The sequence below is a fragment of the Elaeis guineensis genome, chromosome 7 (assembly GCF_000442705.2).
Source record: "Elaeis guineensis isolate ETL-2024a chromosome 7, EG11, whole genome shotgun sequence".
NCBI lineage: Eukaryota > Viridiplantae > Streptophyta > Magnoliopsida > Arecales > Arecaceae > Elaeis > Elaeis guineensis.
The window spans coordinates 44,983,107-45,055,195 of NC_025999.2; the positions used below are offsets into that span (position 1 = coordinate 44,983,107).

General features: G+C 39.4%; 1 protein-coding gene across 2 annotated transcripts; it reads left to right on the forward strand.

Moving 5' to 3' along the window:
• The first annotated feature begins 40,394 nt into the window (after positions 1–40,394).
• Positions 40,395–54,390, forward strand: LOC105036137 (beta-arabinofuranosyltransferase RAY1). Of its 2 annotated transcripts, XR_003799439.2 has the most exons (7): positions 40,395–40,628; positions 40,708–41,042; positions 49,122–49,374; positions 49,459–50,277; positions 50,400–50,646; positions 50,809–50,962; positions 52,309–52,447. XR_003799439.2 is itself a non-coding variant. In XM_019847552.3 (6 exons), the coding sequence occupies exons 1-6, from the start codon at positions 40,536–40,538 to the stop codon at positions 52,752–52,754; spliced, it is 2,193 nt and encodes a 730-aa protein (XP_019703111.1). In that variant the 5' UTR covers positions 40,403–40,535; the 3' UTR covers positions 52,755–54,390. The 2 variants fall into 2 exon arrangements, 1 of the variants encoding a protein (XP_019703111.1); XM_019847552.3 differs by lacking the exon at positions 50,809–50,962 and having other exon boundaries at positions 40,403–40,628; positions 52,309–54,390.
• Positions 54,391–72,089: the final 17,699 nt, after the last annotated feature.

Sequence of the window (72,089 nt, forward strand, 5' to 3'; positions counted from 1 at the left end):
TGAATACACAAGTCAAGATTGATATCTAACAATTTATCATGACTATCTGAAAGATTTAAAATTTTGATAAAAAATTATCAAAATATCCTTCAGTCGTAAGTGTTAGATGTGTGTGCCCTAGATGCCAGATCAGCTGACACATTCATGTACAGATCTAAGGGCAAAATTATAATTTTGACTATAAATGAATAAAAGGGTTATTCTTCTATCACATTGTGTATATTGTGTCTGTGATACATCCTTTGAGTTAGTGAGAATGTTAATTCATATTTTCAAGAGTTGAAAATTTAAGGCATGAATTTACATAACTAACTCATAAACTGCTCCTGACCATAAGATCATTGCGAGGATGGTGATCGATCTGGAAGGTTGGTGTACGATCGCTTCCTTAGGATAGATGAGTCTTGAGTCTACGGTGTGGAGACATCAGACCGAGAGTACAGGTATTCATTGAGAACGAGAGTACTGAGCGTGACCACCTCGAGCAGTCATAAGAAAATCTACCTTCTCGTCGATGACTAGCTCGATGCTGCAGTTGTGTGTCTAGTTCTTTGACTTGAGGTGCATCGTCGGTTCACCTTGAGTGTGTTATAGTTTGACTATACCATAACTCGATCTCCTAGCCATCCAGAACCCTGAGGTGTATGTTGGCTATAGCATATTCATTATAGGAACCAGATTGCATCAAGATGGGATCTATCAACCTTGGCAGATGAGAGGAGTAGTCCTATGGTGATCAAAAGATCGAGTCCTTAAGCCCATGGCCATGGCAGAGTGAAATAATGGAAAAGAGTTTTCCATTGGGGTTTCACATCGGACTCGGATCGATCGATTGATTCATATGATTGATGTTGGGTTTGACGAGTTCACCTTAACCCTAATTCAGTCGGGACTCATGATAGAGGAACTCAATCACACAGGTAGCTGCATCGAGAGGTTCATCTTCAGTTCTGATGGGTTGCCACCATATACTGCTAGGTGTCACTGGTGGATTTTAGGAGCAATTAGAATCATTTTGATGATCGATCATTCTAATTGTCTGAATCAGAAGAGTTCTGATCTATTGAAAGGAGTTTCGATGATGTCGATGATGAGATCACGACATGTCTCATTACCATACAGAATTGAACCTAACTGGGTCACACAAACAAAGGTTAGGGTCTGGATGTCATCAATTGGCTAGCTCAATTGATTTGGATAAGATCCAATTAGGTTCAAGAAAATCGTGCTAGCACTCATTGAGCCTAACTTTCTCCTCGTGTAATCTTTTCTGTCTCTAATGAGCCAAATATGATCTGGCTCATCTAGAGAACCTTGAGAATATTTCTCTCAATTTAAATGAAGCTTGTCCAGCTCAGAAAAGGCTTGTCTTAATTCATGAGATAAATTTAAGACAACACCTGCTAATTTCTAGCACCTGCCAATTTCATTTTAGGATATCTGTCAAAAGTTAACATATGGGTCTTAAACTGAAGAGGACTTATTGGAGGATTTTTATGGAGTGTCCACATGCCTAAACCTAATCAAATTGGGTGCCATAATCAGATTATGGCATGAGCCCAATTGGATTTAAGTGGGCGCCCCAAATGGATAAGAACCAAAGAGTCCTGATAAACTTGGACTCTTTGGCGCCACCTTATTTGAGCCTATCCATTGTTGGCGCCAACATAGGAGAGAGCATGGGGATTCTTATCTGATGTGATCAGATGACATCACTCTACCAATTAGAATTTTTTCAAAATTTATTAGAATTTTTTGATTGGTCGAATGATGTGGCACTGCACAGCATACAGGGTCTATATAAACCCTGCTGCACCTAGGGTTTCGGGGCAGAACTTGTTTTGTACAAAAAATCCATTGGCTGCCATCCCCTCCCTTCTTCTCCACATCCTCCCTGCTCTACTTTCTCCCCTCTTCACGTCCAAAAAGTTGGACATTCATCTGGCATAGGTGCAAGGCGTGGTGATGCCTGGAACAGAAGGCTGTAGGACTTCTTCGACAGGCTGCTGTTCCAACTTCAGGAAGACTTTTGAAGATCTTTCTAATCATATTTAGATCTGATTTTTGGAGTGTAGAATCATGAGGAGAAGATGTTCTAGATTCTACCTGAGTGGATATTGGTAGAGGCCAGGTGCTTGCGTGGCTACATCAGAACCTCAGGCAGTGCTGCGATCATCTACAGGGTAATTAGATTACCCTTGAGGTATGTCTATATTTCTCATACTTTTAGATTTAAGTTTGAAATTAAAATATTAGATAATAAAATTAGATTTAATAGATATTAGATCTGAAATAGCGTAGGATAAAAATTTAAAATTTATTCCATCCCAGATTTGATGAAATCTGGAAGATCCTACACAGAAAAAAGACGGTTTTTCCTTTAGTAAGCTACTGTGTAATTCGGTCCTTCAGTCATGCAACATCCCAGATGAGTTGTGGGCTTAAAAATATGCCAAACCTAACCACTTATATTTATGTATCTCAATCTGAAGGTGATGATTCAGTTGATGATACATTAGAAATTTTTTTCTAATTATCATCTTGCTTTGGCCAAAGACTTCCGAATTATCGATCTATGAGATCACATAAGATGTTCGCTCCCCTTATTAGGAGCGACTGATCCTTTATTGATCACTCACAACCTCCATGCTCTCTTCATCATATCCAGAACACCCCATACAAAGATCAAAGAATAAAGTTAGGAAGTGGACCAAAATATGGATCCAAATACATAAGGTACCATGATGATCTCAGATCAAAAGATCACTTACAGAACTCCCACTAGAGAATTATCAATTGACATGTAAATAAGACTCCATCTGATATTCTCTCACAGGTTAATTCAGTGAACTCATTCTCTAATGAGCACCCATATCTTTATATTAGTGTCACTACATAAGTAGTTCTGAGATCAACCATCCTCATTTTTGAGCATATATAGGACATGCCAGTCTTACCGATATCATTGATCTCCGACTTAATGTACCAATGACTAGGAATGTTTTAGGTCAGGGCTATCAAAGATTTAGATCTCACTGATGTGATCTAATCACGGCCCTAAAATCAATGCCCAGACCTATAGAGTTCATTATAATCTAAGAACAATAAGATGCAGCATATAATGAATCAAAAATATCTATTTTATTAATAATATAAATGTCAAGTATATGAGTTTGAAAGATAAATTACAATAAACATCCTATCGTATCCCATTTGTGATTGGCTTGTAGGATATTATTCCTTCAATCTTTCATTTAGTGGTATTATTCCTTCAACCTTCCACTTACACTAAAGCCAATCACCCCTATACTTGATACTTATGCTATCAAGATGGCTGTAAAACTGCTGCATTGATAAGGCCTTAATGAATGGGTCCACTATATTATTCTTGATGTCAACTCAATCCACAATCATATTGTTGAAAATTATGTCTCAAAACCAATCATCAGCCTATTGACGGTTGTACTTATCATTATAATTGTATATAAATTATTGAATTAATAAATATTATTTAGCTTTTTCATCACTGTGTACATCTCATTTTGAACTCTTGTTATGTGATGAAGTCTTTAGAACTATTTGATTCGATATAGGAGGATATATTATTTAGTCCTTAAATGAGTTCACGACCAAATGATATGCTATTAGTAAGATGATAGACATATCAAGTGTAGGTCGTTGTGTGCCATATAAATTGGTTGTCCTCTTAATCAAAGAGTGTGGAGATGCTGGTATGGCATGCAGGTAAAATATAGAAGTACATTTCACTGAATGTGACCAACTCCGAAGTACTCTGCTGTTAAGAGTCCCTCCGAAGGGATATAGGTATAAGTATCCCTCTGACCTAAGATCGTCACGGTGACTTGCAAGCAACTCACTATGTTTTGGTGTACCCAAAACTTGGTCTCTAATTCATGAGGCTCACCGTGCCCGGGATATTGCTCTAATTCTTAGTTAAGCCAAACCCACCACTTGCACGAACTAGATTCCTAATTGGGTCCCTCACCGTATCCGGAATATTGAGCCCAACCCATCCTCTAATCCGTAGCATCCAATGCCTAATGGACATGGTTGCATCTTTCCGGTGCAACTGAGCCACTGTAACCAGTCGAGAATAATCAACTCCGGGAAGGGCCCGCACATCCACAATGGTGGAAGACCTAGACTTAATATTTTCTTAGGAAGATATGATTTAGGTCTCATTAAACTTGACTTGATATAGTCATAACAATTATGACTAACCTAGTGGCATGGGTCAGCTCGAATTGTTAGCCACCTCAAATCAGAATTGAGTCGACACATATGGCCAGATAAGTGAGACCGGTGGGAGGGATATGCCATTAACTCGATAAGAAGGCATTCAAGTCGAGTAGCTCCCAATTAAAAACCAGTCGGTCGAATCTGTCCAACTTACCTTAGACATCAAATTATCGAACCAGAATTAATTGGGTTAGCCTACAATCCATGCTCTAACCTCTGAGCCAAATTTGGTCTTAACTTGATCGAGTCATATCTAAATGTGATTCGACCTTGACCCAGACTTAATCTTATTAGGCTGGTCAATTACTAGCTTTCATGATCCCATTTAACCAACTCTTGATTCGGTTTGATCAACTGCTAGACCTAATTGAGCTACCCAAGCCCGAACCCAATTTTATGAAAATATCTTAGATCTGAAATTCTCAATTTTAGATCTAACTTAATTTCATAAGCTTAATTCATTAATTAAGTTTGGGTTCATAAACAAAGAATATAAAATAAATCCTAGGGTTTCAGGATCTAGGATTTTGCAAAAAAGTAAGTTTTGATTTCTGATTAAGGATGAACGCATGGCACCCCTACACGTCATATGAACACCCGATTGAATGGGAAGAGAGGGTCTTAAAACCCTACTTTATTCTTATGACCAGACGGCCATGAGGAACACCTTAACCAGAAATATAAATTTAACTACAAAACTAGTTAGATCTAAATTAACATATCATATATACAATTTAAGATCTAACTAATACATGCTTTGCATACATCTCATGTATCAAAAATTGATCTAATTAACATACTTTCAGATCTGATACATCACATGTAATATCTAAAAAATAAGATTTAAATTGAACTATTCAAAATTAAATCTATTCTGGACAAGTTACTGGAACAATTCTACAACTAGTCTAGGCAAGCAACAGATCAATTTTATGTAAAAATTAAAATTTTATTTTCTATTTTCTAATCTGATTATAACAATTATATCATCAAAAAAATAGAGAATAAATTAGATTTAATTCATATTTTAATCTTATTAAAACATAAAACTTAATACTGTTCATGGATTCAACTAATCTAGTCTAGTCATGCATCTCATGCATGTTAGATCTTCTTAGATTTAATTTTAAATATTTTAATTTTAGATTTTATCACATCTGATGTGATATCTGAAATTATTAAATATTAGATAAATTAAAATTAAAATCAGATCTAAATTAGATCTGAAATAGAGCTAAAAATCTGGCTCTGATACCAGTTGAAGGAAAAACCGCCTTTTTCCTTTGTAGGATCTTCCAGATTTCATCAAATCTGGGACAGAATAATTTTAAAAAAAAATTATCCTATATTTATTTTAGATCTAAGTCTCTAGATCTAATCTTCATATCTAATATTAAGTCTAAAAGGGATGAGGAAATAAGTAAAACCTCAAGGGTAATCTGATTACCCTGTAGATGATCTTAGCACAGCCCGAGGTTCTGATGTAGCCACGCAAGCGTCAGGCCTCTATCGATATCCACTCAAGTAGGACCTAGAATGACTTCTTCTCATGAATCTATGCTCCAAAAATCAGATCTCTATCTAATTTGAAAGTGCTTCAGAACTCCTTCTGAAGTTGGAGCAGCAACCTGTCGAAGATGTCCTGCAGCCTTCCAGTTCCAGGCATCACCATGCCTTAGATCTTTGTCAGATGTACGTCCAACTCTTTGGACATGAAGAGGGGAGAGAGGAGAACAGGGATGATATAGAGAAGAGGAGAGGATTCTCATTTTGGCTGGGTATTGAGCAGAAACTTACAAACCCTAGGCGTAGATAAGGATTTTGTAGACCCTGTATGCTGCGCAGTGCCACATCATTCGATCAATCAAAAAATTTCAATAAATTTTAAAAAAATTTTGATTGATGGAGTGATATCATCTGATCACATCAGATAAGAACTCTCACCCTCTCTCTTATGTTGGCACCAACTTTGGATAAGCACAAGCAAGGTGGCGCCAAAGAGTCCATGTTTATCAGGACTCTTTCATTCTTATCCATTTGGGGTGCCCACTTTAATCCAATTGGGCTCATGCCATAATCTGATTATGGCACCCAATTTGATATGGTTTAGGCATGTGGACACTCTATAAAAATCTTCCAATGAGCTCTCTTCAGTTTAAGACCCATATGTCAACATTTGACAGCTATCCTAAAATGAAATTGGCAGGTGACAGAAATTAGCAGGTGCTTATCTTAAATTCATCTCATGAATTAAGACAAGTCTTTTCTGAGCTGGACAAGCTTTATTTAGATTGAGAGAAGCCTTCTCAAGGTTCTCTGGGTGAGTCAAATCATATTTGACTCAGTAGAGATAGAAAAGATGACACGAGGAAAAAATTAGGCTCAATCGTGTGCTAGCATGATTTCCTTGTACCTAATTGGATCTTATCCAAATCAATTGGGTTAGCCTAATTGATGACATCTAGATCCTAACCCTTATTTGTGTGACCCAGTTAGGTTCAATTTCGTATGATAATGAGACATGTCGTGATCTCATCATCAACATCATCGAAACTCCTTTCGATGGACCAGAACTCTTCTGATTCAGACAATTAGAATGATCTATCATCAAGATCATTCTAATTGCTCTCAAAATCTATCAGTGATACCTAGCAGTATATGGTGGCAATCCATCAGAACTGAAGATGAACCTCTCGGTGCATCTATCTGTGTGATTGAGTTCCTCTATCATGAGTCCCGACTAAATTAGGGTTAAGGTGAACTCGTCAAACCCAACATCAGTCATATGAATCAATCAATTGATCTGAGTCCGATGTGAAACCCCAATGAAAAACTCTTTTTCTATTATTTCACTCTGCCATGGCCATGCGCTTAAGGACTCGATCTTTCGATCATCATAGGACTACTCCTCTCATCTACCGAGGTTGATAGATCCCATCTTGGTGTGACCTAGTTCCTACAATGAATATGCTACAGCCAACATACACCTCAGGATTTCGAATGGCTAGGAGATCGAGTTATGGTGTAGTCAAACTATAACATACTCAAGGTAAACTGTCGATGCACCTCAGGTCAAAGAACTAGACACACAACTGCAGCATCGAGCTAGTCATCGACGAGAAGATAGACTTCCTTATGACTGCTCGATATGGTCACGCTCAGTACTCTCGTTCTTAATAAATACCTGTACTCTCGCTCTGGTGTCTCCACACCGTAGACTCAAGACACATCTACTCTAAGAAAGCGATCGTACACCAACCTTCCGGATTGATCACCATCCTCATGATGATCCTATGGTCAGGAGTTGTTTACGAGTTAGTTATGTAAATTCATGCCTTAAATTTTTAACTCTTGAAAAATATGAATTGACATTCCTACTAACTCAAAAGATGTATCACAGACACAATGTACACAATGTGATAGAAGAATAACCCATTTATTAATTTATAGTCAAAATTATAAATTTGCCCTTAGATTTGTACAGGAATGTGTCAGCTAATCTGGCATCTAGGGCACACATCTAACACCTCCCACCGATCGAACTTATCTGACCTCTTGGTGAAATTATATTTTGATCGGATCACTTGACTATTCGAGCTGACCTATGTCAGCTAGGTAAATCAGTATGACTGATTTAGGTGCTCCTAGTCCAGCCCTTTTAATGGTCTCCTTTAAACTAACTTGGTGAAGTCAGTGGGAGGATCATGATAAGCTGGTTTATCTGACCTCCTCCTCTAAATCAATTAAATCTTCTAAAATTATTAGGTCCTTAAAATAAAATAGTTATGGTGATAACTAGATCATAGCCTCCCATTAAGTGGATGATAATGAGTCCATCTATTGGATAATCATTGGAGGCTCGAAGGCCTGGTGCTTATCGGCTGATGGAATTGTCATTCATAATATAATTTTCTGACTACAATTTTTTAAATGGTGGTTAGGTTAACCAACCAAAGATGGGCCTAATCATTTATTGGTTAGATGGGCCAAGTATGGTCATGTTAATGGTTGGACCTAACCAAATCTTTTCAGTGGAGGCCAAAGCCTACTGATTAGGGACTGGGGCAAAATTAAAATTACTAAAAATTATTTAGAGAAATAATTGGTTATGAACCTATCCTTAGATGTATATGGGTTGGCCAACCAAAGTTGGGCTTGTGTGCAGTCTAGGTGGATTCTAGTACCCACTAAGGAATTAGGGTAATTCCTCGAATTGGAGGTAGAGGCTATCAATTCGAATAAAATAGTGGGAGAAACTTTTTTATTAAAGTCCAAATCTTTAGTTTTAATGAATCAATTACTAATTAAGTTATGGCTTTTTTTTGTGTAGATATGACCACTTCCCTATCGCTCTGATCATTATTGGACAATGATAATTTGGTGGGACCCAACTTCGATAGCTGGTACCAAAAGTTGAAGATAGTCCTGGAGCATGAATGGATCCTATATGTGATAACGGATCCTACACCTGAGGAGCCAGCTGCCAATACACGTGGAACAGTCAGAGATACTTACCAGAAGTGGCTCAGTGATCGGACCACGGTGCGCTGCATCATTCTGGCTATCATGAGCAATGAGTTTAATTGCAGATTTGAGATGGCTCAGCCAAAGAACATACTTCAAGTGTTGGAGGATGCCTTTGACACACTCGATGATGTGGAGAGGCACAAGACAAGTTGTGCCATCTTCAACGTCAAAATACGGGATGGTGCCTCTGTCACTGATCGTGTATTGTACGTGATCGAGCTGATGGAGCATTTGAGCAAGCTCGGCTTTTCCTTGCATGAGCAGCTTGAGAAAGATGCAATACTGAACTCGCTACCGAGGTCTTATCTCCCATTCCTCACTCATTATAGAATGACAAAGCCTGAAGTAAACTACCACGGATTACTGGGGTTGCTTCAGAACTTTGAGAAGGATCACCAACTCTACAAGGAGTCAGTGAACTTAGTGGGAGGTTCGTCTTCTGGTTCTCGACCTTTTGAGAAAGAAAAAAAAATAAGAAGAAGAAAGTGAAGAAGGTGCAAGTTCAGGCTGGGACATCAGTGCAGAGCCAGACCAGAAAGATCAAGCCAGATAAGAGTCAAGCTGAATGCTTCTTTTGCAAGAAGCGGGGGCACTGGAAGAAGAACTGTCCTCAGTACATTGCCTCTCTGGATCCGAACAAGCAGAAAAAGAAGCAAGCTGTTGCTAGGCAAGGTATTTATATGATAACTCCTTGTAATTTCTCTATTTGTGATATAACTGACTGGGTATTGGATATCGATAGTCCTTACCATATTTGCAATTCATTGCAGGGGTTGTAGGTCAGTAGGAGATTCGAGCAAGGCAAGAGGTTCCTAAACATTGGAGATAAAAGATCAGTTCTAGTTCTAGCATTAGAAATCTTGAAACTTGTATTTAAGTCCCATACCGTTGTTCTTAATGATTATCATTTCTATTTCAGTTTCTTTTTAAATGTTATTTGACTCATCCAGAGAACCTTGGAAAGGTTTCTCTTAGTCTAAATGAAGCTTGTCCAGCTCAAAAAAAGTTTGTCTTAATTCATGAGATGAATTTAAGACAAGCATCTGCTAATTTTTGTCACCTGCCAATTTCATTTTAGGACATCTGTCAAATATTAACATATGGGTCTTAAACTGAAGAGAGCTCATTGGAGGATTTTTGTGGAGTGTCCATATGCCTAAACCATATCAAATTGAGCACCATAATCAGATTATGGCATGAGCCCAATTGGATTAAAGTGGGCACCCCAAATGGATAAGGATGAAAGAGTCCTGATTAACATGGACTCTTTGGCGCCACCTTGCTTATACTTATCCAAAGTTGGTGCCATCATAGGAGAGAGGGTGGGAGTTCTTATCTGATGTGATCAGATGACATCACTCCACCAATCAGAATTTTTCTAAAATTTATTGGAATTTTTTGATTGATTGAATGATGTGGCACTGCGCAGCATACAGGATCTATAAAATCCCTGTCTGCGCCTAGGGTTTGTAAGTTTCTGCTCAATACCCAGCCAAAACGAGAATCCTCTCCTCTTCTCCACATCCTCCCTGCTCTCCCCTCTTCATGTCCAAAGAGTTGGACATCCATTTGGCAAAGATCCAAGGCGTGATGATGCCTGGAACAGGAAGGCTGCAAGACATCTTCGACAGACTACTGCTCCAACTTCAGAAGGAGTTCTAAAGCACTTCCAAAGCAGATAGAGATCTGATTTTGGGAGCGTAGATTCGCGAGAAGAAGACGTTCTAGGTTCTGCTCGAGTGGATACCGATAGAAGCCAGGCGCTTGTATGGCTATATCAGAACCTCGGGCTGCGCTGAGATCATCTACAGGGTAATCAGATTACCCTTGAGGTATGTCTATACTTCTCATACTTTTAGATTAATTTTAAATTTTAAATATTAGATAATAAAATTAGATCTAATAGACATTAGATCTGAAATAGCATAGGATAAAATTTTTAAATTATTCCACCCTAGATTTGATGAAATCTGAAAGATCCTACAAAGAAAAAAATAATTTTTCCTTCATTTAGGATAAGTGAGAATTATTGGAAATATGTCCCAAAAGTCAATCGTCAAGCTGTTGATGGTTGAGCAACCTTGTATTGTAATTGATTTGTTAACAAATAAAATATATTTTTGACATTTTTATCACAAGTTTTCATCTTCTAATGAACTTCGTTGTTGTGATGAAATCCTTAAGACTATTTAGGTTCGATAAAGAGAGGATTTATCGATTAGTCCTTAAAACTGTTCATGACCAAATGATAGGCTGTTAATAAGGATGACAGCTTCTATCGAGCATAGGTCACTATAGGCCATATGGGTTGGTTGTCCTCTTAATCAAGGAGTTTAGAGACACTTGTATGGCTTACAGGTGAGATATAAGGGTACATCATCATTGAACGTGACCAACTCCAGAGCATTCTACTATCGAGAATGTCTCTGATGGGATATAAGTATAAGTGTTCTTTAGACCTGAGATCACCTCAGTGACTTGCAAGCAACTCATTATGCTTTGGCACTGGACTAACTGAATTTCTAATTTAGTGATGGAAGGCTTCTGGACACAGTCAAGTACTTACAAAGTCAAAGTGTGATCGAGATAGGATTGACCACTCCAAGAATTAGAGAAGAATGAGTCCTGTATTTCAATTTAGCAAAACCTTAGCTAGGATAATCCATCAGATGGATTTGATATTTTGAAATACAATGTGGATAACCTGATCAGAGTTGACAGTTGAACTCTGAGGTGTCCTATGTGAAGTGAATTTTAGTGCAGGGGTAAAATGATAATTTTAAATTTTTTTCAAAATCACTATTTTACAGTAAAAATTATTAATTAATCTAATTAATTAACATGTATAAACCCTACACAAAGATCTAAATATGATATATACATAGCATGCATTTAAATTTAAAATTCAAACTTCTACAGTAAATAATTTACTGTTATGTGTTCAGAACATATTACCTTTGTGTGGGTAGTTGATCGTCGTAATTTGATCACCGTCGGAAGGATCCAATCATCACAATGCAGCCACACAGTGTGTCTAACCTCTGTGGATCATCCACATGAAGGTCCCTGTCTGATCGGCTCCTCACGAATGCTAGTTCGTGGCTGAACCCTTTTGATGGCCGATATTGATCGAACTCCTTTGATCTTGATCTGCCGACTCCTCGGATGCTCTGGATCGTTAGCAGATATAGTAGAGAGGTTGATGAAACTCTCTCTAAAGTCTGATGGGCTCACGACACTCGTAGCTCACTTTCTCACTTTTCGAACCCTAGGCAGAAACCCTAGGGTACACAAGAAAAGCCTGCGCCCACTTCTCTATTCTTTTCTCTTCTTTTCTTTTCTTTTCTCATGTAGGAAACCTCTCTCACGCCACCCTTCTCACTCAGATGTCATCTGCGCATGCCCAATCTTATCTCCTTTTTAAAATGATGCAAGACCGCATCTTTGCAGCATTTTTACTGCGTGAGAGGATAAAGATAAGTGGTTGCTCATTTGAATTCAAATCAAATTTGAATTCAAATGCCAACCAACTCATTCCTATCCACTCTATGCGTGAGAAGAGAAGGGCGTGGGCTCTCTTGTGCATGGAGAGTTTACACGAGAAACTCTTTCTCGTGTAAAGCAAGGGGCGCACAAGATAAGGTGGGTGGCGCATGGATTAGTTGGTTGCCCATTCAAATTCAAACATCCTTTGAATTTGAATGGCCAACTAACTTATTTTTATCCAGATAATTGGCGCACAAGGGTGGGCGTGGGATGCCTTCTGCATGGGAGAAAATTCATGAGAAGTTGCTTCTCATGAATTCAAATGGGTGCAGAGAAGTGAGGTGGCGCAGGGAGTTGAATTCAAAAGGTGGTTTGATCATAATTAAACCAACCTAATCAAAATAGGTTAAGCACAATTAGACTAAGTTAAACCAAACTTAATTAGGCTTATTTAGGCTCAATAAAATCCTAATCAAATCAGAAATTGACTAAGCCCAACCCCTGATCAAATCAGGGACCAAACCACTTTGGCGATTAGGTCAACTCTTAACCTAATCGGGTCAAACCCAACTGAATCCAATTCAATTAGACTTGATCCAAAAATAATTACTCAATCAAATTGAGTTAATTAGCGATCAAATCACTAATTAAATCTCTCATAAATACTGAGTCTAAATTCGATGGGCAATCGGGTATCAAAGTCCATCGATATGAAATCTTGATCGAAGAGTCCCAAACCAGTGGGACTCTTGACCCCGATACCCAAAATGTATGGTACTCATGATCAGAGAATCCTGATTCTTGATCACAGAGTTTCAGACACATAGGACTCATAGTCCACGAGTATTAAGACTCTTCACCAACCATCAGATCAAATAGGAACCTCTAATGCATGTGACCCCACAGGTTCGAACCTAAGCCGGTAGCACAGGAACCAATTCCTGTACTAATCGAAGTGACCATCTAGCAATAGTACCCAACATCCGGATAGGTCGAATAGTCACAATCGCAACACTCAAAACCTATGTGAATATGGTTACTGTATAATTCATCCCTTTTGAACCCTGTGTTTAGGATGACTCAAGGTTAAACTGTCAACCCTGATTAGATCATCCGAATCGTGCTCAACTCAAACAGTCTTGTGACTCCTCACTAGGACTACCCTGGCCAAGATTTTGTTAAATTGAAACACGACTGTACACAGCTCCTAAACTGGAGTGGTCAATCCCATCTGACACACGCACCGACAAGTCAAGTACTTGACTACACCCAGCAGCCTTTCGTCACTGAATTAGAAATTCAGGTAGTCCAATACCTAAGTGCAGTGAGTTGCTTGCAAGTCACCGTGACGGTCTCAGGTCGGAGGGATAATTATACCCATATCCCATTGGAGCAAATCTTGACAGCATAAATAGCTCCGAGTCGGTCACGTTCAGTGTAGATGTACCCTTATATCTCACCTGTATGCCATACCAGTGTCTCCACACTCTTTGGTTAAGAGGACAACCAACCTATATAGCACACAATGACCTATGCTTGATAAACGTTATTGTCCTTGGTAACAACGTATCATTTGGTCGCGAATAGGTTTAAGGACTAAACGATAAATCCTCCTTTGTCGAGTCTAAATAGTCCTAAGGACTTCACCACAACACAGGAGTTCATTAAAAGATGAAATAATTTGTGATGAAAATACCAAAATGACTTTTATTTATTTATAATTTATATACTAATACAAGAAAGAGCACAACCGTCAACAGGTTGACGATTGGCTTTGGGATACTATTCTCAATAATTTCCCACATGGCCTAAAGCCAATCGGTGCAGTATCTAATACCCATCTTCGACTTGAAGTCATTGAACTCCTTCACCGCAATGGCTTTAGTGAATGGATTGGTCAGATTTTTTTTTTCATCGATCTTCTGAAGGTCGACGTCACCTCGATCCACGATTTCTCAGATGAGATGGTAGTGGCGTAGAATATGCTTCGTTCGCTGATGTGCCTTCAGTTCCTTCGCCTGAGTAATGGCTCCAGAGCTGTCACAGTAGAGCAGAACTAGACCAACAAAGGAGGGTGCTACTCCGAGCTCGGTGATGAATTTTCTCAGCCACACCGCTTCTTTGGCAGCATCTGATGCAGCGACATACTCTGCCTCGCAAACTGAATCAGTCACTGTGTGCTGCTTGAAACTCTTCCAGCAGGCAGCCCCACCATTAAGGGTAAAAACAAATCCCGACACACTCTTGCTGTCATCGTGATCAGACTAGAAACTAAAGTCTGTAAACCCTATAAGTCTCAAGTCCGATTCACCATAAATAAGCCACTGGTCCTTAGTATTTCTTAAATACTTCAGGATGGTTTTAACAACCTTCCAGTGATTCTCCCCTGGATCAGATTGGTATCTACACACTACCCCTAGGGAGTATGTTACATCTGATCGTGTATATGTCATGGCGTACATGATAGATCCCACTGTCGAAGCATATGAAATTCTACCCATACACTCTCTCTCTTGAGGTGTTGTCGGACAATCCCTCTTCGAGAGAGAAATTCCATGGCCTATCGGTAGATAGCCTTTCTTGAAATTCTCCATGCTGAACCTCTTCAGCATAGTATCAATGTACATGGACTAGGATAAGCCAAGCAACTTTTTAGATCTATCCCTATAGATCCTCATCCCTAGGATGTAGGAAGCTTCTCCCAGATCCTTCATGGAGAACTGTGACGACAGCCAAATCTTTATTTCCTGTAATGCAGGGACATCATTCCCGATTAAGAGAATATCATCCACATACAATACAAAAATACCACTACTGGATCATTAGCCCACTTATAAATGCAGGGCTCTTCTCCGTTCTTAACGAAGCCATACGTCTTGATCGTCCTATCAAAATGTATGTTCCAACTCCGGGATGCCTTCTTAAGTCCATAAATGGACCTCTGTAGCCTGCACACCTTAGACTCATCTGTGGATGTGAACCCTTCAGGTTGTATCATATACACCTCTTCATCTAGCTCTCCATTTAGGAAAGCTGTCTTCACATCCATTTGCCAGAATTCATAGTCCAGATGGGCAGCTATCGCAAGCATAATCCGAATGGATTTGAGCATTGCCACAGGAGAAAATGTCTCGTCATAGTCTATACCATAATGTTGACGATATCCCTTGGCAGCCAGACGGGCTTTATAGGTTTCCACCTTTCCGTCTGCGTCTCTCTTTCTCTTGAAGACCCACTTACATCCTAGGGGTTTTACTCTTTCGGGTGGGTCAACCAATGTCCACACATCGTTGACCTTCATGGACTCTATTTCGAATTTCATGGCCTCTAGCCATTTCTCAGAGTCAGGTCTCTGCATTGCATCCATGTAGGTGATCGAATCCTCATCGTTTTCATCAAGTTCGACAGGATCGCCATCTTGGACCAAGAAATCATAGTATCTGTCTGGCTGACGTGGTACTCTACCAGACCGCCGTAAGGGTGCAGGAACAATGGGCTCCGAATTTGATCTAACCAAGTCCGGTTCAGGTTCAGCTACTTGTGTCAATTTTTCACCTGCCGAACTTCCTCAAGTTTGACCTTAGTGGCAACAGTCCCTTCACCAAGGAACTCCTTTTCCAAAAAGATTGCCTTAAGGCTGACAAATACTTTTTGCTCATCAGCTAGGTAGAAATAATACCCTTTGGTCTCTTTTGGGTACCCTATGAAATAACACTTGTCAGACCTAGGTCCAAGCTTGTCCGTAATTAAACGTTTAACATAAGTCGGACACCCTCAAATCCTAAGGTGCGAGAGTACTGGCTTATGTCCTATCCATATCTCATATGGTGTTTTGGTTACAGACTTACTTGGACCCGATTCGAGCACATATCCCCAGAGGGAGATCGACAGACCAGCAAACCCCATCATGGATCGAACCATGTCCAACAAGATCTGATTTCTCCTTTCAGACACATCATTATACTGTGGTGTTCCAGGAGGAGTCCACTGAGAGAGAATCCCATTCTCTCCAAGATATGTCAGAAACTCATTGGAAAGGTATTCACCTCCTCGATCAGATCGAAGAGTTTTAATACACTTTCCAGTTTGTTTTTCTACCTCATTTCAGAATAGTTTGAATATTTCAAACGATTCCGACTTATGCTTCATTAAGTAGACATACCCATACCTCGATAGATCGTCTGTGAAGATTATGAAGTAGAAATATCCACCTCTTGCACTTGAGCTCATGGGTCCACATACATCAAAATGTACCAGACCCAAGAGTTTACTGGCTCGCTCACCTTTTTCAATAAAAGATGACTTGGTCATTTTCCTAAGAAGACAGGACTCACAGGTTGGAAGTGATTCACAATCACCAACTTCAAGAATTCCTTCTTGAGCCAACCTGTTTATCCTGTTCTTATTGATATGACCTAGCCTACAGTGCCAAAGGTAGACTTCTGACACATTATCTATTCTAGGGCATATATCGGAGGTTTGAACCACATTAACAGGCTATGATAGTAAGTAAATTTTATTATTTAGTTGTCCAACAAACATTGTAACACCATTCAAAATGATATTACAAATATTTTTTTTTATTAAAAATTTATAACCGTACATGGCCAAAAGGCCTACAGAAATAATATTTAATAAAAAACTTGGACAAAAGTGACATTCACTCAGAATTACATTATGAGAATTGATTACAAGGTTCATGATTCTTAAAGCTAGAACTGAAACTTTGCTTCCATCTCCGACGTTCAGGAACCTCTCGCCTTCATCAAATCTCCTACTGACTTGCAGACCCTGCATCGAATTATAGATATGATAAGGGCTTTCGGTATCCAATACCCAGGCAGTAGTATCACAAATGAAAAAGTTGCAAGGTGTTATCATATAATTACCTTGCTTCTTCTTTGGCCTGTTTGGGTCCAGGGAGACAATGTATAGAGGATAGTTCCTCTTCTAGTGCCCCTGCTTCTTGCAAAAGAAGCACTCTGCCTGGCTCTGGTTGGGCTTGTGCTTCTTGGTCTGACCCTGTGCTGACGTTCCAGCATGCGGCTGTACCTTCTTATTCTTCTTCTTCTTGTTCTTCTTCCCTTTCTTAAAGAGTCGACGACCAGAAGAAGACCCTCCCACAACATTCACCGACTCCTTTTGGAGCTGGTGGTCCTTCTCAAAGTTCTGCAGCAACCCCAACAAGCCGTGGTAGTTCACTGCAGGCTTTATCATCCGAAAATGAGTAAAGAAGGGGAGGAAGGACTTGGGCAAAGAATTAAGGATCGCATCCTTACCGAGCTGTTCATGCAAGGGAAAGCCCAGTTTATTTAGGTGCTCAATCATTTCGATCATATACAGTACATGACCAGTGACTGAGGCCCCATCCCTCATCCGAGCATTGAAAATGGCACAACTAGTTTTGTGCCTTTCAACATCGTCAGGCGTGCTAAAGGAGTCATTCAACATTTGAAGCATCTCCTGCGGTTGGGCATTCTCGAACCTGCGACTGAACTCATCATTCATTTTCGCCAGCATTATGCACCGAACTGTGGTGCGGTCGTTGAGCCACTTCTGATAAGTGTATCGGACCATCCCTCTAATGTTCGGGGCTGGCTCCTCAGGTGCTGGATCCGTTACTACATAAAAGATCCGCTCATGCTCAAGGATGATTTTTAATTTTCGATACCAGCTATCGAAATTAGGTCCCATGAGCTTGTCATTATCTAATAATGATCGGAGCGACAGGGTAGTGGCCATAGCTGCATAAAGAAAAACCAGACCTCTATTAGTATATAAATTATTAATACTAAAGACTTGAACTTTAGTCTAAAGTTTCTCCCAGTATTTTTACGAACTGGTAGCCTCACCCTCCAATTCGAGGAATTACTTTAATTCTTTAATGGGTACTAGAATCCACACAGACTACACACGAGCCCAACTTTGGTTGGTCAACCCATGTACATCTATGGGTAGGTTCATAACCAGTTGTTTCTCTAAACAACCTCTAGTAATTAATTTTGCCCCAGAACCTAATCAGTAGGCTTTGGCCTCCAATGAAAAGATCTGGTTAGGTCCAACCATTAACATGACTTGATTTGATGAATCAGACCAATAAATGATCAGGCCCGACTTTGGCAAGCCAATCTGACCACCATCAGAAAGACTCAACCAAATTATCATACTATGAATGATAATTCCATTAGTCAATAAGCACCAGGCCTTTGGGCCTCCAGTGATTATTAAACTAATGGGCTCATTATCACTCACTTAATGGGAGGCTATGACTTAGTTATCACTATAACTTAATCATTTTAGGGACCTAATAATTTTTAAGGATTTTATTAAGTGAAGGAAGAGAAGAAATTAACCAACCAATTTCAATCCTCCCACTGACTTCACCAAGTCAGATTAAAAAAGATTTAATTAAAGCCGATATTAGGAGCACCTAAATCAGTCACACTGATTTACCTAATGACATGGGTGAGCCCTAATCACCAAGTGATCTAATCAAAACCTAACTCACCAGGTTGGCCAGGTAAGTGAGATCAATGGTGGGGATATGCCATTAACTCGTCAGCCTTTCATTCCAGATGAAGAACGCCTCTGAAACTACCTCTAAAAAATCAAGATCTGGTACCCAACCAGATCAGACATGGATCGAGGTCCTCCAATTCATAGATCTCGAATCGGGGTGTTCTAGATAGGAAAAAAGATAGATGGAGACAGACCTCGCAGATTGTCCTGCTGTAGCCTTTCTTGTAGATCTGTTGATGGAGATCTCACCCATGCCTCAAACGACCTCAGATCAACTCCAGATCTGAGAGAGACTTGTACCAACCTCTTCTCAAGAGATTTCAGGTCCTGGACCTAGTGTTTGGGTGCCTGCAAGAGGGGGAGAGCAGATCTGATAGGTGGCTGCAAGGGGGAAGGGGCTAGCGCCTCCCCTTCTTCTCTTTCCTTTTATGGACTGGTGGCAAAAAACCCTAGGGTTTCTTGCTCCTGGGGTGTGGAGAATTACTGGAGAGAGAGGGAGAAGAGAGAGAGAGATTTGGGAGAAAGAGTCTTATATTTTCTTGGCTTAATCCAACCTATACACAGTACATGTATATATAAACACCGGGTCAAGTGACCCAAACCCAAAACTCTCTTGACCAACTCTATGGGAGATTAGGTTAACCCAAGCCCATGTACACCCATGACTCGACCTAATCTCACCTATCCTGGACCCAGACCTGGCCCATAAAGAGTTGGTCCCTTGAGGCCCACATAACCTAGACCTCAAGAACCCGAAAGGCCCACAGCCTTTCAACCTAGGGCCCAACTAGCCCTAGAGCCTCCAGAAGCCCTCATGAATGATGGACCTTGGCTTTAGCCTTGGTCTCCTGGGCCTTGGGCACACCACCTGGACCACAACACCAGGTTGATGGCTCTATTTCAGATCTAATTTAGATCTGATTTTTATTTTTATTTATCTAATATTAATAAATTTTAGATGTCACATCAGATGTGATAGGATCTAAAATCAGAAAAATTTAAAATTAAATCTAAGTAGATCTAACATGTATGAGATGCATGACTAGACTAGGAGTAGTTTAATCTATGAATAGTCTTATAGTTTTATGTTTTAATATGATTAAAATATAAATTAGATCTAATTTATTCTCTGATTTTTTGATGTTATAAATGTTATATTCAGATCAGAAAATAAAAAATAAAATTTAATTAATACATAAGATTGATCTGTTGCATGCTTAGACTAGTTGTAGAATTGTTCTAGTAACTGTCTAGAATAGATTTTATATTGAATAGTTCAATTTAAATCATATTTTTCAGATGTTATATGTGATGTATCATATCTGAAAGCATGCTAATTAGATCAGATTTTAATACATAAGATGTATGCAAAGCATACATAAGTTAGATCTGAAATTATATATGTGATATGTAACTTAGATCTAACAGTTTTGTAGTTAAATTAATATTTCTGATTAAGGTGTTCTTCATGGCCATCCGGTCATAAGAAAAAAGTAGGGTTAAGACCCTCTCCTCTCATTCAATGGGGTGTTCTTATGGCGTGTAGGGATACTACGCATTCATCCTTAATCAAAAATCAAAATTTACTTTTTTGTAAAACCCTAGATCCTGAAATCTTAGGATTTATTTACATGTTTTGTTTATGAACCCAAGACTTAATTAATGAATTAAGCTTATGAAATTAAATTAGGTCTAAAATTGAGAATTTTAGATCTAAGTTATTTTCATAAAATTGGATTCGGGCTTGGGTAGCTCAATTAGGTCTAGCGGTTGATCAAACCGAATCAAAAGTTGGTTAGGTGGGATCATGAAAGCTAATAATTGACCAGTCTAATAGGATTAAGTCTAAATCAAGGTCGAATCACATTTAGATGTGACTCGATCAAGTTAAGACCTAATTTGGCTCAATGGTTAGAGCTTGGATTGTAGGCTAACCCAATTGGTTCTGGTTCGATAATTTGGTGTCTAAGGTAAGTTGAGCAGATGCGACCGACTGGTTTTTAATTAGGAGCTACTCGATTCGAATGTGTTCTTGTCAAGTTAATGGCATATCCCTCCCACCGGTCTCACTTATCTGGCCATATGTGTCGATCTAGTTCTGATTTGAGGTGGCTAACAATTCAAGCTAATCCATGCCACTAGGTTAGTCATAATTGTTATGACTATGTCAAGTCAAGTTTAATGAGACCTAAATCAAATCTCCTTAAGAAAATATTAAGTCTAAGATCTTCCACTATTGTGGATGTGCGGGCCCTTCCCGGAATTGATTGTTCTCGGCTGGTTACAGTGGCTCAGTTGCACCGAAAAGATGCAACCATGTCCATTAGTCATTGGATGCTACGGATTAGAGGATGGGTTATGCTCAATATTCAGAATACGGTGAGGGACCCAATCAGGAATCTAATTCATGCAAATGGTGGGTCTGACTTAACTAAGGATTGGAGCAATATTTCGGGCACGATGAGCTTCATGAATTAGAGACCAAGTTTTGGTGCACCATGATTAGAGAATCATTGGACAATAGTTGTCCACTCATCGGTTGATCCATCACTAATAACTGTTAGGTGAGGTGGTGAGCCAGTCGGTGAGACCGCACCACCCACTAGAAATCACTAATCACAGAGATTTTCACATCTCTACCTAGGGAGTGTAGGGATCTGAGAAAATAGTGAGAGCCTAATTTGTTTAAAAATGAAACCCCTAAACAAATTGGTTAAGTCTGATTACAAAATCTAACTAGAAACTCTTGACTCTCTACAGGAAACATGTCTGCGTCCAACCCCCTGACCAAAATACTAGACACCCACAGATTGACTGGACCTAATTTCAAGGACTGATTGAGGAACTACAGAATTATTCTGGATTCCGAAAAATTGATTCATGTCTTGGACCAGGACCCACCTGCCATACCAGCACATCCGACTGCTGAACAGAGAGCATCTCTGAAAAAGTGGACGGATGACGATAACAAAGCCAAGTACTACATGTTGGGTGCCATGTCTGATGACTTGCAACGCCAGCATGAGAACATTATGACTACTCGCCAAATGTTGGCTCACCTACAAGAGTTGTTTGGTGAACAAAGTCGCGCAGCCAAGTATCAAGTCTGCCAAAGATTTTTTAAGACTAAAATGCATGATGGGCAGTCAGTCCAAGATCATTGTTTGTCGATGATCAAGGACCTTGAGAAGCTTGAGAAGTTTGGTGTTATCTTAAACAAGAATTTTCATATTGATGTGATCCTTCAATTCTTGTCTGATGCATATGGTCAGTTCATCATGAACTTCCATATGCATAAGATGCAGTGTACCTTGGTTGAGTTAATGAACATGTTGGTTACGACGAAGCTTTCTTTGAAAGGTTCAAAAGGCTCAGTCCTTACTATGGAGCGGATTTTTTTCAAGAGAAAGTCTTTTGGAAAGAAGAAGAAGTCTGCGAAGAAGCAAAGGTGGATGGGAAGAAGAAGAAGACGGAACCAAAGAAGAAGGCTGCTGAAAAGAAAAAATGTTTCCACTGCAATTCAGACGGCCATTGGAAGTGAAACTGTCCTCAGTACTTGGCCATCCTGAAGAACAAGAAGGATGGTCCTTCTGGAGGTATGCTCATTATAGAATCTAATCTTATGATTTTCTCTACATCCAGTTGGGTACTTGACTCTGGTTCTAGTGCTCATTTGTGCACTTCTATGCAGGGTCTTGAGGAGAGCAAGAGGCTGAGGGATGGGGATATGATCCTACGCGTCAAAAATGGAGCAAGAGTTGTTGCTATGACCGTGGGAACCTACCCTCTACGATTATCGTTAGGATTAGATTTAGTTCTTAGAGATTGTTATTATGTGCCTGCAGTAAGTAGGAATTTGATTTCTGTTTCATGTTTAGCACAAGAAGACTATGTGATTACCTTTCATAAGAACCATTGTAACATATTTTATGAAAATAATAAAGTTACAAATAATTTTCTTATTAATGATCTCTATCAGCTACATATTGATGTATCTGTATTTAATATCGAGTAAAATGTGAATGTCATAGGAATTAAAAGGCCTAGAGATAGTCTAAATGATAGGTATCTGTGGCACCTAAGGCTAGGTCATATAGCGGAAGACAGGGTTAACAAATTGGAAAAATCTGGGCTATTGAGTTCGTTGACTTTCGAGTCATATCTAGTTTGTGAATCATGCCTTCAAGGTAAAATGACCAAGCTCCCTTTTATAGGACATAGGGAATGAAGGAAAAACCGTCTTTTTCCTTGTAGGATCTTCCAGATTTCATCAAATCTAGGATGAAATAATTTTTAAAAAATTTTATCCTACATTTATTTCAGATCTAAATCTCTATAGCTAATTTTATTATCTAATATTAATTCAAAAATAAATCTAAAAATATAAGAGAAAATAAAATACCTCAAGGGTAATCTGATTACTCTGTAGATGATCGCAGTAATCCTGAGATTCTGATTTAGCCACGCAATCGCTTAGCCTCCACCAGTATCCACTCATGCAAGATCTGGATCATCTTCTCCTTATGAATCTCTACTTCAAAAATCAGAATTAAATCTGATTAGGAAGATCTTCAAAAGTCTTTCTAAAGTTGGAGCAGCAGCCTGTCGAAAAAGTCCTGCAGCTTTCCTGTTCAAGGCATCACCACGCCTTGGACCTTCGCCAGATGGACGTCCAACTCCTTGGATGTGAAGAGGGGAGGGAGAACTTCAGATGGGACATGGAGAAGAGGAAGGGGGCGGCAGCTTTGATGGTTTTTCACAAAAACTTAAAACCCTAGGCACAGACAGGGTTTATATACACCCTGCTATGCTGCGCAGTGCCACATCATTCGACCAATCAAAAAATTCTAATAAATTCTGAAAAAATTTTGATTGATGGAGTGATGTCATCTGATCACATCAGATAAGAATCTCCATCCTCTCTCCTATGTTGGCGCCAACTTTGGATAAGCACAAGCAAGGGTTGGCGCCAACTAGTCCATGTTAATCAGGACTCTCCATCCTTATCCACTTGGGGCACCCACTTAATCCAATTGGACCCACGCCATAATCTGATTATGGCACCCAATTTGATATGGTTTGGCATGTGGACACTCCACAAAAATCCTCCAATGAGTTCTTGCCAAGTGGCCTTCAGTTTAAAACCCATATATCAACATTTGATAGATGTCCTAAAATAAAAATGACAGGTGTCAGGAATTAGCAGGTGTTGTCTTAAATTCATCTCATGAACTAAGACAAGACTTTTTTAAGCTGGACAAGCTTCATTTAGATTAAGAGAAATCTTTTCAAGGTTCTCCGGATGAGTCAAATCATATTTGGCTCAGTCGAGATGAAAAAGATTACACGAGGAGAAAGTTAGGCTCAATCGAGTGCTAGCACGATTTTCTTGAACCTAATTGGATCTAATCCAAATCAATTGGGCTAGCCCAATTGATGACATTCAGATCCTAACCCTTGTTAGTGTGATCCAGTTAGGTTCAATTCTGTATGGTAATGAGACATGTCGTGATTTCATCATCGACATCATCGAAACTCCTTTCGATGGACCAGAACTCTTCTGATTCATATAATTAGAATGATCGATCATCAAGATCATTCTAATTGCTCTCAAAATCCACCAGTGACACCTAGCAGTATATGGTGACAACCCATCAGAACTGAAGACAAACCTCTCGATGTAGCTACCTATGTGATTGAGTTCCTCTATCATGAGTCCCGATTGAATTAGGATTAAGGTGAACTCGTTAAACCCAACATCAGTCATATGAGTTAATCGATCGATCCGAGTCTAATGTGAAACTCCAATGGAAAACTCTTTTTCATTATTTCACTCTGCCATGGCCATGGGCTTAAGGATCGATCTTTCAATTATCATAGGACTACTCTTGTCTACCGAGGTTGATAGATCCCATGTTGGTGCGACCTAGTTCCTACAATGAATATGCTACAGCCAACATACACCTCAGGGTTTCGAATGGCTAGGAGATCGAGTTATGGTGTAGTCAAACTATAACACACTCAAAATAAACTGTCGATGTACCTCAGGTCAAAAAACTAGACATACAACTGCAGCATCGAGCTAGTCATCGACGAGAAGGTAGACTTCTTTATGACTGCTCGAGATGGTCACGCTCAGTACTCTCATTCTCAACGAATACCTGTACTCTCGCTTCAGTGTCTCCACACCGTAGACTCAAGACACATCTATCCTAAGGAAGCGATTGTACACAAACCTTCCGGATCGATCACCATCCTCATGATGATCCTATGGTCAGGAGCTGTTTATGAGTTAGTTATGTACATTCATGCCTTAAATTTTCAACTCTTGAAAATATGAATTGATATTCCTACTAACTCAAAAGATGTATCACAGACACAATGTACACAATGTGATAGAAGAATAACCCATTTATTGATTTATAGTCAAAATTATAAATTTGTCCGTAGATTTATACAGAAATATGTCAGCTAATCTGGCATCTAGGGCACACATCTAACAAACTCCCACTTGACCTATTGCCAATTGGCTACATATCTAACTCCCATCTTCTCAAGGTGGGCTTCGATCTTTTGCTGGTCTAATGGCTTTATCAGCGGGTCTGCCACATTATTTGTAGAATCGATTCTCTTGACCTCGACATAATCCTTTTCGAGATAATCATGGATCAGATGGAATCGCCACTCGATGTGCTTGGACTTCTGGTAAGACCTTGGCTCCTTAGCTAGGGCTATTGCACCATTATTGTTGCAGTAAAGAGGGATGGCATCCGATGATATCACTCCAAGCTCTGCGGCAAACTTTTTATACCAGAATGCCTCCTTCGCAGCTTCCGATGCAGCAATATATTCTGCCTCCATGATGGAATCAGCAATCACCATCTGCTTGGAACTCTTCCAGCTAACTGTACCATCATTGCAAATGAACAGACTTCCAGATGTCAACTTTCGATCATCTATATTAGACATAAAGTCTGAGTCTGTATATTCCTGAAGCTGGAGTTCTTCATTCTCAAAGACTAGAAACATATCCTTAGTTCTTCTCAAGTCTTAAGGATACATTTCACAGAAGTCCAGTGCTCTTCGCCTGGATTCGATTGATATCTGCTTGTGACACTCACAACATGGGCTATATCAGGTCGTGTACATAGCATGTCATACTTGAGGCTCCCTATTGCCGAAGCATAAAGGATTTTGCTCATGCGTTCAATCTCCTCAAGTGTGCTAGGGCACATCTTCTTGGAGAGATGAATGCCATATCTAAAAGGTACTAAACCTCTTTTGAAGTTTTCCATGCTCAACCTTTTTAGCACCTCCTCTATGTACATCTTCTGTGAAAGTCCCAGCATCCTATTTGGTCAATCTCTATAGACTTTAATACCCAGTATAAAGGATGCCTCTCCTAGATCTTTCATAGAGAACTCCTTAGACAACCATACTTTGACGGAGGTCAACATGAGAATGTCATTCCCAATTAGGAGGATGTCATCTACGTACAATACGAGGAAGACAACTGCGCTCCCACTGACCTTTTTGAACACCCATGATTTTTCCTCGTTCTTGATAAAACCAAACATTTTGATGACATCATTGAAACAAGTATTCTAGCTCCGAGATGCTTATTTAAACCCATAAATGGACCTTTGTAGCTTGCAGACCTTGTGATCATCATCACTGGATGTGAAACCAAGTGGCTGTTCCATATAGATATCTTCCTCAAGATATCCATTTAAGAATGCCATTTTCACGTCCATCTGCCATATTTCATAATCAAAATAGGCTGCAATAGAAGCAATGTATGGATGGATTTTAGCATGGCTACAGGCGAGAAGGTATCCTGATAGTCAATGCCTTCGTGCTGACTATAACCTTTCAGTACAAGTCTAGCCTTGAATGTCTTTACATTCCCGTCTGCACCTATCTTTCTCTTGAAGATTCATTTACACCCAATTGGTACAATACCTTCAGGTGGATCTACCAAGGTCCAGACTTGGTTTGAGTACATCGAGTCAATTTCTGATCTCATTGCCTCTAACCATTTCTCGGAGTCGATATCTGATATCACCTCGTGATAGGTCTTGGGATCATCACCATGAGCCCCATTTTTCATGAGGAATATTTTCTCTATATCCTCTTGTATAGTACCTAAGTACCTTTCAGGAGGATGAAAAACTCTAATCGATCTACGAGGTGGAAGAGGTTGTGTTAGGACTGATTCTGATTGATTGGATTCCTCAGGTTCTTTAGCTCGTTGTTCTTGGGAGACATTCTCCTTGAGCTTAACTATTCTTCCGATGCCACCATCTTGAATAAACTATTTTTCAAGAAAAATAGTATTTCGACTCACAATCATATTGTGGTCTTTCAGAATATAGAAATAATATCCTAATGACTCTTTAGGATATCCTATGAATCGAGCTCTAAAAGATCTGAACTCTAACCTGTCTACCTGCTGTCTCTTGACATGAGCCGAACAACCCCAAATTCTAAGATGATTCAAACTTGGCTTCTTATCATGCCATATCTCATATGGTGTGATAGGAATAGTTTTAGATGGAACCCTATTCAATACATATATTGCTGTCATAAGACAATATCCCCAAAGAAACTCAGGGAGGTCCGTGAAGCTCATCATGGAATGGACCATATCTAATAGGGTCCGATTTCTCCGTTCTGAAACCTCGTTGAGTTGAGACGTTCCAGGTGGAGTCCATTAAGAGACTATACCATTGTCCTTAAGATAGTCTAGAAATTTTCGACTAAGATATTCACCTCCTCGATTTGACCGAAGAAACTTAATGGGCTTTTCTGTTTGTTTTTCTACTTCATATCTGAATTCTTTGAACCTTTCAAAGGCTTCAGACTTATGTTTCATTAGAAACACATACCCGTACCTAGACATATCATCGGTAAAGGTAATGAAGTAGACATAGTTGCCTCTAGTCGGCACATCAAATGGACCGCACACATCCGTATGTACTAGGACAAGTAGGTCTGTGGCCCTTTCTCCATGTCCTACAAAAGGGAGTTTGGTCATTTTGCCTTGAAGGTATGATTCACAAACTGGATATGACTCGAAAGTCAATGGACTCAACAGTCCAGATTTCTTCAATTTGTTAACCCTATCTTCCGCTATATGATCTAGCCTTAGGTGCCACAGATACCTATCATTTAGACTATCTCTAGGCCTTTTAATTCCTATGGCATTCACATTTTGCTCGATATTAAATACAGATACATCAATATGTAGCTGATAGAGACCGTTAATAAGAAAATCATTTGCAACTTTATTATTTTCATAAAATATGTTACAATGGTCCTTATGAAAGCTAATCACATAGCCTTCTTGTGCTAAACATGAAACAGAAATCAAATTCCTGCTTGTTGCAAGCACATAATAACAATCTCTAAGAAATAAATCTAATCCTAACGATAATCGCAGAGGGTAGGTTCCCACGGCCACAGCAGCAACTCTTGCTCCGTTCTCGATGCGTAGGATCATCTCCCCATCCCTCAGCCTCCTGCTCTCCTCAAGATCCTGCATTAAAGTACACAAATGAACACTAGAACTAGAGTCAAGTACCCAACTGGATGCAGAGAAAATCGTAAGATTAGATTCTATAACGAGCATACCTCCAGAAGGACCATCCTTTTTGTTCTTCAGGGTGGTCAGGTACTGAGGACAGTTCCGCTTCCTCTTCTTCCCATCCACCTTCTGCTTCTTCGCAGACTTCTTTTTTTTTCTAAAACTCTTGGAAGAAGTCCGCTCCACAGTAAGAACTGAGCCTTTTGAACCCTTCATAGAAAGCTCAGCCATAACCAGTATGTTCATTAACTCGGCCAAGGTACACTACATCTTATGCATATGGAAGTTCATGATGAACTGACCATATGCATTAGACAAGGACTAAAGGATCACATCAGTCTAAAAACCCTTGTCTAAGATGACACCGAGCTTCTAAAGCTCCTCAAAATCTTTGATCATTGTCAAACAATGATCTTGGACTGACTGCCCATCACACATTTTAGCCTTAAAAAGTCTTTGACAGACTTGATACTTGGCTGTGCGACTTTGTTCACCAAACAACTCTTGTAGGTGAGCCAACATTTGATGGGTAGTCAAAATGTTCTCATGTTGGTGCTGCAAGTCTTTAGACATTGCACCCAACATGTAGTACCTTGCTTTGTTATCATCATCTATCCACCTTTCCAGAGATGCTCTCTGTTCAGCAGTCGGACGTGCTGGCATGGCAGGTGGGTCCTGGTCCAAGACATGAGTCAATTTTTTAAAACCCAGAATAATTTGTAGTTCCTCAATCAGTCCTTGAAATTGGGTCCAGTCAATCTGTGGGTGTCTAGTATTTTAGTCAGGGGGTTGGAGGCAGACATATTTTCTGTAGAGAGTCGAAAATTTCTAGTTAGATTTTGTAATCAGACTTAACCAATTTGTTTAGAGATTTATTTTTAAACAAATTAGGCTCCCACTATTTTTTCAGATCCCTACACTTCCTTGGTAGAGATGTGAAAATCTCCGTGATCAGTGATTTCTAATGGGTGGTGCGGTCTCACCGACTGGCTCACCACCTCACCTAACAGTTATTGGTGATGGATCAACCGATGAGTGGACAACTCTTGTCCAATGATTCTCTAATCATGGTACACCCAAAACTTGATCTCTAATTCATGAAGCTCACCATGCCCGAAATATTGCTCCAATCTTTAGTTAAGTCAAACCCACCATTTGCACGAACTAGATTCCTGATTGGGTTCCTCACCGTATCCGAAATATTGAGCCCAACCCATCCTCTAATTCGTAGCATCCAATGCCTAATAGACATGGTTGCATCTTTTCGGTGCAACTGAGCCACTGTAACCAGTCAAGAACAATCAACCTCGAGAAGGGCCCGTACATCTACAATGGTGGAAGATCTTAGACTTAATATTTTCTTAGGAAGATTTGATTTAGGTCTCATTAAACTTGACTTGACATAGTCATAACGATTATGACTAACTTAGTGGCATGGGTTAGCTCAAATTATTAGCCACCTCTAATTAGAACTGGATCGACACATATGGCCAGGTAAGTGAGATCGGTGGAAGGGATATGTCATTAACTCGACAAGAACACATTCGAGTTGAGTAGCTCCCAATTAAAAACCAGTCGGTCGAATCTGCCCAACTTATCTTAGACACCAAATTATCGAACCAAAACTAATTGGGTTAGCCTACAATCCAGGCTCTAACCACTGAGCCAAATTAGGTCTTAACTTGATCGAGTCACATCTAAATATGATTCGACCTTGACCCAGACTTAATCCTATTAGGCTGGTCAATTATTAGCTTTCATGATCCCACCTAACCAACTGTTGATTCGGTTTGATCAACCGCTAGACCTAATTGAGCTACCCAAGCCTGAACCCAATTTTATGAAAATGACTTAGATCTAAAATTCTCAATTTTAGACCTAACTTAATTTTATAAGCTTAATTCATTAATTAAGTTTGGGTTCATAAATAAAGCATGTAAAATAAATCCTAGGGTTTCAGGATCTAGAGTTTTGTAGAAAAGTAATTTTTGATTTCTGATAAAGGATGAACGCGCAGCATCCCTACACGTCATAAGAACACCCCATTGAATGGGAGGAAAGGGTCTTTAAACCCTACTTTGTTCTTATGACCGAACGGCCATGAGAAACACCTTAATCAGAAATATAAATTTAACTACAAAATTAGTTAGATCTAAATTTACATATCATATATACAATTTAAGATCTAACTAATACATGCTTTGCATACATCTCATGTATCAAACCAATCTTACGATTTCTTCTGCATCCTGAAGAACTATCCTCAATTCCTGGATACCCTGAAGAACAAAAAGGATGGTCCTTCTGGAGGTATGCTCATTTTAGAATCTAATCTTATGGTTTCTTCTGCATCCAGTTGGGTGCTTGACTCTGGTTCTAGTGCTCATTTGTGCACTTCTATGCAGGGTCTTGAGGAGAGCAGGAGGCTGAGGGATGGAGAGATGATCCTACGCATCGGAATAGAGCAAGAGTTGCTGCTGTGGCCGTAGGAACCTAATCTCTGCGATTACCGTTAGGATTAGATTTATTTCTTAGAGATTATTATTATGTGCCTGCAGCAAGCAGAAATTTGATTTTTGTTTCATATTTAGCACAAGAAGGCTATGTGATTAGCTTTCATAAGGACCATTGTAATATTTTTTATGAAAATAATAAAGTTGCAGATGGTTTTCTTATTAACGATCTCTATCAGCTACATATTAATGTATCTGTATTTAATATTGAGCAAAATATGAATGCCATAGGAATTAAAAGGCCTAGAGATAGTCTAAATGATAAGTATCTGTGGCACCTAAGGCTAGGTCATATAGCGGAAGATAGGGTTAACAAATTGGAGAAATCGAGCTATTGAGTTCGTTGACTTCCGAGTCATATCCAGTTTGTAATCATGCCTTCAAGGATGACCAAGCTTCCTTTTGTGGGACATGGGGAAAGGGCCACAGACCTACTTGCCCTAGTACATACGGATGTGTGTGGCCCATTTGATGTGCTGGCTAGAGGCAACTACGTCTACTTAATTACCTTTACCGATGATATGTCTAGGTACGGGTATGTGTTTCTAATGAAACACAAGTCTGAAGCTTTTGAAAGGTTCACAGAATTTAGACATGAGGTAGAAAAATAAATAGAAAAACCCATTAAGATTCTTCAATCAGATCGAAGAGGTGAATATCTTAGTCGGGAGTTCCTAAACTATCTTAAGGACAATAGCATAGTCTCTCAATGGACTCCACCTGGAACGCCTCAACTCAACGAGATTTTAGAATGGAGAAATCGGACCCTATTAGATATAGTCCATTTCATGATGAGCTTCACGGACCTCCCTGAATTTTTTTGGGGACATTGTCTCATGACAGCAATTTATGTATTGAATAAGGTTTCCTCTAAAATCGTTCCTACCACACCATATGAGATATGGCATGGTAAGAAGCCAAGTCTGAATCATCTCAGAATTTGGGGTTGTCCGACTCATGTCAAGAGACAGCAGGCGGACAAGTTAGAGTTCAGATCTTTTAGAGTTCGGTTCATAGGATATCCTAAAGAATCATTAGGATACTATTTCTATATTCTGAAAGACCACAATGTGATTGTGAGTCGAAATGCTATTTTTCTTGAAAAATAGTTTATTCAAGATGGTGGCATCGAAAGAATAGTTAAGCTCAAGGAGAATGTCTCCCATGAACAACGAGCTAAAGAACCTGAGGAATCCAATCAATCAGAACCAGTCTTAACACAACTTTTTCCACCTCGTAGATCGACTAGAGTTTTTCGTCCTCCTGAAAGGTACTTAGGTACTATACAAGAGGATATAGAGAAAATATTCCTCATGGAAAATGGGGCTCATGGTGATGATCCCAAGACCTATCACGAGGTGATATCAGATATTGACTCCGAGAAATGGTTAGAGGCAATAAGATCAGAAATTAACTCGATGCACTCAAACCAAGTCTGGACCTTGGTAGATCCACCTGAAGGTATTGTACCTATTGGGTGTAAATGGATCTTCAAGAGAAAGATAGGTGCAGATGGGAATTTGGAGACATTCAAGGCTAGGCTCGTAGCGAAAGGTTATAGTCAGCACGAAGGCATTGACTATCAGGACACCTTCTCGTCCGTAGCCATGCTAAAATCCATCCGCACATTGCTTGCTGTTGCAATCTATTTCGATTATGACATATGGCAGATGGACGTGAAAACGACATTCTTAAATGGACATCTTGAGGAAGATATCTATATGGAACAGCCACTTGATTTCACATCCAGTGATGATGATCACAAGGTCTGCAAGCTGCAAAGGTCCATTTATGGACTTAAGCAAGCATCTCAGAGTTAGAATACTCGTTTCAATGATGTGATCAAAATGTTTGATTTTATCAAGAACGAGGAGGAACCATGTGTGTTCAAAAAGGTCAGTGGGAGCGCAGTTATCTTCCTCGTATTGTACGTAGATGACATCCTCCTAATTGAGAATGATATTCCCATGTTGACCTCAGTCAAAGTATGGTTGTCTAAGGAGTTCTCTATGAAAGATCTAGGAGAGGCATCCTTTATATTAGGTATTAAGATCTATAGAGATAGACCAAATAGGATGCTGGGACTTTCACAGAAGATGTACATAGAGGAGGTGCTAAAAAGGTTTAGCATAGAAAACTCTAAAAGAGGTTTATTGCCTTTTAGACATGGCATTCATCTCTCCAAGAAGATGTGCTCTAGCACACCTGAGGAGATTGAACGCATGAGCAAGATCCCTTATGCTTCGGCAATAGAGAGCCTCATGTATGCCATGCTATGTACACGACCTGATAAAGCCCATGCTGTGAGTGTCACAAGCAGATATCAGTCGAATCCAGATGAAGAGCACTGGATTTTTGTGAAATGTATCCTTAAGTACTTGAGAAGGACTAAGGATATGTTTCTAGTCTTTGGGAATGGAGAACTCCAGATTCAGGGATATACAGACTCAGACTTTATGTCTGATATAGATGATCGAAAGTCGACATCTGGGAGTCTGTTCATTTGTAATGGTGGTGCAGTCAGCAGGAAGAGTTCCAAGCAAACGGTGATTGCTGATTCCACCATGGAGGCAGAGTATATTGCTGCATCGGAAGCTACGAAGGAGGCATTCTGGTACAAGAAGTTTGCCACAAAGCTTGGAGTGATGTCATCGGATGCCATACCTCTTTACTGCGACAATAATGGCGCCATAGCCCTAGCTAAGGAGCCAAGGTCTCACCAGAAGTCCAAGCACATCGAGCGGCGATTCCATCTGATCCGTGATTACCTCGAAAAGGGTTATGTCGAGGTCAAGAGAGTCGACTCCACAGATAACGTGGTAGATCCGCTGACTAAGCCATTGGGCCAACAGAAGATCGAAGCCCATCTTGAGAAGATGGGACTTAGATATGTAGCCAATTGGCATTAGATCAAGTGGGAGTTTGTTAGATGTATGCCCTAGATGCCAGATTGGCTGACACATTTCTGTACAAATCTAAGGTAAATTTATAATTTTGACTATAAATCAATAAATAGATTATTCTTCAATCATATTGTGTACATTGTGTCTGTGATACATCCTTTGAGTTAGTAGGAATGTCAATTCATATTTTCAAGATTTAAAAATTTAAGGCATGAATTTACATAACTAACTCATAAACAGCTCCTGATCATAGGATCATCACTAGGATGGTGATCGATCCGGAAGGTTGGTGTACGATCGCTTCCTTAGGATAGATGTGTCTTGAGTCTACGGTGTGGAGATACTGAAGTGAGAGTACAGGTATTCGTTGAGAACGAGAGTACTGAGCATGACCACCTCGAGCAGTTATAAGGAAGTCTACCTTCTCGTCGATGACTAGCTTGATACTGCAGTTGTGGGTCTAGTTCTTTGACCTGAAGTGCATCGACAGTTTACTTTGAGTGTGTTATAGTTTGACTATACCATAACTTGGTCTCCTAGCCATTCGGAGCCCTGAGGTGTATGTTGGTTGGAGCATATTCATTGTAGGAACTAGGTCGCACCAAGATGGGATCTATCAACTTCGGTAGATAAGAGGAGTAGTCCTATGATAATTGAAAGATCGAGTCCTTAAGCCCATGGCCATGGCAGAATGAAATAATGGAAAAGAGTTTTCCATTAAGATTTCACATCGGACTCAAATCGATCGATTAATTCATAAGACTGATATTGGGTTTGACGAGTTCACCTTAACCCTAATTCAGTCGGGACTCATGATAGAGGAACTCAATCACACAAGTAGCTGCACCGAGAGGTTCGTCTTCAGTTCTGATGGGTTGCCACCACATACTGCTAGGTGTCACTGGTGGATTTGGGAGCAATTAGAATGATATTGATGATCGATCATTCTAATTGTCTGAATCAAAAGAGTTCGAGTCCATCGAAAGGAGTTTCGATGATGTCGATGATGAGATCACGACATGTCTCATTACCATATAGAATTGAACCTAACTGGGTCACACAAACAAGGGTTAGGGTCTGGATGTCATCAATTGGGCTAACTCAATTGATTTGGATAAGATCCAATTAGGTTCAAGAAAATCGTGCTAGCATATGATTGAGCCTAACTTTCTCCTCATGTAATCTTTTCTGTCTCTACTGAGCCAAATATGATTTGACTCATCCAGAGAACCTTAAAAAGATTTTTCTCAGTCTAAATAAAGTTTGTCTAGCTCAGAAAAGGCTTGTCTTAATTCATGAGATGAATTTAAGACAACACTTGCTAATTCCTAGCACCTGTCAATTTCATTTTAGGACATCTGTCAAATGTTGACATATGGGTCTTAAACTGAAGAGGGCTCATTGGAGGATTTTTGTGGAGCGTCCACATGTCAAAATCCAATTGAATTGGGTGCCATAATCAGATTATGGCATGAACCCAATTGGATTTAAGTGGGCGCCCCAAATGGATAAGAACCAAAGAGTCCTGATAAACATGGACTCTTTGGCGCCACCTTGATTGAGCTTATCCATTGTTGGTGCCAACTTAGGAGAAAGGTGGGGATTCTTATCTGATGTGATCAAATGATATCACTCCACCAATTAGAATTTTTTCAGAATTTATTGGAATTTTTTGATTGGTTGAATGATGTGGCACTGCACAGCATACAGGGTCTATATAAACCCTACTACGCCTAGGGTTTCATGGAAGAAATTATTTTATACACAAAACCTAATAGTTGCTACCCCCTCCCTTCTTCTCCACATCCTCCCTGCTCTCCTTCCTCCCCTCTTCACGTCCAAAGAGTTGGACGTCCATCTGGCAAAGATCCAAGGCGTGGTGATGCCTGAAACAGAAGGCTGCAGGACTTCTTCGACAGGCTGCTGCTTCAACTTCAGGAAGACTTTTGAAGATCTTCTTAATCAGATTTAGATCTGATTTTTGGAGCGTAGATTCATGAGGAGAAGACGTTCCAGATCCTGCCTGAGTGGATATCGGTAGAGGCCAGGTGCTTGCGTGGCTACATCAGAATCTCGGGCTGTGCAGAGATCATCTACAGGGTAATCAGATTATCCTTGAGGTATTTCTTCTTTCATCATAGTTTTAGATTTAATTTTAGATTTTAAATATCAGATAATGAAATTAGATCTAGAGAATTAGATCTGAAATATATAAGATAATTTTTTTTTTAAATTATTCCACCCCAGATTTGATGAAATCTGAAAGATCCTATGAGGAAAAGTGGTTTTCCTCCTTCAGCCAATTGGCATTAGGTCAAGTGGGAGTTTGTTAGATGTGTGCCCTAGATGCCAGATTGGCTGACACATTTCTGTACAAATGTAAGGGCAAATTTATAATTTTGACTATAAATGAATAAAAGGGTTATTCTACTATCACATTGTGTACATTCTGTCTGTGATACATCCTTTGAGTTAGTAGGAATGTTAATTCATATTTTTAAGAGTTGAAAATTTAAGGCATGAATTTACATAACTAACTGCTCCTGACCATCGGATCATCATGAGGATGGTGGTCGATCCAGAAAGTTGGTGTACGATCATTTTCTTAGGGTAGATGTGTCTTGAGTCTACGGTGTAGAGACACCAGAGCGAGAGTACAGGTTTTCGTTGAGAACGAAAGTACTGAGCGTGACCACCTTGAGCAGTCATAAAGAAGTCTACCTTCTCGTCGATGACTAAATCGATGCTGCAGCTGTGTGTCTAATTCTTTGACCTGAGGTACATCGACAGTTTACCTTGAGTGTGTTATAGTTTGACTACACCATAACTCGGTCTCCTAGCCATTCGGAATCCTGAGGTGTATGTTGGCTGTAGTATATTTATTGTAGGAACCAGATTATACCAAGATGAGATCTATCAACCTCGATAGATAAGAGGAGTAGTCCTATGATGATCGAAAGATCGAATCTTTAAGCCCATGACTATAGCAGAGTGAAGTAATGGAAAAGAGTTTTTCATTGAGATTTCACATCGGACTCGGATTGATCGATTGATTCATATGACTGATGTTGGGTTTGACGAGTTCACCTTAACCCTAATTCAGTCGGGACTCATGATAGAAGAACTCAATCACACAGGTAGCTGTACCAAGAGGTTCGTCTTCATTTTTGATGGATTGCCACCATATACTGCTAGGTGTCACTAGTAGATTTTGGGAGCAATTAGAATGATCTTGATGATCGATCATTCTAATTGTCTGAATCAGAAGAGTTCTGGTCCATCAAAAAGAGTTTCGATGATGTCGATGATGAGATCATGACATGTCTCATTACTATACGAAAATGAATCTAACTGGGTCACACAAACAAGAGTTAGGGTCTGGATGTCATCAATTGAGCTAGCCCAGTTCGATTGATTTACATTAGATTCAATTAGGTTCAAGAAAATCGTGCTAGTACACGATTGAGCCTAACTTTCTCCTCGTGTAATCTTTTCTGTCTCGACTGAGCCAAATATGATTTGACTCATCCAGAGAATCTTGAGAAGATTTCTCATAGTCTGACTGGAGCCAGTCCAGCTCAGAAAGAACTTGTCTTAATTTATGAGATGAATTTAAGATAACACCTGCTAATTTCTGTCATCTGCCATTTCCGTTTTAGGACATTGGTCAAACGTTGACCCATGGACCTTGGACTGAAGACCACTTGGCAAGAGGTCATTGGAGAGGTTTTGTGGAGTGTCCACCTGCTAAATTGAGCCTTAAAGTAGGTACCATATTCAGATTGGGCGTGCACCCCAAGTGGATAAGGATAGAGTCCCATGAGATGAGGACTTTGATCCTTTGATCAACTTGGACTGTGGGGCGCCAATCTCACTGTGCTTATCCAGTGTTGGTGCCAACAGTAGGAGGGATTGTAGGGATTCTTATCTGATATGATCAGATGACATCACTCCACCAATCAAAATTTTTCCAAAATTAATTAGAATTTTTTAATTGGTCGAATGATGTGGCACTGCATGGCACAGCAGGGTCTATTTAAATCCTGTCTGCACCTAGGGTTTAGAGACTCTATGCAATAACCAACAAAAGCCTGAATCCTCTCCATTTCTCCATGCCCCCTCTGCTCCTTTCCCTCCCCTCTTCACGTCCAAGAGGTTGGGCGTCCATCTGGTGCTTGTCCAAGGCATGGTGGCTTCCTGATTAGAAGGCTGCAGAGATTTGTCGAGAAGCTGCTGCTCCAGCTTCAGAAGATCTTTTGAAGATCTTCCAGATCAGATACAGATCTAATTTTTGGAGCAAAGATTCACGAGGAGAAGACGATCCAGATCCTGCTCGAGTGGATACCAATAGAGGTCAGGTGACTGCGTGGCTATTTTAGAACCTCAGATATTGCTACGATCATCTACAGGGTAATCTAGTTACCCTAGAGGTATTTCTCTATTCCTCATATTTTTAGATTTAATTTTAGATTTAATATCAGATAATAGAAATTAGATCTAATAGATCTTAGATCTGAAATATCGTAGGATAATTTTTTTTTAAATATTCCACTCCAGATCTCATTAGATCTGGAAGATCCTACAAGAAAAAAGTCGGTTTTTCCTTCACATACTTCTAATGAAAATTCTATTGCACGTCATGTAGGCATGTTTCATATGGTAAGACTACTCCAAGCCATATTTACTTAATATTACTGGTGATTCACAGCTTATATTGAACTTTATGCCCTCTGAATTATTCCTTTTGAGTCTCTTGACTGTCGCTGAACAACTTTTGATGATTCCAAAACTCTTTATATCGTAATATAGTCTAAGTTGGCTCCATTTACTACTCAAATAATTTGATGGGTGCTTTTGTTCCTTAAGACGATCATCGGTCATCCCTAGCTCATTCCTTCATCTCTCCATTTCAACTATATTCATCTCTTTAGATTGGAATATCTTTGTGGTTTTGCTTGAAACCATCCAAAAGCAAGAAATCAAAATCTGCTTGAAATTTATTTCATCCACAACGAACTATGAGGCCATCATATTCAAGTCCCATGCCTCCAATAAGAAGGTCACTCTCATCATTTAAATAAAAAAATCATCAATTGAGCAACTAATATTATAGAAAGCCAACCAAAAAAATAGTATCAAGATAGAATAAAGCCTAACGATCTATCTAACCACCCCTCTATTCATCCAAGAATCGATCCAATAAAGAAAAGGGACGATTGTATTACCAATGAGAAGGAAGGCGTTGGCCTCTAGGAGGTAGTATATCTTGCGGCGATGAAGGACATGATCGACAACGAAGGCGAGCACCAACATCAAGGTCTACAGCAGGATCTCCACCCCCACTGTTTGTCGCTCCTTCCCCGACGGCATTGGCACCATGGGAGGCGGAGACGGCCCAATCGGTGGACTCGCCATGGAGCTGGTCATGGAGGTAGGCAGCGCAAATGCCATAACGGGGCTGTGACGGAGGTGTCGCTCATGAAAGCAAGACGGAACTCGATAAGGGAGCGGAAGGCGTCGAAAGAAAACTCATGGAAAGGATGTATTGGAAAATTGAAGAATTGAGAATAAGTTTGCTGAAGAGATCTTTCCACGTGGCACAACCAAATTTATTTGAAAAGTTGAGTTGGCAATACCATAATACCCAGTATTGTTTTACACACACACACACACATATATATATATATATATATATATATATATATATATATATATATATAATAGATATAATTATATATTATTGTAATATATATTATATTATTATTATATTATTTTATATGATTAGGATTATATTAGGAATAAAATAAAAAATTATTTCTTAGTTGATGAAAAAATATTATTAATGAAAAAATAATTTATTTATTTAAAAAAAAAAGAGAATACAGAGAAGTTGGTGAATGGAAAGTTAGACCGATTTTTTACCCACCGAAGGAGGACCTTAAAACTTGGCCCCAGCCCCGCCGCCGTCTCCTAACTCCTTGCCCCCGGCGCGTCGCTGCTGCCACCCTCCCTGCTGTCCTCGATCACGGCCTTTCCTGAATATCCATCCAACACGACTCGATCCCCGGATTGCACTCTCCGGAGGTTGAGCGGCTCTCCTCGCCGGCACTTTCCTCCTACCTTCGCCAACGACGACCACAACGTCCTCCTCCATCTCTCTCCGGCAGTGGTGGATTAAAGAAGAAGAAGGTCGAGAGGGCTGACATGAGGGAGGTGGAGGAAGGCATCGCAGTAGATGAGAGGAAGCAGGGGGAGGGCGAGCGGGCATGTCTCCAACAGCTTCAAGTCGTACGTGGTGGAGGAGAGCCAACCGGAAGAGAGTTTACTTTAGGCATTTTTCTATTCGTCATGTGGTTGAAATAAAAGTTTTACCCAGCTCATTTTGCCTTCCCCCCCACCCCCCACCCCTCCTTTAAAAAAAACAAAAAAAAAAAAACCAAACTCTAAAAGGCAATCGTTGACTACAGATTGTTGGCGCGTGTTCAAATTAGCGCGCCTTATTATTTTTTTATTTTACACGCACCATCTTTCGGTTAAAGTTCCTCTTGGTGTTGACACCATCGCCATGTGCGCGGGGGCAGTGCTCCTTGCATCGACCGGCGCCCCTTTTTATATTTTTTTCCTTCTTTTTCGGTTCGAAAATCACCTTACCTTCAGCTTCAACTTCTGAGTCTCGCTTCCATTTGCAGAAACCAGAATCCAATCCTTCTTCAAAGTTGGAGAGGGACACAGAACAGTAGAATGGGAGTAGGCGGCAAGGGAAGGATAGGGGTGACGAACGGATCCCTCCCTCGTTACTCCACCTCCTCTCGCCTTCGTCGTAACAAGCTCTTGGTATCCATCTAACCGTCCATCTCCCTTGTCGTCTGCTGCACATAGATGACTATAATTATTCGATTTATCCGTGGCTCAGGGAATGCCGGTGTTGCTTGCGTCCTTTGGATGGATCTGTGGCTTCTTCTTGATCACTGCTTCCTTTTACTTTTTGCTGGACCAGCAGCAGCACCAGCAGCAGCCTCTCTATAATGATGATGGGTGTTTTCCGAGCATAACAATCTATGCCGCACCCCGGCCCTTCTCTTCAGGTAAGCTGGATTTGATCAGGGCAAGGCAGGAGCTGGCCGTGCGGTCGTGGCTCGCTCTCTCGCTGGATGTTCATGTCGTCCTCTTTGGGCAGCACCCATCTATTGTTGCCTTTGCCGGGACTCTTGGTCCCCGAGTTACGGTTGAATCTGACATTGATTTCACGTATGTAGTCATGCTTTCTTACTCTCTGCTTCATTTTTTTGTTTTTGGTTGTTAGGTGGTTGTTTTTTTCTTTTCGAATTTGTAGATTTTGTTGCAGATTTACCATAGCTTGTGCTTCCATGAGGCGCTTTTCTCGGGGGTGATTCCTCTGTAACTGGAGGACCCTCTCGTTGCTCCCTTCTGTTTGTTTTATGACCGCTTAAATTAGACCAGTATAATTGTCTTGAAGTTCTTTTCAAGCGCTCAGCATCATGATTCATCTTTTTATTGCTTCCATGTGAGGACTAGGATCAGTTGATGTGCCCTTTTCTTGAACCTTTTTCTTTTTTATCTCTAATGGTTCGACTTTAAACACTTAAACAAACATTAAAAGTAGCCAGTCTTTCGGTACCAGTATATCATATATGCTTAATATTCAGAGTTGCAAGTTCTTAAATTGTTTACAGATAACAAATTTTCTTATTTTTTCTATCTTTCGTATATTTGTTGGGACATGAGAGATGATATGCAGATCTGTTAAAGGTAGACATGACAAAGAAAAATTAAATGCATGTATAATTTGGTGGAGACTTGGATGTGAGGATTATCCCATTGGAAAGAACACCAATTTAACTTCATAAAGCATCTCGAGTAGCTTAGTTCTAAGTTTGAAAGGAGAGTAACGATCAAATTACTGAGCTACTATTAGCCACGAAATCTTATAAAATCTAGTTCCAGGAATGATTACCTTCAAAGGTTTTCTTCCCTTGTAAGTTGACTTACTGTGGCTGCAGTTGATGCACATGAAGTTTTGAAAAAGCTGATAGACTGGATGAAAAAGTTTAGAAAATAAAAGAAACACATGGTGTTGATTATGTTAGACATGTATGGTAGATTAGTGAGAAGTATTTTGAGTAGTTGGACAGGTTGTGTTATATATAATCACAGTGAGCTTACAACAATAATTTGTTTTTAGCTCGTTTGTACACTTCTGCTGTAGATGTTTTGGTGAGTAGAATTCAAGATGTTTAATACTGCAGGATATACTGCATCAATAATGAGATAAGGATAAAACACATGTAGAATTGGATTATAGGATGGGACCAAGGTTTATATATTTAAATTTTGTATCCACTGTTTTGAAAAGCAGTCTATGTGGTTGCATATGTGGAGGCGGCCCTTGGACTGCACTGCATACGCCATGTGCAGTCCATTTTTCTGTTGGACCACATATAACTGTGCAGCCACATATTGTACCCACATACAACTTATGCGGCTGCATATCACCTGCATATTGCATATGTGGCCAAGCATATACCTTAAGTATGATATGTGTTTGGCCACATTTATTTATAAAGTATTTGCTTCAACTTGAAACATTTCTTGAGAAATTATTTTAAAGTTTAAACTTTGTAATAGACTTGGAATATTACTCTGATTATAATCTTTAAATCCCAACTGTACACAGCTTCTGAATTTGTTTCATTTTTTTCTTCCTAATAATGGTGGAGAGAGTACTGTTGGTCAACAAATAACCTTCACATATACTCTGCATGTAGACTGGAAAAGATGAATGCCTGCACACAGCATAGAAGAGGATACATTAATCAAGTGATATAAAGAAAAGGTTACAGAAAAAATAGCATGTTACAGAATGATTGCAGACAGGATTACAGCATGATGAATTGCACTTGTACCAGTGAGGAAGTAACATGATATAATGTATAGTGCATATAGTTTCGCAAGTATTGGTGCACATCAATGAAGGAAAATGTGTAAAGCTGTTTAAAGGTAGGTCAATACATGCTAAGGCATGCCAGAAAGCTTTTTGGTTAAGGTGCTTTTGTTTTGGAATTTGACCCTTCTGGACAAATCTAGCATATGAAGTAGGGTTTCAATATTGTGAATGACAAATATGTCATACGCTTATGGACCATACTTTTCATAAGGAGTATAACCCAAAGTAATGTGAATTAGCATTATATAAGGTTACAAACAAAATAAAAGGGTAAACTTTCAGAAGAGCTTGGATTTGGATGGATGCCACTAAAACCTGTTTCAATTGAAGTAACCCACCTTGGGTAGGTTTGACCATGACCTGACCAATTGCTGACTCATATTGGCATGGGTTTTTCTGTATTTCCAATATATGTTTCCGAATGATCCAACACATACTGATATTGGTAGATATGCTGAAAATCTTGGCATATGGTTCCATATTTTGTGATGTCATAGGATGCATACTGACACGTAAAAGAGTAGAGCATCATAGGAATGTAGTAAGATGATGGGCCATGTCATGCCCCATCATCTTCAACTAGAGTACTAAGATTTGTTGCATCTTCAATTGCAGGTTCATGATGTTTGGATTGTCACTAATATGATTTTAGATGAACAAATCTTCCCTGATAGCATTCTCATTGGATGGATCTTAGTCATTCTCAAGGCATTGGCTAGTGCCTAGGGTTGCAACATAAGCTTGCATCATAACTTTAATTGATGTTTGGCCTTTGTTAGTAACAAGGTTTTATTTACTGGACCATACTGTGTATCGTATTGTACCTGTAGGGAATTGGTATGGTACAGGAGCTCAATACAGTAATGTACCAATACATGCTATGGGTGCTATACCAATTTAGCACCTTGGTCATGTGTCAGTGCGATGGTGTATCATACTGTGCTGTACCGTGCTGGTATGAGACCTGGTATGAAGATGGAGATGAACTTGCAAGAAAGAAAATGGCGTGATCCTTTGCTCTGACACCAAAATTGTATATAGGACCAGTTAGGATGGGCCTGTTTATATATAGGTGAATTTGAAGAATTTTAAAAGCTACAATTTGGAACTTTAGATTAAGAAATCAACTTGCTGTTCTGCTACAGAAACAGCTCAGAAATGGTAAATTTAAAAGGATCAAAAACTTTCTTAGGCATTTACATGAGGTAAAATTTCAAAGAATAACTTTCTGAAGGACCTGCTGGTTGGTGGCAGCAAATAGTTGTCTGATAATGGAAAGATCAGATCATAGATTTCATATTCATGTTTAAAGAGCAAAATAGCGTAGGAGCAAGAGCAAACATTATAGAAGATAGACATTGAGAGGAGGGAGGGAGGGGGAGAGAGAGAGAGAACAAGGGCCAAACCTAGCCAAAAATAAAAAGCTTTTGTTGGTGCAGAATTCCGCCGATGCCGGAGAAGCTGGAGTCGAGGGGATCACGGCCGCCACCGGGACCTGCAAGGAAAGTCTAAACCGGAGTTGGGGGTGCTCCGGCAAGACCCTCCGACGCTCAAGTCAGTACTCTGCTTCAACAGAAATGGAGCACTCGAATAGGATTTTAGCAGAGTTTAGAGATAATGCTTAGAGCTTAGAAGAGAACGTATCTGGGGGGTCTCTTTTATAGATGGGAGAGCGTAATCGATTGACAGCGACGTCCGTAACTGCCTGGTAGTGGGCCGTTCGGGACCACGTGGAATTTGTTACGGAGAGTAGTGGTGTCCGTTGTCGCGACTTGCCGGGGAGTTCGAGCCGGACGGCTGAAGCTCGGTTGGGACATCTGGTGGAGCGGAATAGCTCTCTGTCTCAGCAATCTAAGAGAAGCTCGGATGTTTCCGAGGTTGCTGACGGGTTAACTGTTGTTGGGTGCCTTAGGCGTTGATGCTGCAGACGGAAGTCATCTGCTGTAGAAGCCCGGACGGAAACTTTCTGTTGGAGAAATCCGGTTGGAGTCCGATTGCTAGAGAAGTCCGTCTGAAATTTTTCTGATGTAGAAGCTTGTCTGAAGACTGTCCGCTGGAGAGGTCCGGTTGCATGAGGAATCCGGCAGAAGATCGACCGATAGCAGAATTCGGAAGGCGTTGTGGAAGTTCGTCTGCTGGAGGAGTCTGGAGGACACTGTGGAAGGTCGACCGCTGGAGGGGTCCGGAGGAAATTTGTCCGTTGGAGGGGTCTGGTTGGCACTGTTGAAGTCCGATTGGCGTTGTTAAAGGTTGATGGCTGGAGAGGTACGGAAGGCACCGGAGACAGTCGGTCACTGTAAAAATCCGGCTGCTGGAGCCCGTCTGTTGTAGAAGTTCGTCTGGAATCCATCCGCTGTAGAAGTTCGGACGGAGTCCGATTCTTGTAGGAGTTTGGAAGGAGGCCGCTTACTGTAGAAGCTCGGATGGAGACCGCTTATTGTAGAAGCTCGGACGAAGTCCACTTACCGTAGAAACTCGAATGAAGTCCGCTTGCAATAGAAGTTCGGACGGAATTCGCTTACTGTAGAAGCCGGATGAAATTCGGAAGGTGGTCGACCATCGTAGAAACTTGGATGGAGTCTGGTTACTGTAGCAGTCCTGCTGCTGGAGAAGCCCGGACATTGACGAAGTCCGAAAGAGGTTCGGAGTAAAGTCGATCGTGACAGGAAGAAGTCTGGAAGAGATTCGGAGAGTAGTCGATCACTGTAGAAAATCGGCTGATAGTGAAGCTCAGAGAGTATTTGGAGCAGTCCGATAGACGATTGAAGGAGCTCATTATTGGAGAAGTCTGGAGGGTACGGTAGGAGTTCATCCGTTGGAGGAATCTGGAGGATACTGTGGAAGGTCGACTGTTGGAAGAGTCTGGATGATATTGTAGAAGCTCGGACGGCCGGGGGAGTTCAGAAAGATGCCGCACAAGGTCGGAAGCCAAAAGAGTCCTGGGAGGATTGGCCTCTTACGAACTTCGGCTGGGGTTATTTTATACCCAACAGCTTTCATATACAATAAATTTTTGATCCATCTGCCTTAGGCTCTACAGGTAAACTAGGACTCTTGGAAATCAATTTCTAAGCAGCCACCCAAAGTTTTTCATACAATGCAAATTTCAAAATCTCACAGAACCTTGTGTTGAAAGATATCTAAAACTAAAATCAGATCCTAACAACTTTTTGGCTTATCATATGGAGAAACTTGGACTCTTGCTTGCCGGTCCTACTTTAAAATTTACTAAATAAAGATTTCAGAGATACATTAAGCTACTTCTTTTATTTACTAGTTCTATGCTTTCATGTCTACACTATTATTTTCACTCATATTTCGATGAAAAAGAAAGAAAATTCGATGCAATTGACTGCTATTCCCTTTACCTACATTGGAGATTGAAGCAGTAAAAGGTGTCTCTGGATTTTATTGGCACAGATGAAGGCATCGGAATCTGATATGATGAGCAGTTGCACTCAGGAAACTGAAGGAACCAGATCTAGGGTTTCAGGGTTAGATCTTGAAAAAGAGGGTTAGATCTTGAAACTTTTTCAAGATCATACAGCGAAAGACTAAAATAAATCAAAATTTATTTTCTAAGATCAGAAAATCCCTAGATCTAAGATCCTATTACATGATTATTACATGGCATTAAATCAAAAATTAAAATATATAAATATAGCATGAACTACATGTTGATCATATCAACATGTTTCTATACTACATCTAATGTATGTATTAAACAATAGATCAGATCTATTACCTTGCAAGTTAGACATTCTAACCTTGTTGATCTGGGCTTGAGGATGATGTTGCAAGCCGCACACGCGTCCGGCCTCTAGGAGTCGTCCACACGAGCCCACGAATCTCGATCAGAAGTCCTGCTTCAGGAAATCAGCACAGTATGCTAGTACTGCACTGATCCTTCTTTGATGGTTGATCAGGTGCCTCCTTCTTCTTGATTTGGACTCTTCTAAAGATGGAAAGTAGAAGGAGGAGTTTCAGATCTGAGACACTCTCAGGAAACTGAAGATGGAAGGAGGAAAGATATGAAAATAAAAACCCTAGAAGAAGACCCTCTTCTTCTTCACGTTTTTCTCTCTAAACGCCCAAACTTGCGTCTTTTATATCTCCACGACCCAAAGGTATTTCTCTCTGATTTTTGGATGGCACAAAGGTCTCTCAGATATCTATCTCTCCCTTTTCTTAAAATTTCACGAAGAAACTCGTCTTATATAGAGAGATATGATAGAGTCCTTGTCTAGGTCAAACACCTAGTCAAGGCTTATCCAAACATGGCAAGTTAAGGGACGCCCAACTCTTGAGCACCTCCTCCATATTTTCGTGCATGGATCATAAGAAAAGGGTGCACAATGTATACCCTAAAAGCCACGAAAATTTCAAAAAAAATTTGGATAAATTCGGTGCAAAATTGAAAGAGTTTTGGATTTCTAAAACTCTATCTCATAGAATTCGAAATCCAAACTTATTCCTTTTAGATTTGATCCAAACCACCTTCCATGTAAGAAAGAAGAGAGGAGACCTTTTGTGAACGTGGGAGAGATCTGGGAGAGGGCTTTTGTCGCACAAAATAAGTAGAGATTGGCGTTGAATAAGAGAGAGGGCGTGGAGAAGGTTTATGTGGTGCAAGGTGGAATCCTAGTCCTACTAGGATTCTGTCTCATAACTTGTTTCAATTTGGTTTCCCAAACCAAATCAAATCAAAATTAGATCAACCCAATTAAAATAGGTCTTAACCCAATTAAGAACCTAATTTAATCAGATTAAATTATATTTAAATCTGATTTAATTTTCTAATCAAATTAGAAATTAGATTGACCCAAGTCCTAGTTGAACTAGGACTAGTTTTTCCTTGCACTTGGCTTATCCAATAAACCAATTGGACTTGATCCAATCAAGCCCAAAATAAATCTAATTAAATCATATTTAATTAGACTTAATCTCATCCCATTGGCTTAATCAAATTAAGCCAATTCGCAATCAAATTGCTAATCGATCCTCCTGCAACACTTGCACTGGGTTAAATGTCAATCGTATTGATTATTTAACCCTATAATGATTCTTAATCGTTGATCAACCATCCGATCGGATCATGAACTCTAATGTGTGTGACCTCATAGGTCCGAACCTAAGCTGGTAGCATAGGAACAAATTCCTATACCAATCGAAGTGACCATCTAGCAATGGTACCCGACGACCGGATAGGTCGAATGTGTAGAACAATATCCTTAGAACCCATGCGGATATAGTTTTCATATAATTCATCCCCTTGACCAAAATGATCATAGGACACCCCAGAGTTCAACTGTCAACTCTGATCAGGTTATCCACATTGTATTTCAAAATATCAAATCCATCTGATGGATTATCCTGGCCAAGGTTTTGCTAAATTGAAATACAGCGACTCATTCTTCTCCAACTCTTGGAGTGGTCAATTCCATCTCGATCACACTCTGACTTCGCAAGTACTTGACTGTGCCCAGAAGCCTTCCGTCCCTGAATTAGAAATTCAGTTAGTCTAGTACCAAAGCACAGTGAGTTGCTTGCAAGTCACTGAGGCGATCTCAAGTCTAAGGGACACTTATACCTATATCCCATCAGAGACATTCTCGACAGCAGAATGCTCTGGAGTTGGTCACGTTCAATGACGATGTACCCTTACATCTCACCTGTATGCCATATCAGTGTCTCCACACTCTTTGGTTAAGAGGACAACCAACCCATATGGCCTACAACGACCTATGCTCGATAGAAGCTGTCGTCCTTATTAACAGCCTATCATTTGGTCGTGAACAGTTTTAAGGACTAATCGATAAATCTTCTCTTTATCGAACCTAAATAGTCCTAAGGACTTCATCATAACAACGGAGTTCATTAGAAGATGAAAGCTTATGATGAAGATGCCAAATATATTTTATTTATTAACAAATCAATTACAATACTTGGTTGCTCAACCGTCAACAGCTTGACGATTGGCTTTTTGGGACACATTTCCCAACAGAAACAGCTCTCTTATTGTGAGTAGCTTTAGCAAAAAGCTGCCACTAGATTCATTGTGCCAAGCAATTTCCTGTTACATTGTCTATTTCTGGGCAGCTTAGGTGTGACCAAGTTAAGTGCTGAATTTGTCAACAAAAATTTGTCCTTTACATGTTCTGTTAATAGTCCAAGGCATCATACCAAATGAAGTTCATGTTAGAATTTGCAGAGATAAAATATTAAATAGAATTCTATATACATATTATGCTAGTATTTTGTTGATGGCAATCCAAAGCTAGATTGTTTCTCCTTATTTTCAACAGTAAACATATTTCTCAGATGATGAAATATCTGCTGCTGACAATGTGTTCTTGTTTTAGGTTCCAGGGGACACCCTTCTTTCATTCCATGGTTGCAAGATCACAAGCTTCTCGTTCTGACATTTCTATGATTATTGATTCTGAAACTGTTCTTTTGCCTGACATCCTTACGACCTTGCATCATGCTTACAAACTCAACCGTGACTGGTTCCTTTTTTCCAAGTCACTAGACATTTCACACTTTTCATTTCAGTTAGTTGACAATGGGAAGCACTGGTTAAGAGAGGATGGCAAAAAAATAGAATTTAAGAAGGTATGCTGGAGTATAATATAAATAAAACCTTGTAGCTTGTGGTCAGTAAGATGTTATGAATAAATTCAATCTTTCTTCAACCAGCTGCAGGAATGTCTAGTTCAAAAACAGTGGCAGAGTGAGAGATTTCTTATGGCATGGAACACAGGGAAACTACCTCTGCATGCTGGGATTCTTCCTCCTTTCTTATATGGGAAAGGGCTTCACAATGAATGGCTTGTAAATGAGGTGTTGTCATCAGACTTAAGATTGGTATTTGATGCGAGCGAAGTAGTCTCCAGTTTCTATCCTGAAACATTGGGTCAGTGGTCTCACAAGTATCTTCCACATGCTGACAGTGATGCTGAAAGGAATTGGGAGTTTGAAGGAAACCATCATCTTGCTGCATTGTATGGAACACTTTTTCTACGACAGAATAACACTCCTAGTAACCTAATTAAACTTGTAAAGTGTTTTGGGCAATATTATTTCGTCAATCAAGCAAAAAAAACTGTCTATTCTTTACAAGGACCAAACAGACATGCATCTTACAGTTTGGAACCAGTTCCAATTCAAGAACAGGAAACATTACAACTATCAACAAGGTTCTTGCACTCCTGGAAAGAGAAGAAGCGGAAAACCTGTCTAGAAGATATCAATTCATTGGACAAAGAGTGCAAATACTCTTTCATGACATCATACAAGGTTTCTTTTGAAGTGCTGGTACCACTATCAGTTACATTCTCTTTGGAATCACTCCTCCAAATGATTGCAGACAAGGATAAATCCATTGTGCTTGCAGTTGCTGGAGATAGTTACAGGGACATGCTTATGAGTTGGGTCTGCCGTTTGCGCCTACTGGCAGTCCATAATTTTATAGTCTGTGCTCTTGATTCTGAAATTTATCATTTTTCAGTATTGCAGGTATGATGATCGCAACTTGGTTTAGTTTTTGATGTTTACCATAGATTTTCTTCAACTTCAAAATCAAATGGTAGTGCCAAACCAGTGTATATGTTTATAAGAAAAATGATTCTTGTTTCTAGGGCTTGCCAGTTTTCAAGGATCCACTGGCTCCCAGCAATATCAGCTTCAATAATTGCCACTTTGGCACTGAGTGTTTTCAGAGAGTGACTAAAGTGAAATCCCGTATAGTTCTGCAGATATTAAAATTGGGATACAATGTGCTAATGAGTGATGTTGATGTCTATTGGTTTGATAACCCGTTGCCGTTTCTCCTCTCCTTTGGTCCTGCTTCATTGGTGGCACAGTCAGATGAATACAATGAAACGGGTATTTTTTGAACTCATCCTTGTGATACTCATAACCTTGGTGCAGTCCACCTAATTTTAACAAATCATTTAGTATGTATTCTCATGAATCCTTCTCTATTAATATGATTGGTTAATGTGATCTGTGGTATCTGGTGTATAACAAGGTTCTATTTATATGCAGTTTCTGTTCGCTAATCAAATTACCATTATAGATTGGTTGAATTTTCTGGCATATGTAGTCATGGCAAGATGTTCTTCCGATATTTGTGGTAAATATTGACAATCAGTAACACACATCTGAAATCTTATATGTTCAATGAACCAAAACATTGGGGGTAAGATTCTACCTTTTCTTATTTATCATTAAAACTTGGATATCCCTCACTGGAAATGCAGTTGGAACATAAGCAGTTAGTATTTTTAATAGATACTCAAAACTTACTTTTGGTCAGTTCAAATCCTAAATTGCATAATCACAGAAGGAAAAGACTTAAAATATGTGTTCTTCATAAATTTGTGGATTGAAAAGTAGATATACCTTGAACTGTACTTTCCACTTGGTAATCTTCTATTGAACTCCACAAAGGGTGAGGATATTGTATATTTTACGACTGATTGTAGTCTGTAATCAAGTAAACATCTTCATTTGTGTTACAGACTAAATGGATCACATGATTTGGCTTCTTTTCTTGTTATATTTTATGCATAATTATTTAAGTACTTGCTTTAATATTCATAAACTCTTAATGAGACCATCTAGTCATAGTTTCTGCACGTTACCAATGTGCTCCATGTGCTAATGAAATTTTTGCTTACCAAACATCTAGGAAGCATAGATACGGCAAAATGGCTGCCATACCAGTGTCAAACATGTTTTCGATACGAAAATGCTAGGGACATGGTGCGATACATACCCACCGCGTGTCCGACTGTTTTCCCTCTCTTTTTTGATTTTTCCGGCATCGGATATGGCTGGGATATAGCTGCATATGGTTGGAAAATGGCTGGGATATGGCTGGATACTGAATTTTGCCATTAATGAAACATTGAAACGCCACCGTTTTCTAATTCTACATAAACACGGAACTCAAGCTTCCCTCCCCTTCACGTCCCTCTATCTTCCCCTTGTTTAAGCCTATGCCCTCTTCACAAACACAGAATCAGGTTCTTTTCTTTCTATCACGTCCTTCCCCTCCCCAGTTGTCTCCTTTGGCTTTGGCTTCACACCTTCGAATTGTAGTGACTGAGTCACAATGTTGCACTCTCTCTCACAGTAGGTTAGTAATATAATTAGTCTTTTTTTTCTTTTTCTTTTTGTATCTACACTTCACCTTGAAGAACCAGTCACAATTAATATGTTAATCTTTTAGGATTTTTGCTTGTAATGACTATGCATTAATGATGTTTACTTTTCAAACATAGGTGCTCTTGAGTTATGATTTGTGTTTATATGTTAAATTTATCTTGAGTATTTATACTTCTATATTAATATTATATTAATTTTATATTTTTTAGTATACCGTATCCCAGCCGTATCATATCCTATATTTTTAGGAATTTATCGTATTCCTGTATCCGTATCATATCGTATCGTATCAATGTCCCGAATCATATCTGTGCTTCCTAGCCAAATATTTTTTTCCCACCTTCTCTTCTTCTACAACTATTTCCATGTTGGCAGGACCCATAAACTTACCAAGGCGACTGAACTCTGGTTTTTACTTTGCTCGGTCTGATTCGACCACAATTGCTGCAATGGAGATGGTGGTGAGGCATGCATCCAGTTCAGACTTATCAGAACAGCCAAGCTTCTATGATGTTTTATGTGGGGAAGGTGGTGTCAACCGTGTTGGTGATGACCGATGTCGGGAACCCAGTACAAACCTGACCGTGTTTTTCTTGGATAGGAACTTTTTTCCTAATGGAGCTTACAAAGGCTTGTGGGAGAAGCCTGATGTTAGATCTGCTTGCATGAAACTAGGATGCCTAATCCTTCATAACAACTGGATTAGTGGGAGGAAGAAAAAACTGGAACGTCAAGTCCTTTCGGGCTTGTGGGACTATGATCCTAGCTCTAGGTTGTGCCTGCACAGTTGGCACAGGACCAAATTTATGACTAATTTCTGAATATCAATCGGTAATGTTCTCATTTTCTCCCAATTAGCGAAGCGCGCATCCTTCTACAGTAGTTTACCTGGCTAGTTCCACTTTGGATTCACAGAAGTTTCAGTGGCTTCTCGTTCAATTTGTTCTGGAGTGCTTGACAAAAGTTACATAGCTAAGTCAAAGATAGCCGCAAGACCTTGGGAACTAATGGAATCATTCATGAAGCAGTAATGTCTCCAGAAAATGAAAAATCCACTTATCTCCATTGACTTTGGGAGGGTTGTCATACAAAGAGTACCATGCTTTGGGGCATTCTTCCATATGAAGTTTACCTGATGCGTATCATTATAGTTCTCATGATCCTAACCTTTTAGCTGATAGAATTGTGGTTACAGATAACAGTGAAAATGAGGATAATGGAGGTGATGATAACAAGAGGAAGGCATTATCTCCACTTCCCATTGCACCTGTTACTTTGTGAATTCATGCTTCCAGCATTTGCACAGAAGAATTTTAAGAATCAGCCTAGGAGAATCAAGCAGCCTTGACTAGGCAGAACAAGAACACAAAACAAAGCAACATATAGCTGTTATTTTTCCTTGCTTTCATCAGAACTAGAATGCAGATATTCAGCTTATGTTGGAGAACCAGCAAACTATTAAATTTATGACCCTGAAGAGGTCTGTTTCTCACACATTGTTGCATGTCGCCTGCTACTGCATCAGGGCCCAGGAGCAAGAAAGACGCTAAGGATGCTGATGGGTATCTACAGATCTCCACTATCTCAGCTGTGCATCAGCAGCACAAGGATTCAGTAGTGAGGATTGTTCTTGCTGGTGTAATTGCTGAATTCTCTTCAGGTGCAGTACTGGCTTATTAGGGATAAAGAAGCATCCAGGCTTGCACCTTGCCGGGCTGGAGGTCTTCAAAAAGCAACATGAGTACCTTCTTGACCTGAAGGAGAGGCTGCTACCAGGCCAAAGTTCTATCTTGTCTGCAGGACTACTTTGATGAAACTTAGGCTGCAGATTAGGAGGAGATGGGGAAGCAAAAAAGGCAGTACTAGACAAAGATGGAAGGAGGAGAAGGTGATGGAGTTTCAGGAGTGTCTTCTGCCAAGGATTTCTATGTTTCAAATAAGTGGTTAGAGTGTTTTGTCAAAAGGTTTTTGGAAACGAGCTGAACAGCAAAAGCAGAAGACCTTCATGCCACCCTTGAGATCGCTTGTGGAATTGCATGGTGGATGGAAACCAGTCTGTCTTCGTGAAAGATCTTTCACCTTAAAGATAATCTGCAATTGACATGTAACCAAGCACTAGCACCCATGCTTGTTGTCTTCCATCTTGCCTTATAATTTGATAGCCAATGAATGCATGCTGGCTGTTATCTATCATAATAATGAATAGGATCTTTTGCGGTGCAACTTTTGCATGATAGAATATAGTACCATCATGGATAGCCATCATGTTATCCATCTGGGAGAGGGATAACTCTTCTTCATTTCTACGATGCTGTGTGCATTATGCCGAAAATTGTTTGGACATATATCTAGGATAAATGAGAACCATTCATCACTTAGATGGAGACATTATAGCCATCCATGGTGGTACAAGACTGTGGTGCAAAAGTCGCACTTCCAAGAATCCCCCCTCACCATGATCATACTATCTATTGTTTATGAAGTGTGTGCTAGTTTTCTGCCAATTTTAAAAGAAAAGGATCATTTGTGGTTTTATCTCGCCTTATGACCCTCTAGAAGCCTAAATAATTTCTACTGGTAGGTACTTATGAGTTATGGTCCTAAGATTTAATTGAACTCATTTCAACCATTCAACAAAATTCATATGTTCCAAAATAATGGGAATTTGCAAGCGAGGCCAAATCTTAGTAAAACCAAGTGAGTGTGTTGGATGCTAAAGCACTAGCCCAACTAGTCTTCCATGGTGTTGGATGGAGTGTTGGATCATCCATGACCCAACCTGGTCTGTATTTAGGTAAGCACGCATCAACTGACCCAATTTTTTAGATGTGGATCAGGTTTGTGATCGAAGCATGACTCATTTGAAAACTGGGTCAAATCCTTATTCTTCTTCTTCCTTTTTCCATTTTTCTTTCTTTCTTTCTTTCTTTTTCTTTTCTTTTCTTTTTGTAAAGTAAAACAGTAGTATGGACCATGACACATTTTCAGTACTGATGAAAGGGGCGACGCAGAAAAAATAAAAGAACGGTATAACAAGAGAAAAAAGAAAGAAGAAAAGGAAAGAGGCAACATAACACAAAATCAGTTTTTTTTCGTTTTATTACTTGACTTGTTTGAGTTTTTTTTTTTTTTTTTTTAACCAGGTCCAAAATGTATCAAATACTAAATAATTTGGACTCGATCGAACTTCAAGCCAAGATATCAGGGACTCTGAAAACCAGAACCCCTTTAAGTTACTAAGGGTTACTTGAGGTTGAACACTTAACTGGTGTTATTGTCCGACATCATTACCGGTAGCCTTCCACAGCGGCACTTGTTTTAGCTCTCCCTGGGTTGTCAAACAAGCAAGCTTTTTGTACACCAGCTCGCATTCATATTGAAGTTAGGCTCAAGTTTGGTATGCTTCCCTAGCAAACAAGCCAGATAATTTATAAACGACATGTATCATAGATTATTTCAATTATTATTTTTATATAAAATATTATCATACATAACAATTTATAAAATTAATATATTTTACTTGTAGTAAAATATATTGAGAGAGGTCAAAGTCTTATCAAATTTTTTAGTTAGTTGGTCATGGACGGACTTATTTGCTTTGAAGTTACATGAGCTCGCTCAGGCTTGATTACAAAATAAGACAGGCTCACCTCATTCAAAACCCAGTTGTCTCCGCTTGTTCTCTGTCATTATTTATTTATTTTTTCTAAGTTAAGCAAGAAAAAGTAAATTCAAGCACTCGAGAGAGGGACATGCCCTAAGGGAGGACAAAGGAAAACTCTTTCCGCTCTCCTGATTTTTGCTTTCATTTTTTTCTACTGTTTCTAAAGCTTCAGCTAACTTAAGCATCGGAGAGTCCTCCATCGAAACACCCTTGACGAGTGTGGTCTTCCTTTACATATATCCTCTGATGTTGTAGATCTCGGATGACATTCAGCTCCAGCCACATTGGCACCTTCCGGTACCTTACGGCAACAAGAGGCACATCTTATCATTGTAATCAGATCATCATGAATGCGAACTTGCGATAAAAAGTCCATCATAATATGCTCATAAAACTAGCTATGACATGTGTGTGCATGCATGCATGTGTGTGTGTGTGCGCGCGCCCTTGATGTGCCATTTTATACGCTACGAAATTTTGAAAATGATTTGACAAATAAATGGATGAATGATTTTGTTTAACCATAGCTACAGAAAAATCTAGCTTTAAACATTGAGATCAAAAAGTTAAAAACAAAATTTTTAAGCGAGTAGTGAAAAAACTAACCATAAGAAATGGAAGAAATGGATTCAACTAGTTGTATGATATAACTAGGGAGAAGGAAAGAATTCTTCTAACCTACTTGATATATCTTGGAACCGACTACAACCAATATGGTTGCTGACCAATCAAAGCTTGCCATGAATACTCCGACCAATCAATCCCTGCAACATAGCCGATTGAAGAGAATGGGGAAATTTTAAATTCTTCTCCCAACTAGCAGTAGCTCAGCTACGATCGCGAGCAATTTCCATAACCATAAAGCAGGATGCATGAAGCATGATGTATAGATGGAACACCCATGCAAGACCTTTGGACATGCAATCAGCTACCAAAAATAGCAGGACCACATCATGGATTCCTCAACCATGGGTGCCAACTCTTACTTATATACACCACACCCAAAGGATCCTCCAAGTGCTCTCAAGCCCTCATACGTCTATGCCATTATTCTGCCGCTCTCATAACACCTCCGTTATTCTTTGAGAGTCTGTCTAACTTAGGCATTGGAGGGTCCCTACCGAACATTCTTCAGCAAAAGGACTTCTTCATCTTAGGGATATTTTAGATTGGATCTGGCATCGATGATAGATTCGAGCATAACCTTCTTCGGTTCTTCTTTTCTCTACTCTTCTTTATGACAATTCACTTCACATACTATTGCCTCAAGAATTGATTTTAATAACTACAAAATATTTGAGGAGAGTACTAATGATTTTTGTTTGTGAAGAAGCTTAAATGTGCATTTCAGGATACTCAAGAATTTTTGAATTGATAAAATGTTTGAAGAAGGCCAAAGCTATAATTTCATCAAGTTGGAGATCAGACAATTCTTTTCAGAAGCCTTAAGAGCATTAAAGAAGATTTTAGAACATTTAGAGGAAATTTCGAAAGCTTTGGAAGTCAAAAATTGAAAAAAAAAAAAATCTGGGCAAAAGGGGTCGACCCCTAGGTCAACCCTTTTTGAAAGGGATTATTGGCACACTAGTTTTTGGTCGGCATACAAAAGAGAATGACCCATAGGTTGACTCTTGCTGTGCCGCAGGTTAAAAATAGAAATAGGATGTTTTTGTTTTATCATAGAGGACAATCCATGGGTCGACCATTGAGACAAAAATCTGCATAACGATTAATTTTTTAGCCTTTTTTTTATGCAATTAATGTCCATTAAATGCTCTCCAAAGGCTCTAAATGGCTATTGTTTACTCTCCAGTATTGATTAAAGATATAAAGGAATTTAAAGGAGAGAAAACATAAGAAAAATTGAGAAAAAAAACATTAAAAAGAAATTTCAGTTTCAAGACAAAGAAGTATTCATTTGAAGCTCAACCACATCTTAAAAGGAGATTCAACACTTTATTCCATCTGAGGGTGTTCTCAAAGGCTTTTCCTACATTGATTAAAGTATATTTAAAGTTTCATTATGCTCCAAAACTTGAAAAAGATTGATTGGAGCGTTAAATTAGAGTATATTGAGTTAGTTTGTACCTGAAAAATAAATGTCTAGCTTGAAAAACTAGAGTCGGTGGGATCTGATGTTGTAATCATTGTATACAATTAGTGGATTAAAATTTTCAAGTAGAAGCTGGGGAGTGGATATAGGTACTAGGTTGGCACCGAACCACTATAAATCTTCTTTATTTATGGTAACTTATTTACTCTTTTTATATCTCTGTGTTATTTACTTGCTTACTAATTTCATTATTCAATATATTGTTTACTATTATCACTGCACATTATACTTCACACTCTTAACATATTTTTGTGGGTCACTCTTCACTTAAAATTTTTAACAATCCAATTCACCCCCTCATCTTGGGTTCTATAGCTAAGCAATAAGTGGTATCAGAGTCCAATGCTTTAGCCCCTTCTTGATTTCACCATCAAGAGCTAAAGATCTATTGCAATCCAAGTCAGTATTTTACTTATCAAGGGTTAGTCCACAAACAGACCTTTACTTTTCAATGGATCCAACTACACTTATTGAAAAGTTCGGATGAAGATTTTTATTTAAGTACTCGACTATAATATGTAGAGTATCATAGTCAATGGACCACACACATCCACCAAATTAATTGATGGTGTAGAATCAATCAAGCCTGAAAAGCAATGAAATGAGATTGATAAGAAAATAGCTTAGCTCAATGCTAAAGCCATGAATATATTATATTGTACTAGATGCAAATGAATTTAATTATATTTCAACTTGTAATTTAGCTAAAAAATTTTGGGACAAACTAAACGTAACACATGAAGGCACTAATCAGATTAAAGAGTCAAAAATCAACATACTAGTTCATAAATATGAACTGTTTAAAATAGAACCCGATGAGTCTATTATTAGATGTGTGCCCCAGATGCCAGGTCGACTGACACATTCCTGTATAAATCTAAGGATAAATTTATAATTTTGACTATAAATGAATAAAAAGGTTCTGGTCCATCGATCATTCTAATTGTCTGAATCAAAAGAGTTCTGATCCATCGAAAGGAGTTTCGATGATGTCGATGATGAGATTGAAGTGAATTTTAGTGCAGAGGTAAAATGATAATTTTAAAACTTTTTTAAAATCACTATTTTACAGCAAAAATTATTAATTAATCTAATTAATTAGCATATATAAACCCTACACAAGGATCTAAATATGATATATACATAGCATGCATTTAAATTTGAAATTCAAACTTCTACAGTAAATAATTTACTGTTATGTGTTCAGAACACATTACCTTTGTGCGGATAGTTGATCGCCACAATTTGATCACTATCGGAAGGATCTGATCGTCGCAATGCAGCCACATAGTATGTCTGACCTCTGCAGATCGTCCACACGAAGCTCCCGATCTGATCGGCTCCTCACGAATGCTAGTTTGTCGCAGAACTCTTTTGACGGCCGATGTTGATCGAACTCCTTCGATCTTGATCTGCTGACTCCTCAGATGCTCTGGATGGTCAGCAGATGCATTTGAGAGGTTGTTGATGTTCTTTCTGAAGTTTGGTGGACTCACGACACTCGTAGCTCACGTTCTCACTTTCCGAACCCTAGGCCAAAATCGTAGGGTACACTTCGAAGAAACTTGCACCCACTTGTTTCTTTCTTTTCTCTCCTTTTCTTTTCTTTTCTCACATAGGAAAGCTCTCTCATGCCACCCTTCTCTCTCAGATGTCATCTACGCATGCCCTATCTTATCTCCTTTTTAAAATGATGCAAGACCGCATCTTTGCAGTATTTTTACCGCATGAGAGGATAAAGATAAGTGGTTGCTCATTTTAATTCAAATTGAATTTGAATTCAAATGCAAAACAACCCATCCTTATCCTCTCTGGGCGTGAGAAGAGAAGGGCGTGGGCTCTCTTGTGCGTGGTAATTTTCACGAGAAACTATTTCTCGTGTGGAAGAAGTGGCGCACAGGATAAAAGGTGGGCACAGAGATTTGTTATCCATTCGAATTCAAACATCTTTTGAATTTGAATGGCCAACAAATCTCATCCTTATCCATTCAAAATAGTGCACAAAGAAGGGGCGTGGGATGGCTTCTACGTGGGAGAAAATTCACGAGAAGTTGTTTCTCGTGAATTCAAATGGGCACAGATGAAGTGAGGTGGTGCAGGGAGAGAATTCAAAAATGGTTTCAACCTAATTGAGCCAACCTAATCAAAATAGGTTAGGCACAATTAGACTAAGTTAAACCCAACTTAATTAAGCTTAATTAGGCTCAATAAAATTCTAATCAAATCAAGAATTGACTAAGCCCAACCCCTGATCAAATGAGGGACCAAACCACTTCGATGATTAGGTCAACTCTTAACCTAATCGGGTCAAACCCAACTGAATCCAATTCAATTGGACTTGATCCAAAAATAATTACTCAATCAAATTAAGTTAATTAGCAATCAAATCACTAATTAAACTTCTCATAAATACTGAGTCCAAATCCAATGGGTAATCGGGTATCAAAGTCCATCGATATGAAACCTTGATCGAAGAGTCCCAAACCAGTGGGACTCTTGACCCCGGTACCTAAAATGTGTGGTACTCATGATCAAAGAATTTTGATTCTTGATCACAGAGTCTCAGATACATAGGACTCATAGTCCACGAGTATTATGACTCTTCATCAGTCATCAAATCAGATAGGAACCTCTAATGTGTGTGACCCTGCAAGTTCGAACCTAAGCCGGTAGCACAAGAACCAATTCCTATACTAATCGAAGTGAACATCTAGCAATGGTACCCGACATTCAGATATGTTGAATAGTTGCAATCGCAACACTCAGAACCTACGTGAATATGGTTACTGTATAATTCATCCCTTTTGACCCCTGTGTTTAGGATGACTCAGGGTTAACTTATTGGGAATAGTGTCCCAAAGCCAATCGTCAGCCTGTTGACGGTTGTGCTCATTTTTGTATATGTACATGAATTATGAATTAATAAAAATTATTTTAATATTTTTCATCACAAAATGTTTCATCTTCTAATGAACTCCTATGTTGTGGTGAATTCCTTAGGACTATTTAGACTCGACAAAGGAGGATTTATCATTTAGTCCTTAAATCTGTTCGCGACCAAATGATATGTTATTACCAAGGATGACAATGTTTATCAAGCATAGGTCGTGTGCCATATAGGTTGGTTGTCCACTTAACCAATGAGTGTGGAGACATTGGTATGGCATACAGGTGAGATGTAAGGGTACATCTGCACTGAAGTGACCAACTCTGGAGCTATTTCTGCTGTCAAGATTTGCTCCGATGGAATATGGGTATAAATATCCCTCCGACCTGAGACCGCCACGGTGACTTGCAAGCAACTTACTACACTTAGGCACTGGACTACCTGAATTTCTAATTCAGTGACGGAAGGCTGCTGGATTAGTCAAGTACTTGACTTGTCGGTGCGTGTGTCAAGATGGGATTGACCACTCCAGTTTAGGAGCTATGTACAGTCATATTTTAATTTAGCAAAATCTTGGCCAGGGTAGTCTTTGTGAGGAGTCACAGGACTGTTTGAGTTGAGCATGATTCGGATGATCTAATCAGGGTTGACAGATTAACCCTGAGTCGTCCTAAACACAGAGATCAAAAGGATGAATTATACAGTACCCATATTCACGTAGGTTCTGAGTGTTGCGATTGCGACCATTCGACCTATCCGATCATTGGGTACCATTGCTAGATAGTCACTTCGATTAGTACAGGAATTGATTCCTGTGCTACTGGCTTAGATTCGAACCTACGGGGTCACACACATTAGAGGTTCCTATCTGATCTGATGGCTGATGAAGAGTCCTAATGATCGTGGACTATGAGTCCTATGTGTCTGAGACTTTATGATCAAGAATCAGGATTCTCTGATCATGAGTCCCACATATTTTGGGTACCAGGGTCAAGAGTCCCATTGGTTTGGGACTCTTCGATCAGGGTTACATATCGATGAATTCTGATGCCCGATTATCCATCGGATTTGGATTCAATATTTATGAGAGGTTTAATTAGTGATTTGATCACTAATTAACTCAATTTATTTAAGTAATTATTTTTGGATCAAGTCCAATTGACTTAGATTCAGTTGGGTTTGACCCGATTAGGTTAAGAGTTGACCTAATCGTCGAGATGGTTTGGTCCCTGATATGATCAGGGATTGGGCTTAATCAATTTCTAATTTGATTAGGATTTTATTGAGCTTAATTAAGCCTAATTAAGTTAGGTTTAAATTAGTCTAATTGGGCCTAACTTTTTTGGTTCAATTAGGTTGGTTTAAATAATGAAACCACCTTGACCCATTCTCCCTGCGCCACCTCACTTCCACCGCGCCCATTTGAATTCACGAGAAGGAAGTTCTCATGAATTTTTTCTCATACAAAGCCCTCCTCATGCCCTACTTTAATGCACCATATGAGTGGATAAGGATGATTGGTTGGCCATTCAAATTCAAAACAAAGTTTGAATTTGAATGAGCAACCAATCTTAGCACCTTAACCTTATCCTCTTTTAATGCCCCATTTATTACACGAGAAAATGTTTCTCATGAAATCACTCACGTACAAATTAAGTCATGCCCTCCTCTTCTCACACCCTTAGTGGATAGGAATAAATTGGTTTCCATTTGAATTAAAAATTTGATTTGAATTCAAATGTGCAATTACTCATCTTTATCCTCTCACGTGGATAAGATGTTTGACATAGTTTTAAAAGGAGGAGAAGAGTGGGGCATGTGCAAGAAAAATTTTGGAGAGAAAAATTTGGGTGTGAAGAATCTTTGTGTGCAAGGTGAAGGTCTATATCCTTCTGAGAGAAAAAGAAAGAAAAGAAAGAAAAAGTGTGCGCAGGGTTTCAGTGAGTTCTTCAAGGTTTCAGCCTGGAGTTCGAGAAGTGAGAAGGTGAGCTACGAGTGTCGTGAGCCCACCAAATTTTAGAGAGATATTCAACATCCTCTCAAGCATGTTTACTGATAATCTGGAGTATTCAAAGAATCGACAAACATCGATCGAAGGAGTTCAATCAACATCGGCCGTCGAAAGGGCTCTACAACGAGCTAGCACTCGTAAGAAGTTGATCAGATCGAGAGCTTCGTGTGGACGATCCACAGAGGCCAGACACACTGTGTGGCTACATTATGATGATCAAACTCTCCCGACGGTGATCAGATTACGATGATCTACTATCCGCACAAAGGTATTGTGTTCTGAACACATTACAGTAAAGTGTTTACTGTTCAAATTCGAATTTCAAATTTAAATGCATGCATGCTATATATCATATTTAGATCCTAGTGTAGGATAAATTTTTATTAATTAATTAGATTAATTAATAATTTCTACTATAAAATAATAATTTTGAAAAGTTTTAAAATTATCATTTTACCCTTGCACTGATTTTTCCCACAAATGGTATCAGAGCCTAGGTTCTAAGATATGATATATATATTTGCATACGTAGATTAAGTTGTAATCTAAAAGTTTACAATTTAAAATTTAAAATTCAAAATTTGAAATTTAAATTTTGAAAATTTTTGAAATTCAAAATTCAAAATTCAAAATTTGAATTTTCAAATTTGAAATTCGAAATTTGAAATTGAAAATTTTGAAATTTGAAATTTGTTTGAAATTTGAAATTCAAAATTTAAAATTTAAAATTTAAAATTTAAAATTAAAATTTTAAAATTAGTATATTTAGATATACTTGATCCAAGTAGCAAGTAATCGAATTGGGTTGGTTGCCATAGTCGTTCGGTCATAGAAGAAAAGTAGGGTTTAAAGGCCCTCTCCTTCCATTCGATGGGGTCTCCTATGGTGGTAGAGGTGCCGCTATAATTATATCCCTTGCAGATGAAGCAGCGAAAGGAATTAATTGTATAGGTTCAATTATGAAATTTATCATGAATGTGTTAGATTAGATCTAAAGGAATATTCATGATTTATTTTGATTGAGTTATTTTCTGTTATGTAATTAGCAATAGGATTGCTATTTATGAAATGTGCTAATCTATTTATGAAATGAGTCAACATATTTGGTGAACAGAAAATAAAACCTTTCAAATTTGAAAATTATTTTTGAAATGCCAAATCCTGACCCATCAGCCCAAATACTTAATTAAAAGAATTAAGTGTTATCAAGTTGGTCTAGAATTATGAATTAAGACCTAAGATAATTGCATAAACTTGTGGGTCAATGGGTTAGATGGATTAGGTTTATAATTGGGTTAGACCTAAGGTTAGCTTAAAGAAATGGACTAAATTAGAGTAATTGATCAAATCTAATCAAAAGTTGAATTAGATTAGGTCAAGGATACTCTAGACTCAACTCCAATAGTTGTAGTTGAATAGGTCCATATCTTTAACTAGACCAAGATGGACTTAATTCATGGCTATGCGATGGAACCCAATTTACTAAGTTAATCAAATTAAAACTAATGAACCGGTTGGTGTCTAAGGTAAGTTTGGCAGTTTGACCAGTGGTTTTTAAGCGAAACTACTCGCAGTGATTTGATCTCTGACGAGTTAATGGCATATCTCCACCACTGATCTCACTTACCTGGCCAACCTGATGAATTAGATTTTGATTAGATCATTTGGTGATTAGAGCTCACCCATGTCATTAGGTAAATCAGTGCGACTGATTTAGGTGCTCCTAATATCGACTTTAATTAAATCCTTTTTAATCTGACTTGGTGAAGTCAGTGGGAGGATTGAAATTGGCTGGATATGATATTTTTTTCTCATCTATCTTTAATAAAATTCTCAAAATTATTAGGTTCCTAAAATTATTAAGTTATAGTGATAACTAAGTCATAGCCTCCCATTAAGTGAGTGATAATCAGTCCATTAGTTTAATAATCATTGAAGGCCCAAAGGCCTGATACTTATTGACTAATGGAATTATCATTCATAATATGATAATTTGGTTTGAGTCTTTCTGATGGTGGTCAGGATGGCCGGCCAAAGTCAGACCTGATCATTTATTGATCCGATTCACCAAATCAAGTCATGTTAATGGTTAGACCTAACCAGATCTTTTCAGTGGAGGCCAAAGCCTACTGATTAGGTTCTGGGGCAAAATCAATTACTAGAAGTTGTTTGGAGAAACAACTAGTTATGAACCTACCCATAGACACACATGGGTTGACCAACTAAAGTTGGGCTTATGTGTAGTCTGTGTGGATTCTAGTACCCACTAAGGAATTAAAGTAATTCCTCGAATTGGAGGTTGAGGCTATCAATTCGTAAAAATACTGGGAGAAACTTTAGACTAAAGTCCAAGTCTTTAGTATTAATAATTTATGTACTAATATAGGTCTGGTTTTTCTTTATGCAGCTATGGCCACTACCCTTTTGCTCTGGTCATTATTAGATAATGACAAGCTCATGGGACCTAATTTCGATAGCTGGTATCGAAAATTAAAAATCATCCTTGAGCATGAGCGGATCCTTTATGTAGTAACGGATCTGGCACCTGAGGAGCCAGCCCCGAATGCTAGAGGGGTGGTCCGAGATACTTACCAGAAGTGGCTCAACGACCGCACCACCGTTCGGTGCATTATGCTGGCGGCAATGAATGATGAGTTCGGTCGCACGTTCGAGAATGCCCAACCACAGGAGATGCTTCAAATGTTGAATGACTCTTTTGGCATGCCTGACGATGTTGAAAGGCACAAAACTAGTTGTGCCATTTTCAATTCTCGGATGAAGGATGGAGCCTCAGTCACTGATCATGTACTGTACACGATCAAAATGATTGAGCACCTAAGTAAACTGGGTTTTTCCTGTACGAGCAGCTCGGTAAGGATGTGATCTTTAATTCTTTGCCCAAATCCTTCCTTCCCTTCCTTACTCATTTTCGAATGACAAAGCCTACAGTGAACTACCACGGCTTGTTGGGGTTGCTGCAGAACTTTAAGAAGGATCACCAGCTCCATAAGGAGTCGGTGAATGTTGTGGGAGGGTCTTCTTCTAGTCGTCGACCCTTTAAGAAAGGGAAGAAGAACAAGAAGAAGAAGAATAAGAAGGTGCAGCTGCATGCTGGGATGTCTGCACAGGGTCAAACCAAGAAGTGCAAGCCCAACCAGAGCCAGGCGGAGTGCTTCTTTTGCAAGAAGCAGGGGCACTGGAAGAGGAACTGTCCTCTATACATTGCCTCTCTGGACCCGAACAGGCCGAAGAAGAAGCAAGGTACTTATATGATAACACCTTGCAACTTTTTCATTTGTGATACTACTGCCTGGGTATTGGATACCAGAAGCCCTTATCATATTTGCAATTCGATGCAGGGTCTGCATGTCAGTAGGAGATTTGATGAAGGTGAGAGATTTCTAAACGTTGGAGATGGAAGCAAAGTTCCAGTTCTAGCATTAAGAATCATGAACCTTGTAATCAATTCTCGAAATATAATTTTAAGTGAATGTCACTATTATCCAAGCTTTTTATTAAATATTATTTCTGTAGGCCTTTTGGCCATGAACGGTTATCAATTTTTAATAAAAGAAAATATTTGTAATATCATTTTGAATGGTGTTACAATGTTTGTTGGACAACTTAATAATAGAATTTACTTTCTATCACAACCTGTTAATGTGGTTCAAACCTCCAGTAAACGTCCTAGAATAGATAATGTGTCAGAAGTCTATCTTTGACACTGTAGGCTAGGTCATATCAATAAGAACAGGATAAATAGATTGGCTCAAGAAGAAATTCTTGAAATAGGTGATTGTGAATCACTTCCAACCTGTGAGTCCTGTCTTCTTGATAAAATGACCAAGTCACCTTTTACTGGAAAAGGTGAGCGAGCTAGTGAACTCTTGGCTCTGGTACATTCTGATGTATGTAGACCCATAAGCTCAAGTGCAAGAGGTGGATATTTCTACTTCATAACCTTTACAGACGACCTATCAAAGTATGGGTATTTCTATTTAATGAAGCATAAGTCGGAGTCATTTGAAATGTTCAAACTATTCCAAAATGAGGTAGAAAAATAAACTGAAAAGTGTATTAAAACTCTTCGATCTGATCGAGGAGGTAAATACCTTTTCAATGATTTTCTGACATATCTTGGAGAGAATGGGATTCTCTCTCAGTGGACACCTCTTGGAACACCACAGCATAATGGTGTGTCTGAAAGGAGGAATCGGACCTTGTTGGACATGGTTTGATCCATGATGGGGTTTGCTGGTCTGTCGATCTCTTTTTGGGGATATGCACTCGAATCGGCTTGTTACCTTCTAAATAGAGTTTCGAGTAAGTCTGTAACCAAAATGCCATATGAGATATGGATAGGACGTAAGCTAGTACTCTCACACCTTAGGGTTTGGGGGTGTCCGATTTATGTAAAATGTTTAATTACGGACAAGCTAGGACCTAGGTCTGACAAGTATAATTTTATAGGATACCCAAAAGAGACCAAAGGTATTACTTCTACCTAGCTGATGAGCAAAAAGTGTTTGTCAGCCTTAAGGCAATCTTTTTGGAAAGGGAGTTCCTTGGTGAAGGGACTGTTGCCTCTAAGGTCGAACTTGATGAAATTCGACAGATGAAAAATCTGACACAAGTTGCAGAACCAAATTTGATTAGATCAGATCTGGAGCCCATTGATCAAGCACCCTTAAGGCGATCTGGTAGAGTACCACGTCAACCGGACAGATACTATGATTTCTTGGTCTGGGACGACGATCCTATCGAACTTGATGAAAATGATGAGGATCCGATCACCTACATGGATGCAATGCAGAGATCCGACTCTGAGAAATGGCTAGAGGCCATGAAATCCGAAATTGAGTCTATGAAGATCAACGATGTGTGGACATTGGTTGACCCACCCGAAGGAGTAAAACCCATAGGGTGTAAGTGGGTCTTCAAGAGGAAGAGGGGCGTAGATGGAAAGGTGGAAACCTATAAAGCCCATCTGATTGCCAAGGGATATCGTCAACGTTATGGTATAGACTATGACGAGATATTTTCTCCTGTGGCAATGCTCAAATCCATTCGGATTATGCTTGTGATAGCTGCCCTCTAGACTATGAAATCTGGCAGATGGATGTGAAGACAGCTTTCCTAAATGGAGAGCTGGATGAAGAGGTGTATATGATACAACCTGAAGAATTCACATCCACTGATGAGTCTGAGGTGTGCAGACTACAGAGGTCCATTTATGGACTTAAGCAGGCATCCCAGAGTTGGAACATACATTTTGATAGGACGATCAAGACGTATGGCTTCGTTAAGAATGGAGAAGAGCCCTGCATTTATAAGTGGGCTAATGGTCCAGTAGTGGTATTTTTTATATTGTATGTGGATGATATTCTCTTAATCGAGAATGATGTCCCTGCATTACAGGGAATAAAGATTTGGCTGTCGTCACAATTCTCCATGAAGGATTTGGGAGAAGCTTCCTACATCCTAGGGATGAGGATCTATAGGGATAGATCTAAAAGGTTGCTTGGTTTATCCTAGTCTACGTACATAAATACTATGCTGAAGAGGTTCAGCATGAAAAATTTCAAGAAAGGCTATCTACCGATAGGCCATGAAATTTCTCTCTCGAAGAGGGATTGTCCGACAACACCTCAAGAGAGAGAGCATATGGGTAGGATTCCATATGTTTCGGTAGTGGGATCTATCATGTACACCTAGACATGTACACGACCAGATGTGGTATACTCACTAGGGGTAGTGAGTAGATACCAATCTGATCTAGGGGAGAATCACTGGAAGGTTGTTAAAACCATCCTGAAGTATTTAAGAAATACTAAGGACCAGTGGCTTATTTATGGTGAATCGGACTTGAGACTTATAGGGTTTACAGACTCTAGTTTCTAGTTTGATTATGATGATAGCAAAAGTGTGTCGGGATTTATTTTTACCCTTAATGGTGGGGCTATCTGTTGGAAGAGTTTCAAGCAACACACTGTGACTGATTCAGTTTGTGAGGTGGAGTATGTCGCTGCATCAGATGCTGCCAAAGAAGCGGTGTGGCTGAGGAAGTTCATCATCGAGCTCGGAGTAGCACCCTCCCTTGTAAGTCCAGTTCTGCTCTACTGTGACAGCTCTGGAGCCATTGCTCGGGCGAAGGAATTGAAGGCACACCAGCGGACAAAGCATATTCTGTGCCGCTACCATCTCATCCGAAAAATTATGGATCGAGGTGACGTCGACCTTCAGAAGATTGACGGAAAGGAGAACCTGGCCGATCCATTCACTAAAGCCATTGCGGTGAAGGAGTTCGACGACTACAAGTCGAAGATGGGTATTAGATACTGCATCGATTGGCTTTAGGCCAAGTGGGAGATTGTTGGGAATAGTGTCCCAAAGTCAATCGTCAGCCTATTGACGGTTGTGCTCATTTTTGTATATGTACATAAATTATGAATTAATAAAAATTATTTTGATATTTTTCATCACAAAATATTTCATCTTCTAATGAACTCCTATGTTGTGGTGAAGTCCTTAGGACTATTTAGACTCGACAAAGGAGGATTTGTCGTTGAGTCCTTAAATCTGTTCGTGACCTAATGATATGTTGTTACCAAGGACGACAACGTTTATCAAGCATAGGTTGTTGTGTGCCATATAGGTTGGTTGTCTTCTTAACCAATGAGTGTGGAGACACTGGTATGGCATACAGGTGAGATGTAAGGGTACATCTGCACTGAACGTGACCGACTCCGGAGCTATTTTTACTGTCAAGATTTGCTCCGATGGAATATGGATATAAATATCCCTCCGACCTAAGACCGCCATGGTGACTTGCAAGCAACTCACTGCACTTAGGCACTGGACTACCTGAATTTCTAATTCAGTGACGCAAGACTGCTAGGTGTAGTCAAGTACTTGACTTGTCGGTGCGTGTGTCAAGATGGGATTGAACACTCCAGTTTAGGAGCTATGTACAATCATGTTTCAATTTAGTAAAATCTTGGCCAGAGTAGTCTTTGTGAGGAGTCACAGGACTGTTTAAGTTGAGCACGATTCGGATGATCTAATCAGGGTTGACAGTTTAACCCTGAGTCATCCTAAACACAGAGGTCAAAAGGATGAATTATATAGTAACCATATTCACGTAGGTTTGAGTGTTGCGATTGCGACCATTCGACCTATCCGGTCATCGGGTACCATTGCTAGATGGTCACTTTGATTAGTACAGAAATTGATTCCTGTGCTACCGGCTTAGGTTCGAACTTGCGGGGTCACACACATTAGAGGTTTCTATCTGATCTGATGGCTAATGAAGAGTCCTAATGCTCATGGACTATGAGTCCTATGTGTCTGAGACTCTATGATCGAGAATCAGGATTCTCTGATCATGAGTCCCACACATTTTGGGTATCGGGGTCAAGAGTCCCACTGGTTTGGGACTCTTCGATCAGGGTTACATATCGATGAATTCTGATGTTTGATTACCCATCGGATTTGGATTCAATATTTATGAGAGATTTAATTAATGATTTGATCGCTAATTAACTCAATTTGATTGAGTAATTATTTTTGGATCAAGTCCAATTGACTTGGATTCAGTTGGGTTTGACCCGATTAGGTTAAGAGTTGACCTAATCGTCGAGATGGTTTGGTCTCTGATATGATCAGGGATTGGGCTTAATCAATTCTTGATTTGATTAAAATTTTATTGAGCTTAATTAAGCCTAATTAAGTTGGGTTTAAATTAGTCTAATTGGGCCTAACTTTTTTGGTTCAATTAGGTTGGTTTAAATAATGAAACCACCTTGACCCATTCTCCCTGCGCCACCTCACTTCCACTGCGCCCATTTGAATTCACGAGGAGAAAGTTCTCATGAATTTTTTCTCATGCAAAGTCCTCCTCACGCCCTACTTTAATGCACCATATGAGTGGATAAAGATGATTGGTTGGCCATTCAAATTCAAAACAAAGTTTGAATTTGAATGAGCAATCAATCTTAGCGCCTTGACCTTATCCTCTTTTAACGCCCCATTTATTATATGAGAAAATATTTCTCATAAAATCACTCATGCACAAATTAAGCCACACCCTCCTCTTCTCACACCCTTAGTGGATAGGAATAAATTGATTTTCATTTGAATTCAAAATTTGATTTGAATTTAAATGTGCAATTACTCATCTTTATCCTCTCACGTGGATAAGATGTTTGACATTGTTTTAAAAGGAGGAGAAGAGTGGAGCGTGTGCAAGAAAAATTTTGGAGAGAAAAATCTGAGCATGAGAAATCCTTGTGTGCAAGGTGAAGGTCTATATCCTTCCGGGAGAGAAAGAAAGAAAAGAAAGAAAAAGTGTGCGCAGGGTTTCAGTGAGTTCTTCAGGGTTTCAGCCTGGAGTTCGGGAAGTGAGAAGGTGAGCTACGAGTGTCGTGAGCCCACCAAATTTCAGAGAGATCTTCAACATACTCTCAAGCATGTCTGCTGATAATCTAGAGTATCCAAAAAATCAGCAGACATCGATCGAAGGAGTTCGATCAGCATCGACCGTCGAAAGGGCTCTACAATGAGCTAGCACTCGTGAAGAGTCGATCAGACCAGGATCTTCGTGTGGATAATCCGTAGAGGCCAGACATACTGTGTGGCTGCATCGTGATGATTAGACTCTCCCGACGATGATCAGATTGTGACGATCTACTACCCACATAAAGATATTGTGTTCTGAACACATTACAGTAAAGTATTTACTGTTCAAATTCGAATTTCAAATTTAAATGCATACATGCTATATATCATATTTAGATCCTAGTGTAGGATAAATTTTTATTAATTAATTAGATTAATTAATAATTTTTGCTATAAAATAGTAATTTTGAAAAAATTTTAAAATTATCATTTTACCCCTGCACTGATTTTTCCCACAAAACTGTCAATCCTGATTAGATCATTCGAATCGTGCTCAACTCAAACAGTCCTGTGACTCCTCATTAGGACTACCCTGGCCAAGGTTTTGCTAAATTGAAATATGACTGTATATAGCTTCTGAACTAGAGTGGTCAATCCCATCTTGACATATGCACCGACAAGTCAAGTACTTTACTACACCTAGTAGCCTTCCGTCACTGAATTAAAAATTCAGGTAGTCCAGTACCTAAGTGCAGTGTGTTGCTTGCAAGTCACCATGGCGGTCTCAGATCGGAGGGATAGTTATACCCATATCCCATTGGAGCAAATCTTGACAGCAGAAATAGCTCCAGAATCGGTCACGTTCAGTGCAAATGTACCCTTATATCTCACCTGTATACCATACCAGTGTCTCCACACTTCTTGGTTAAGAGGACAACCAACCTATATGACACACAATGACCTATGCTTGATAAATATTTTGTCCTTGGTAATAACATATTATTTGGTCATGAACAGGTTTAAGGACTAAACGATAAATCCTCCTTTGTCGAGTCTAAATAGTCCTAAGGACTTCACCACAACA

What these genes read in the sequence shown, in the direction of transcription:
- LOC105036137 (XM_019847552.3), top strand. Translation starts at nt 40,536, where the DNA reads ATGGGAGTAGGCGGCAAGGGAAGGATAGGGGTGACGAACGGATCCCTC. An exon ending in TTCGTCGTAACAAGCTCTTG is followed by an intron (nt 40,629 to 40,707) that starts GTATCCATCTAA and finishes TCCGTGGCTCAG; the next exon opens with GGAATGCCGGTGTTGCTTGC. An exon ending in AAAAAATAGAATTTAAGAAG is followed by an intron (nt 49,375 to 49,458) that starts GTATGCTGGAGT and finishes TTCTTCAACCAG; the next exon opens with CTGCAGGAATGTCTAGTTCA.